The 72,089-nt window shown below is 41.5% G+C and overlaps 2 protein-coding genes and 1 pseudogene across 4 annotated transcripts; 1 reads left to right on the top strand and 2 right to left on the bottom strand.

The window, feature by feature from the left end:
• Positions 1-12,749: 12,749 nt before the first annotated feature.
• Positions 12,750-19,265, bottom strand: LOC122046283 (CTP synthase-like). The gene is made up of 21 exons (XM_042606893.1): positions 19,044-19,265; positions 17,897-17,976; positions 17,696-17,782; positions 17,499-17,549; positions 17,300-17,417; positions 17,108-17,164; positions 16,943-17,007; positions 16,746-16,829; positions 15,759-15,809; positions 15,606-15,668; positions 15,457-15,503; positions 15,259-15,328; positions 15,102-15,164; positions 14,400-14,489; positions 14,235-14,273; positions 13,937-14,164; positions 13,767-13,852; positions 13,645-13,693; positions 13,488-13,568; positions 13,314-13,407; positions 12,750-13,174 (listed from the first exon to the last, which is right to left on the bottom strand). The coding sequence occupies exons 1-21, from the start codon at positions 19,159-19,161 to the stop codon at positions 12,939-12,941; spliced, it is 1,857 nt and encodes a 618-aa protein (XP_042462827.1). The 5' UTR covers positions 19,162-19,265; the 3' UTR covers positions 12,750-12,938.
• A 17,136-nt stretch (positions 19,266-36,401) lies between these two features.
• LOC122046282 (nuclear transcription factor Y subunit B-4-like) lies at positions 36,402-39,789 on the top strand. 3 transcript variants are annotated; one of them, XR_006130249.1, is made up of 6 exons: positions 36,402-36,489; positions 36,603-36,834; positions 36,917-37,046; positions 37,170-37,175; positions 37,295-37,391; positions 39,504-39,789. XR_006130249.1 is itself a non-coding variant. In XM_042606892.1 (5 exons), the coding sequence occupies exons 2-5, from the start codon at positions 36,623-36,625 to the stop codon at positions 37,337-37,339; spliced, it is 393 nt and encodes a 130-aa protein (XP_042462826.1). In that variant the 5' UTR covers positions 36,402-36,489; positions 36,603-36,622; the 3' UTR covers positions 37,340-37,596. The 3 variants fall into 3 exon arrangements, 1 of the variants encoding a protein (XP_042462826.1); XR_006130250.1 differs by lacking the exon at positions 39,504-39,789 and adding an exon at positions 39,262-39,444; XM_042606892.1 differs by lacking the exon at positions 39,504-39,789 and having other exon boundaries at positions 37,295-37,596.
• Positions 39,790-40,350: 561 nt separating this feature from the next.
• Positions 40,351-43,571, bottom strand: LOC122048436 (annotated as a pseudogene).
• Between the last annotated feature and the right edge of the window lie 28,518 nt (positions 43,572-72,089).

Below are 72,089 nucleotides of genomic sequence, written 5' to 3'. Positions count from 1 at the left end.
AAATACACATAATTCACTTTCATCTTAGGTACAATCAATCCTACACTTACTGAACCGTGATTATTTTATTGAATCATCCCATCTTTTAATGTCGGACCAGATCAATATGATTATTTGCTCTATTACTAATGCTGGAGCCCTGGATTATTGGACTTGGGATTTAACCCGAGGTACCCACCCTGGTACTATTTTAATTTGTCAACTTTTTACTTCATCATTCCTAAATTCTTAAATTAAATTCCCCTATTGGCTCGGACCTTTTTAACCAAATAGAGTATAATCAGAGTCGGCCCTGGGCCAGGGCTACCAGGGCACCTGCCCAGGGCCCAAAAAGTTTTAGGGGCCCATTTTATATGCACGTTATTGTTAGGATCGATGATCGCGGCTAGAGAGGGGGGGTGTGAATAGCCGCCCCAAATTCTTCGTTTCTTCCTACGATTAGGGTTAGCGCAGCGGAAATAACTAAATAGAAACGAAAAAGGAGAAGCAAACCTCAACACGAAGATGTAACGAGGTTCGGAGATGATACTCCTACTCCTCGGCGTGTCCGTAAGGTGGACGAAGCCTATCAATCCGTCGGTGGATGAGTCCCCGGAAAACCGGCTAATGTAAACTCCTTATGGGTGGAGAAACCTCGCCACAAACTTACAACAACAAGAAGGAAATACAAAGGAGAGCAAGAACAAAATATACAATGAATGTACAAATACTCGCTTGCCTTCTCGTCGACTGAAGTCCCGGATGAAGCACCAACTTCACGGACGAATGCCAACAAGCAACTCAGTCAAGAAAGCTCCCACGAAGCTTCGGAGCTCAGCAAAACTCAAGAGCACAGCTTTCAGAAGAAACGCAGCTCTGTTCAGAGGAGGAAGAAGCAGGAAGAGCAGTCCTCATCTGTAGAAGCCCTCAGCCTCTTTTATACCTGCATCCATCTGCGTTGTACCTGCGAAGAACAGAAGACAGAAGACTAGCCGTTGTGAGCCAACGGCTAGGGCTGGACCGATCAGGCTCCACCCTGATCGGTCCAGGGTTCTTCTGATCGGTCCCCAGACCGATCAGTAAGCTCACAGAGGCACTGATCACTTTCTGATCGGTTTCCAGACCGATCCAGGTCTTGATTTTTGCCCAAACCAAGTCCAAATCAATATCCAGTCAACCTTGACCTCTCGGTACATCATGCTTAGCATCCAGTCACTCCCTTGACCTGCTAAGACTCCCCACCAAGTGTCCGGTCAATCCCTTTGACCCACTTGGACTTTTCTCTTCGTGTCAAGTATCCGGTCACTCCCTTGACCTACTTGACCTTCTCAACACCAGATGTCCGATCACCCTTGATCCATCTGGATTTTCCCTTGCCCGGCTTTACTCACCAGGACTTTCACCTAGCTTCACTCACTAGGATTTTCACCTGGCTTCACTCACCAGGATTTCCAATATGCCCGGCTTCACTCACCAGGACTTTCCAACTACCTGGCTTCACTCACCAGGACTTTCCAACTGCCTGGCTTCACTCACCAGGACTTTCCCACTGCCTGGCTTCACTCACCAGGACTTATCCGTCTGCCTGGCTTCACTCACCAGGACTTTCCACATCCGGTCAAGAGAACGAGCTACCGAGCCCTCTCTGACCACAGTTCGGAGAACGAGCTACCGAGCCCTCTCCGACTTCCATCCGGTCCAGAGAACGAGCTCCCGAGCCCTCTCTGACCATAGTCAGAGCTACCGAGCTACCGAGCTACCGAGCTACCGAGCTACCGAGCTCTCTCCGACTTCGTCCAGAGAACGAGCTACCGAGCCCTCTCCGACTTCATCCGATCCAGAGAACGAGCTACCGAGCCCTCTCTGACCTAGTCCGAAGAGTGAGCTACCGAGCTACCGAGCTACCGAGCTCTCTCTGACTTCCCATGCCAAGCTTCCATACTTGGACTTCTCCCATGCCAAGCTCCTTGCTTGGACTTCTCCGTGCCAAGTCTCCATACCTGGACTTTTCCCGTGCCAAGCTCCCTGCTTGGACTTTTCCGTGCCAAGTCTCCATACTTGGACTTTTCCGAGTCAGGTCAACTCACCTCGGGTCAACCAGGTCAACCTTGACCAAGGGTTGCACCCACAACCTCCCAAGTTTCTATTCTTGTCAAACATCAAGATACAACTTGAGTCAGGTCAACCAGGTCAACCTTGACCTAAGGTTGCACCAACAATCTCCTATCAAAATACAACTCTTCTGTTTTCGTCAAACATCAAAATACAACTCGAGTCAGGTCAACTCGAGTCGGGTCAACCAGGTCAACCTTGACCTAAGGTTGCACCAACAATCTCCCCCTTTTTGATGTTTGACAAAACCATAACCTAACTTAGGTTTTCTAATGTTCTTCCTTGAACATTCTCCCCAAACCTACACTCTCCCCCTTTTTAACACACATCAAAAAGAGTGAATCAAGGTCAAGAGTTTCTTCCTAATGAAAGTCCCATACCTTTCATTGAAACTCTTAATTTCCCCCTTGATACTAAGATCAACAATTAACTTAGTGATAATCCCATATCACTCAAGTCTTTAGGAGTAAAAACTCCCCCTAAAAGTCAACTCCCCTTGACTAATAGGTAAAATTCCCCCTAAAGGTCAACTCCCCCTTGACCATTGTACCAACAATGTCTTGGAGAGTTTCAAACCTTTAGAACTCTAAAAACACCACTTCCATAGCTGCAATTTCAGACAAACAGTCGAAATTCAGCAGGTTGGCACGCCCTGATCGGTCTGGTGACCGATCAGGCTCCCTCTAGATCGGTCACAGTGACCGATCCAGGCTCCCCTGGACTGATCAGAAACCCTTCTGATCGGTCCACAAACCTGATAAAGGTCTGATAAGTTCTGATTTCTCTCCACGAAATTCAGAAACCTCTAGAAAATTACAGAAAATTCCAAAAATTGTGAAATTTTGAGGATACATTCCTCATAACATATACTATCATGGAAAAATAGTTTTCTATGAAAATAACTTCGATTTTTCAATCTTGATACAAAGTTCAAAAGTCTTTGAAATAGCTCAAAGTTAACTTATCTTTGTATCAACTTGTTAAATGATGAATGCTATCACTAGAAAAGCTTCATCAAGATTTTTCAAATCAATTTTGAAATGATTTTAAACCATTTAATTTAGGACCACAATCTTTGGGCTAAATGTACATGACTTGGACATAAGCTTTCCCTATGATCCCCAATTTCGAATTAGGCTCATCTAGGCACAAGAACTATGCACCTTGATCCTAACTCATCATCCTAATATCTCACACACATCTAAGGTGTATCAAACACATCCAAGTCAATTTTGATGTGAGATATGGGTTTAGGTTATCTTAGGCTAAGGTCTCATGCATTTTCTAAACATCAATTTGATCTCCATATCAAGTTGTGTTTTTAGCCTTAAATCAATTTCATTGATTATAAATGCAAGAAATGATGACATGGCATAAAATGATATCATAAATGGAAACATGTGCCAATGTCATGATGTCATGGCATTAAGTATGAAACTTAAATAAAGCATGACATATAAATAACCTAAGCATTATCATGACATTTCAAATGATCATAGATTAAATATGATGTCATGACAAGGCATATGACAAACAATATATGGCAAATAACATGTAAAGGTATAGAAAATACCTAATTCTAGCCTTAGTTGTCATTTTTGATAATTTTGATCATTTTGCCATAAATTCTATATTCCTAAGTGTGATAGACCTCAAATCATATACCAAAGATGTTTAGATCACTATGTGTCAATTTGACTCTAGACAACTCCTCAAATTTGATTGACACATTCTAATCACCTTAGAAATAATTCTTAATTTCATTTTCAAGGCTTGATTATACCTTGAAAAATTCTAAAGTGTCACCTTTTGCCATGATTAGGTTAACTACCTATTCAAGTAAAGTTGACACACCCTAACTCATCTAGCGTGATGAAATCACGCTCCTAGGAACCCAATACCTATTGGAGCTCATTGGGTTCACTAAGTATTCACTAGGGATGACTTCACGCTCCTAGGAACCCAATACCTATTGGAGCTCATTGGGTTCACTAAGTATTCACTAGGGATGACTTCACGCTCCTAGGAACCCAATACCTATTGGAGCTCATTGGGTTCACTAAGTATTCACTAGGGATGACTTCCCTAGCAACCCTCCTAATGACCCTTCTAGGCTTTAAAGCCTTGGTCATTTGGGACTCATCAAGATCAACTCTAGGGGTGACTCCCCTTGTGACCTTGGTGATGGTCTTCCTAGCCCTAGGTCTTGTTCCATAATCGAATGGAACATTGTGGTAAGTGGGCTTGACCACTTGAGACTTAGGTTTGTGACTCAAACCTCTCATGTCCTTGGACATTGGTTTTTGACCCTTAAACCCTAGAGATGACTTCTCCAAGTTCTTAAGAGCCTTTTCCAAAGTATCAAGTCTTGACCTCAAGACTTGATTCTCCTTCTCTAATACCTCAATTTTTAATTTTTCATTTTTCTTTGAGGTATTCCTAGGCATGTGTCTAGTTGTTTTGGGGTTTCTACCTAGGTTTTCCTTAGCCTTAGATGGGTTAATTCTAGGGTTGGCTTTCCTATTGTTATCCTTATCTAGGCTCACATGTTTAGTACCTAAGCACATATATTGGTTCCTAAAGTTAACATGCTTATCATTATTAACAATTGCAATAAAACTACTAGCATGTGTCTTATTGCAAGAGTGAGACTTAAATGTTACCTTAGGGTTTGCCTTCGCTCCCCCTATTGACGTTCTCGGTCTCTTGTCCTTGTGAGGTTGCCTCCCCCTCGGACATTGACTCCTATAGTGTCCCCTTCGCTTGCATTGGAAGCACACCACGTGCTCCTTGCTCTTGCGTTTCGGGACTCCGACTTCCTTGACCTTTGGTGCCGGTGGAGTCTTCCTAATCCTCTTTGGACATTTACTCTTGTAATGCTCATATTCCCTACACTCAAAGCACATTATATGTAATTTACTTGAAATTAAATCGCTTAAGTTACCTAGAGTTGAGGATGGATGTAAGCTCTCTTCTTCATCCCTTCCGGAGATAGAAGCTTCTTCTTGCACCAACCTTGAAGAAGAACTCTCCTCCTCTTCTTCCATAGATGTTGAGTAACCCTCAACTTCGAATTCCTTACCTCCATGATGTGAGCTACTTGGCTTACTTGACTCCTCTTCATGACTTGAATTGGAGCTCTCCTCATAGAACTTAGCCAAGTTGTTCCACAACTCCTTGGCATTGTTGTATCCACCTATCTTACACAAGATATCACTAGGTAATGAAAATTCAAGGATTTTCGTTACCTCGTCGTTGATTGTGGATTGGTGGATTTGTTCTTTCGTCCACTTCTTTTTCTTGAGAAGTTCTCCCTTTCTATCCACCGGAGGAATAAAACCTACTTGTACACAATTCCAATTTGCTAGGTTAGTCATAAGAAAATACTTCATTCTTACCTTCCAATACGCGAAGTCGCAGCACTCGTAGAAGGGTGGAATCGTGATGTCTTCTGCGAGTCGATCCATCTCTAGCTTATGCTCCCTCGGGTGTTAATCCGGCGAAGAGCGACCTCGCTCTGATACCACTTGTTAGGATCGATGATCGCGGCTAGAGAGGGGGGGTGTGAATAGCCGCCCCAAATTCTTCGTTTCTTCCTACGATTAGGGTTAGCGCAGCGGAAATAACTAAATAGAAACGAAAAAGGAGAAGCAAACCTCAACACGAAGATGTAACGAGGTTCGGAGATGATACTCCTACTCCTCGGCGTGTCCGTAAGGTGGACGAAGCCTATCAATCCGTCGGTGGATGAGTCCCCGGAAAACCGGCTAATGTAAACTCCTTATGGGTGGAGAAACCTCGCCACAAACTTACAACAGCAAGAAGGAAATACAAAGGAGAGCAAGAACAAAATATACAATGAATGTACAAATACTCGCTTGCCTTCTCGTCGACTGAAGTCCCGGATGAAGCACCAACTTCACGGACGAATGCCAACAAGCAACTCAGTCAAGAAAGCTCCCACGAAGCTTCGGAGCTCAGCAAAGCTCAAGAGCACAGCTTTCAGAAGAAACGCAGCTCTGTTCAGAGGAGGAAGAAGCAGGAAGAGCAGTCCTCATCTGTAGAAGCCCTCAGCCTCTTTTATACCTGCATCCATCTGCGTTGTACCTGCGAAGAACAGAAGACAGAAGACTAGCCGTTGTGAGCCAACGGCTAGGGCTGGACCGATCAGGCTCCACCCTGATCGGTCCAGGGTTCTTCTGATCGGTCGTGGGGACCGATCAGGCTCTATGCTGATCGATCCCCAGACCGATCAGTAAGCTCACAGAGGCACTGATCACTTTCTGATCGGTTTCCAGACCGATCCAGGTCTTGGTTTTTGCCCAAACCAAGTCCAAATCAATATCCAGTCAACCTTGACCTCTCGGTACATCATGCTTAGCATCCGATCACTCCCTTGACCTGCTAAGACTCCCCACCAAGTGTCCGGTCAATCCCTTTGACCTACTTGGACTTTTCTCTTCGTGTCAAGTATCCGGTCACTCCCTTGACCTACTTGACCTTCTCAACACCAGATGTCCGATCACCCTTGATCCATCTGGATTTTCCCTTGCCCGGCTTTACTCACCAGGACTTTCACCTAGCTTCACTCACTAGGGTTTTCACCTGGCTTCACTCACCAGGACTTTCCAACTGCCTGGCTTCACTCACCAGGACTTTCCAACTGCCTGGCTTCACTCACCAGGACTTTCCCACTACCTGGCTTCACTCACCAGGACTTATCCGTCTGCCTGGCTTCACTCACCAGGACTTTCCACATCCGGTCTAGAGAACGAGCTACCGAGCCCTCTCCGACTTCCATCCGGTCCAGAGAACGAGCTCCCGAGCCCTCTCTGACCATAGTCAGAGCTACCGAGCTACCGAGCTACCGAGCTCTCTCCGACTTCGTCCAGAGAACGAGCTACCGAGCCCTCTCCGACTTCATCCGATCCAGAGAACGAGCTACCGAGCCCTCTCTGACCTAGTCCGGAGAGCGAGCTACCGAGCTACCGAGCTACCGAGCTCTCTCTGACTTCCCATGCCAAGCTTCCATACTTGGACTTCTCCCATGCCAAGCTCCCTGCTTGGACTTCTCCGTGCCAAGTCTCCATACATGGACTTTTCCCGTGCCAAGCTCCCTGCTTGGACTTTTCCGTGCCAAGTCTCCATACTTGGACTTTTCCGAGTCAGGTCAACTCACCTCGGGTCAACCAGGTCAACCTTGACCAAGGGTTGCACCCACAACCTCCCAAGTTTCTGTTCTTGTCAAACATCAAGATACAACTTGAGTCAGGTCAACCAGGTCAACCTTGACCTAAGGTTGCACCAACAATCTCCCATCAAAATACAACTCTTCTGTTTTCGTCAAACATCAAAATACAACTCGAGTCAGGTCAACTCGAGTCGGGTCAACCAGGTCAACCTTGACCTAAGGTTGCACCAACAGTTATAACGTTATAGATATTAGATACATATCTCTTAACGTTTTTTTTCCCTTACCTAATTTTTTATTTATAAATGTTATAGATATATATCTCTTAACGTTTTTTTTCTCTTAACTTATTTTTATAAACGTTTTTCTCCATTCCTCGTCAAAACCCTTGCCACTTTCGCCGAACGCCAGTCGCCAGCGATCTGAAGCACCGATTCTCCTCGCTGCGCCCTTGCAATCACTGAAGCCCTCCTCGCCGCACCTTCCCACTCTCGCTGTGACAACTACAGGCCCTCTCTGGCTCTCTCAAAGGTGCCGAAGCGGCGAAGCCCTCTTCACAGCGCCTTCCCTCTCTCACTGCGACGGCGACGGGTCTCTCTGGCTCTCTCAAAGGCGTGCCTTGTTACTTCACGCTTCTGTAAACCCTAAAAGGTCATCATCTTTGCCAAACCCTAAAAGATCAAAGTTGTTCTCACTAATCTTTGCTTTCTATTTTGATATCTTCTGTTTCGATTAAACTGTACAACTTTGAATTAAAGATAGGGCTTGTGCAGTTATGCTCCCATAGGGCCAATTTTAGCAATTAAACATAACAGTGAGAACAATGGTATAGAATATTAATAAAAAAACAAACAATACATTAATTTGGTGAATAAAGAGTGCACAATTTTTAAAAAATGCAGTAAATATTAATATTCATAATGTCTAATTGCATGTGCAATATACTCTATGTAGATGTGGATATTGGAATCTACAACATACAGTATGAATAGTATGCAAGGATAGGATTAAATAGTAGTTTCACAAGATTCTAGCTCAATTGAGATCGTAGTATATCTGTGTTATTGGACAAAAAAATGATCACTCATTTAAAAAAAAATGATCCAGTTTGGTGAGGTTGACTTTAGTGTTATCTTTTTTTTGAAACTTTATTTTTATTACTGTTTTAATTATACGAATAAGGTCTTAACTCATAAACAATTGAATTGTATTTTTTTTATAAACTTGCAGGATATCTGTGTAAGGTCTTATATAAGTGGATTTCGAATCAAAAGAAAAATCTCCATATCCGGTTTTATTGTTCTTTGTTTATTGCTTTTTGTTCATAATTATCTGTTATCATGAAACAACTCTCTGGATATCAAAAAAGACAAAAAAAAAAGAAAAAAGAAGAAGAGATAGCCCAAAGCTTAAGAGGTTCATTAAATAAATATTTTGGTAAAGAATCACATAACACAACAGAAAGCTTAGTTCATATTTTAACTAATGAATCCAATGTTAATGAAGATTTTGTTGAAAATAAGAATGATAAAAATAAAGAACTTGTGAGAAATGAAAGTGATGAGAATGAGAAATTTATAGAAAATGAGAACAAAGATAATACAAATTTTAATAATTTGGATGAAATTGAAATTGACAAAACTAAAGATATTGATAAGTTTTGTGATGATGGGCATAAAAACAAATATCAATGTTCGACACCTAAATATGATTTGAACATATTTAATACAAGAGTTTGGGATACTCTTGATACAAAAATGAGGGATTTACTTGTGGAAAGAGGTCCTAAAAGAGAAGATATTCTCAAGTTTCCTTTAGATAAAGAATCTCGACACTTTTGTCATACTTATTATGTTCAAATGTTACCAAATGGTGAGACTCGTGATCGAAAATGGTTAGTGTACTCGAAGGAGTTAGAGTATTTTGTATTTGTTGTAAGTTGTTTAAAGTAATACACATCAAAAGTAATTGAGCAAGAGAAGGAGTTAATGACTGGAAACATTTATGTGACAAACTTAAATAACATGAAAATAGTGTTGAACACCTCACTAATCTAAGAGCTTTTGTTGAACTACAAATGAGATTAAAGAAAACAATGACAATTGATAAGGAAATACAAGAACAAATTAAAAAGAATACAAAACATTGGAAACACATTATGCTAAGAATAGTTGTTGTAGTCAAATGTCTTGCTATACATAATTTGACATTTCGTGGTACACACGACAAAATTTATGAAGATGGTAATGGTAATTTTTTGGGTCTACTTGAAATGATTGCAGATTTTGATCCAATAATGCAAGAACATTTTCGACTCATTCAAGGTAAAAAGATTCATTATCATTATCTTAGTCATAAAATTCAAAACGAGTTAATATCTATTCTAGCCTCCAAAGTCAAGAATGCAATAATTAAAAAAGTAAAAGAGGCAAAATATTTTTCAGTAATTCTTGATTGTACACCGGATGCAAGTCACAAAGAACAAATGACTCTCATATTAAGATGTGTAGATGTTTCAGAGACTCTAATTAAAATAGAAGAGTATTTCTTAGAATTTATAAATGTAGAAGATACAACTGGTTTAGGTCTTTTTAATGAATTGAAATTTGTTTTACAATCTTTAGAACTTGATATTGATAATGTGAGAGGGCAAGGTTATGATAATGGATCTAATATGAAAGGCAAAAATTAAGGTGTGCAAAGAAGATTGCTTGACATTAATCCTCGAGCATTTTACATGCCATGTGGTTATCATTCTCTTAACTTAGTTGTTTGTGACATGGCAAATTCTTGTGCTAAAGCAAAATCATTTTTTGGAGCATGTCAATGTATGTACACCGTGTTCTCTAATTCAACAAAAAGATGGAATGTTTTGCTTGAATATATTGATGGATTAACTTTAAAATCATTGTCAACTACAAGATGGGAAAGCCATATTGAAACAGTCAAAGAAATACTATCTCAAGCTTCCCAAATTAGAGAAGCTTTGTTCAAATTAGCAGAAATAAGTGAAGATAGCAAATTAATTAGAGATGTTGAAACGTTAGCATCTGGTGAACTTTCAAGTTTTGAATTTATATTAAGTCTTGTTATTTGACATGATATTTTGCATAAAATTAACTTAGTTAGTAAAAAATTACAGTCAGAGGATATGCGTCTTGATGTTGCTGTAAAACAATTGGCCGGTCTTGTTTCTTTTTTTGAAAAATATAGAGAAAATGGTTTTGCTTTAGCTATGGTTGATGCAAAAAAAAAAATAGCATTTGATATGGAAATTGAGCCTGTATTTCCTACAAAACGTAAAATTAGTAGAAAAAGACATTTTGATGAGATTGCTAATACTGAAAGGGAAAATTAATTACTGGAAGAGTCTTTTCGAACAGATTATTTTATCTTAGTAGTCGATATTGCTCTTGGGCAATTGAAAAGTAGGTTTGAACAGTTGCAATATTTTGAATCTATATTTGGATTCTTGTATGATGTTGCAAAATTAGTTTCAATGGATGATGATGAATTGATGAGTTCTTGTGTGAATCTTGAAAATACTTTAAAAAATGGTAACACTTCTGATATTGATGCAAAATATACGTTTTCAGAATTACAAGTTTTGTAAGTAATATTACCAAGTGAATCTTATGAAACAAATAAAAAATGGTCTTCCATTCAAATATTAGAGTTTTTAAAAACAATGGATTTATTTCCAAATATGATAATTACTTATAGGATATTATTGACAATACCCGTGACAGTGGCATCTGCCGAAAGAAGTTTTTCAAAATTAAAATTAATAAAATCTTATTTACGGACCACAATGACTCAAGATAGGCTAAATGGATTAGCAATTTTATGCATTGAAAAAAATATTTTGGAAAATATCGAATATGATGATATTATTGATGATTTTGCCTTTAAAAGTGCATCATGAAGACACTTTAAATGAGTTGTCTCTGTTTGTCTTAGTGATCCTTCTACACTTGCTAGTTTTGTAGCAGTAGATACACTTTTTGGACCTACATTTCCTGGAACTTATGACAAAGATTGAGGGGTATACACCTTATTTTACCCGGTATGTCTAATATCCTTAGTTTCATTTTTTATGCTTTGTTTGAAGTGTTTGCTTACATGAATTGATTTGCTATTAGGAATTGTCCTTTGCTTTTCCTATCCCTAACCAATATGCATATTGCTGCCGCCAGAATGCAAAAGGTATTAATTGATTATTTTTTTTATATTTGTCAGATTACTCAAGTCAGTACTTTGTATTGATTCCCTCGGTTCTTTTTTATTGTTTCAGTCTCAACTAAGTTGCCTCTTGAATTTCCTGATGGAACAACTCCAGTAACATGCCAGGTTTGCATATATGATGATTCTTCATATAGTGAGGTTGATGTAGGATCTAACATATATGATGATTCTTTAGATAGTAAGGTTGACGTAGGATCACTTTTAAACCAAGCTATAGTCCCTCCATTGCCTGCTGATAGTCTATACATGGAAGAAGTGCACGCTAAGGTTAGTATGCGGTATTAGTTGGACCCTCTTCTATTTGATATTGCTTCTAAATGATGCTTTCAGAACATCAATAACATGTTATTACTTAAGTTTCTTGTTTTGACTTTTTTTGTGTGATTTAACATTCCACCACCACCGGTGGCATTCATTTCTTTGTTGAATATGTGGATTGAAAAGATGTAGAAATTCTAAATATTGTTCCATTTTTGTAAATTCCTTAGAAATGAGCTTTCTTTTTATTCCTTGTCTGTAGCTTGGAGAGGAATTACGGTTCACTGTTGCAGGTCAACATATTCCTTTTGGTGCATCACCACAGGTAAGTTTATTTTTTCTTTCTCTAGTTATGGTATGCTTCCTTAAATTATCTCCCATCATCTCTAGTGGAAATATTGCTATTATATATTTAGTAGTCACTTCTTTCTGACATGCCTCTACACATCTCTATTTTCCTCAATAAATTGCAAAGTTTTATCACAGTTTCACCCAAATGTGTTTCCACGACCTACAAATTCTTATGATTTTTGTAAGATATTTGGACTGAACTTGGATCTCCTTGTGGAATCTATCAGAAGCAAATAATTTTACCGTTCATTTTTGTAGTATATTTGGACTGAACTTGGATCTCCTTGTGGAATCTATCAGAAGCAAATAATTTTACCGTTCAGATATCTTTTTCTTGTGCTTTATTATTTTGAACTCATGAGTAATACTTTATAGGGACTAGTATTTAGATTTTAATCTTAACCTGAATAAATTGTTTAAGTTTTAGTGAAAAGATAAAATTGAGACATAATTAATAATTCTGCCCAGGGCCTTTAAACAATCAGGACCGGCTCTGGCTGGCGGAGCTGGCTTACTCCAGAGGAAACAGCGACAACATCAGCGGGGTGGTGGTCCAGCTGTAAATACTCAGTGGCCATATGAACAGCATTTCTTAACATTAAACAAAATTAAAGACCTGTACAATGTCACTGTAATGATCCTGGCTGATAAATGATCAAGAACAGTTTACAATCATAGAAGTATGAAGAACTGAGATAAAACACAAGCCATTCTATAAAGAACTGAGATATATCAAATTTCACTGCGACAAGAACAAGGTTGTTTGTTCTCTGTTAAAATCTCGATTTGTGAAAATTCTTTCTTAAAGTTGCAGATAGTGACTTCGTTGGGCCCAAGAGTCTGCTTGAGCACCGTTGTCATTGCCATTGGCATGGCAGTTGCCATTTGCCGATCCATCGGTAAGCTTCTTCAAATTCCCATTCTGATAAGATTTTGAAGTCAGAGGATCATTGATCGGACGCCTTGGTGTTCTGAGTTCATAATGAACAGGATCCTTTAGAAAAGTGCCCAGCTGCCCGCTCGAGGCTGCAATTAGTCCTGTCGAAAATATCACTAGGAAAAATTAAATGAGACTAAAAAGAAGCAAATTTCTGTTGAGTCGATATGTTTATTTAATTTCCAGACTTCATGGCTATCTATTACCATTGCATCAAATATGAGTGCAATATTAACTTACCTAAGAAAAGGGGGGAGGGTTTTCCAGGTCTAGATTTGAACTCTGGATGAAATTGCACCCCAATGAAATAAGGATGATCAGGCAGCTCGATAATCTATAATAATTATATCGAGTGTGAAGTATCAGAAAGGAATTTGAAAATCATTCAAATCATATGAATTATCTTCTGCATACCTCCATTCGTTTTCCAGTTTCGTCTTTACCGACAAAAGCAAGCCCTGCCTTCTCAAATTCTGGGACCATGTCTGGGTTTACCTGTACAATTCATGATCAAGCTACTTAGTACTGATAGCATGAACACAATTATCTGCTAAGTTAACAGCGAACTGACCTCATATCTGTGTCGATGCCTTTCATCAACAAAATTGGCATTCCCGTACCTATACAAACCAAAACATAAACTCGAATTCGTGAAACATATAAACAAACTCAAGGAGAGTTTTCTGTACTCACAACTTTGCAGCTTTACAGCAGGGGGCCTCAAAATATGTCCTCCTAGATCCAAGTCTCATCGTACCACCCATATGAGTTTTTGAGCCCTTCAGATCACACCCGAGATTTGTGGCAATAGAAGATTGAAGAAACTATAAATATGGCATGTGAAGATTGAAATAATTACTTACCTCAGGCATGAAAATGATACATGGTGTTGTTGTATCAGGGACAAACTCTGTACTGTTTGCATAGGGCAAGTTCAAGATAGAACGAGCAAATTCGACCACAACAATCTGCATTCCGAGACAAATGCCAAGGTAAGGCACTTTGTTTTCACGGGCATATTTAGCAGCCAGTATTTTTCCTTCCACGCCTCTGTCTCCAAAACCTCCTGGAACTAGTATGCCGTCTGCTGCCTGAATCAGGATTATTGTTCATACAGCGCAAACATACATCGAGGGTCTAAGACAACTAGAACCTACTCACCTTCAATAGATCCCATGCCTTTTTGTGAACTTCAGGTGCCTGACAAAAAAGGAAAAGAAAAGAAAACATTCCTATCAGAGTTTGTGAGCCATCAGTTTCACAAAACAAGGAATAAGAAAGCCATGAAACAAGAGCTGAAACTTGTGGCGAAAAGATTAGCCAAACCTCTTTTTCTCTAGTTTCTTCAAGATCAGCAGATGCTACCCAATCGACAACAAGTTTCCTTTGGCAATCAACAGAAGCATGCAAAAGTGCCTGAAAAAGGTTAAGATATAATCAACTCTAAATAAATATTGTGCAGAAAAGAAACCTACCGGAGATTAAGACATGAAGTGCACAAGTAATAAAGCGTGAGTTTCAGTTGATTTTACCAGACACATTAATGATTTATACGTTTGAAGTTACTCCAGCAAGAAGAACAGGTTAATCTCCAGTCTCAAAATATATTCTTTTAACTTTTACTGGAACAACATAAAGAACTTATAGGAGCAACCACATATCACAACTTATTCTTGCAAATGCTTTGACTTGCAAAAGAAATAGCAGTTTCTCATTCACTCTTTCCTCTTCCCTACTTGACATGCATATATAACTTTCCCCAGGGATCTGTAACAAACCATACTAAATGCTAGAGACAGAAGAGCTGGTACATGGTACACATATAAAACCTGCCAATTTGAACCAATTGCACTAAAGACTTAAATTGATTACATAAATAATCAAAATTTTGAGAGATGAACAGAATGAATGATATCCAAAAATGAGCTTGCTTTTCAGCATATTCAAAAACAAGTGTGCACTAGAAAGGAGCCAGAATATATTTAAAACTAGAAAAGAAAGATGAAGGATGCACTGTATGTATCTCACCTTCAAGACTGAGAGATAAGAATCAGAAAGGCCAGTATATTTTCCAACCATTGCAATCCTAACCTGAGAGATCAACGACAACTTCGTTCAGTGGTCAACAACTGCAACAGTGCAAAACAAGGGAAAGCAAACTATAAGTAGAAGGAAAGGAACCAACAGGATCCTGCAGAGTATCACAAATTTCTGCTCTTCTTGTCCAGTCATCCAACCAAGGTTGCTTAGCAATTCTGTCAATGCCGAAAATAAATTACAAATGAACACACAGAATTTACAAGGTGCTCTAATGATTCTGCATAATATACAAAAAAACAATCTGCATACAAAACAAATAAAAAAAATCATGTAAGATACAGACCCTTGAAGTTGCAAAAGTTCTATAAGAGCTTCATGTGTCTTTTGCTTCTGCAAATTGGTTCATGTTACAGTTAAATAAACATGTATTGTCAGCTTAAAAAAGGCATGCGGAATGTAGCACCATATGACATTGAGAACTATGCGCTCTACCTTTAGAAGTAGAGGAATGTGCCAAATATTTGTGACATCATGAAGTGTGACAATATTTGATACCTGCACAAATAGGATTTGTTCCCTTAGGACTGGGGTTATGCATTATAAAACCAACATTGAACTAACAGAGTGTGCACGGTTTGACAATACCGGAACATGACAGAATTGTGAAAGTTTTTCTTTAACATTTTCCTCCAGTGGCTGCCAAAGAAATTTGAGAGAATTATCAGGATTTAATCAGTTACAATAAGAAAGAAGGTTGAAGAAGACAGCAGCAGGAAGTAGGGCTGTAAATGAAGAGAATGCTCGTGGACAAACTTGATCTTCAGCTTGATAATGACTCATTTATGATCATTTGATATAAAAAAAAATAATTAATAACATTGGACACTAGTGTGCTTAGCTTGTTAACGTTTATGAACAAAATTCATGAACAATTTAGGAAGAAAATTGTTTATAATCTTATCACAAATCCGAGAGACACGTTTGAGATGGTACGGACATGTACTTAGACGACCAATAAATACTCCAGTCAGGCGATGTGAAACTATGATAAACATGTATATCAAACGAGGAAGAGGAATACCAAAAAAGACTTGGTTAACAACAATAAAGCAAGATAAATTTATTTAAATATAGATGATGATATAATAGGAGATAGAGCTCAATGACGTAAAAGGAATCATACAGCCAACCCCACCTAGTGGGAAAAGGTTTGGTTATTGTTGTTGTTGTATATTACATATCTTATGAATTTTATAATTTTGTATTTTATAAGATATACTAAGCCCAGTGCAGGAAACTCCCGCTATGTAGGTCCCGGGGAAGGATCCATTGAACGCAGCCTTACCCTGCTTTTTGCAAGAGGCTATTTCCATGATTCAAACCCGTGACCTTTTGGTCACAAAACAACAACTTTACCATTGCGCCAAGACTCCCCTTCCATTTTATAAGATATGCTAAAAATAAGAAAATAGTAATTTTCATTTATTGGATCATTGTTTTAACTTAGATTTTAAATTTTAAGTGTAATAGTGTCTCTAGTCAAGCTTGGTAAGATAAATAAGCTTGAACAAAGTCTAGTTTGGTTAACACATTTATAGTCCTAGTAGGGAAAGATAGGAGTGGATTGCAAACCTTTGCACTGCGGCAGGCTAGAATATTTGGTATTAATCCAAGTCCTCTGAGTCCTCGAACACTATGCTGGGTTGGCTTAGTTTTCTAGAGGGATATACAAATATTGTTATCTTAATAAAAATCTTTATCAATATTAGAAAACTGCAACTACTTTGCTTCAAGCAGTGCAAAAAGATCTTAGTTATTACAATTTTTACCTGCTCACCGACAACATTCAATACTGGTACAAGGCTGACATGAACCAGACAAAAATTACCAGGACCTTTACAAGAAAAAGATTGCAAATTATCCAATAATGAACGGATGGATGAAAAGATAATGTGAAGAGCATATCATAAAAAGAAGCAGACAAGCTTTCTCACCTACACGATAAGAGAATTGACCCAAAGCTTCAATGAATGGCATTGACTCGATGTCACCTGCATCAATATGTACTGTCATTATTCGTTGGTCCCCTTAACTAAACTGGTATTAAAGAAACTTTAACTAAAGCAGAACAGTCATATTGCATTGCCTTTATTCCCTTTATTGAGATTTGAGGAAGCAAGTTTTACCAATTGTTCCACCTAACTCTATGACACAAATATCAGCTGGTCCTTCTTTGCCATCCACTGGTATCATCGCCGCACGTTCAATCCATTCTTGTATGGCATCTGTAATGTGTGGGACAACCTAAAGAAGAAACGAAAAAAAATGAAGGAAGATTAATAAGATGTGAGACGATGAAAAGTATGCTTCTTAAAAGATTCACACCTGGACTGTTGCTCCAAGATAGTCACCCTTCCTTTCCTTATTAATGACAAACTATTCAAAACATACCAAAAGCTAATGACAATCAGGTTAAAAAGCAATGCAGGAAAATTATAAGAGAAACAGGAGAACCTTTGTGGATCCTGCAAACTTGTGTATCATAAACATCTCTTTAAGGACAACCATAATTGGTGAAATACCTGATAGATTTTTCCAGTAGTGATATTATTATCACGAGTTAACTTGATATCAAGAAACCTTTCATAATTTCCAAGGTCCAAATCCACCTACAAACAATTAGGTGAAGTACAATATTTTTCATTCTTAAGTGAAGTTTATTATGTCACTAAATCATGAAAGTACAAGGGTAGGAAAAATGAGAACATGAAAAGATGCTTTACCTCGCCACCATCATCTAAGACAAATACTTCACCATGCTCAAAAGGTGACATAGTTCCCGCATCGGTGTTTAAGTAGGGATCTGCATAAATTTCATTTTAACAAGAAGCAGAAGTCCCCTCAAAGTAAAGACATAGATGCATCAAAAAACAAGCAAAAGATGGTAATAGCCACACATTGGAACGCCATTTTTATATTATCTAAAAAAGTTTACAATAAAAGCATATAGAGAATTTTGCAACAAGAAACTGGAAAATAAACAATCCATGAAGCCTCATTAATTTTTTTTTTCCTTCTCGTGAAATCGGGAAAAAGGTAGACAGAGGAATCCATTGCTTAGGATTGACCTAAAGTAGCTAAGACAAAAATATCAAAATATTTTTGTTAAACGGCATAAAAAGAGTAGACATTCAAAAAACAAAGCTTTCCTTCTCCTGCTTTTACGTCTTTGTTTCACAGCAGTGTTACTGATAGAACTCTATAACATAAAAGGCCTCATCGAGGTGTTTAAAATGCAATTAAATCGTAAGAGGTCAACCAAAAAAGGTTGAAGGAGAAAGAATTATAAATCTAAATCGTGTGTTGGCGGCAAATAAGGAAACGATCAAACGTGCCATCGGAACGATCTAAGCACCAGTTGATGGCACGGAAAGGCGTCATTTTATTACCAGGTCAAATGGGAAGACGAAAAGCACCAGCAATCAAATGACTAAGACGATCGTTAAAGATAAATGCAACAGACTGCACTTTAGAAACCTGTAAATCGAAAAAGCAAGAACCTTGAAGACAAAACTAAGCAAAAAAACTAATTTCTGGATGGATTAACAAACCGGCCCGCCTACTGGAGATTACGAAGAAAGCACGCGCCCCAAATCAACCTCACTAACAAGAAAAGAGTGATTCCTTTGCGGAAGAAAGGACAAATAGATAGAACACAAGCAAGCAAAATGTGATACGAACATCCCAGGTAAAACTAGTAAAAGATCAGCCACTTATTCGAGCCGGCATAGGAGGCGATCCAGCAAGCATGCGATGTTCATAGTCGTGTTCAGGAAAAACTCATTTCATCGTGCAGGAAAAAGATTTCTTTTTTTTCCCTTTTACGGGTAAACTGAGCCAAGATTTGAAACGCTAAGGGATCACAAATACCTATCTTGATGGAGGTGACGCGGAGGCCGCATGCCTTGAGGAGAACTCCGATGCTGCTCGCCGTCACCCCTTTTCCCAATCCACTCACCACTCCCCCGGTCACTAACACGTACTTCATCGCTATTTCCACGAAAAATCCACACGAATCAACGGAGCTACGAAGCAAGAAAAGAGCGCGCGAGACCAGCTCGTTCTCCTTCAATGGCCACTCTCGTTTTCTCCGATAGACTGCGGACGGAGGGATTAAATACCCTCTCGCGAAAACCCTGGCCTCCCTCCCACCAATTAATTAATATTATATTTTAATCTAATCTAACAAATTATTTACGTTTCCTTATAATTTAGCAACCATTAACACTTCAATTTATTATCTATTAAAATAATTATTTAATATCCACACGATAATTTTCACATGATTATTGTGCAATTAATATTTCACAATAAATATGACGTGGATTACAGTCAGCTCCCTTGTTTTCATTAAAATATTTAGTATTCGACTCGGAGCTGACGTGGCATTTCCTTATCTCGTACGCATATTAAATTGTCAAATAACAACTCTTCGTTAATTAATGCGACACTTGAGTGCCCACCTTATCTGATGCATCTAAATATGGGCCCTTGAATGACCCCGACAGGTTCACTCCTGCCGACAAAGAACACGCGGCAAACAGAGAAACGATACACGTCATCCCCATCCCATGACGGGTAGGATTGGGATCCTACTCGTAGAGTAGATTTGTAATTAGAATCGAATCAATACAATTTGATAGGTAAGATTGAACCTTTAGGGTATGAAGTTTCTAGGTAAAAAATAAAAATCCTACAAAATGATCTAATTTAAAGTCTAATTGACATAATAAAAATTATTGATTTGGTTGATTTAAATATAAATATAAAAAATAATTTTCTAAAGATATATAGATTTAATCGGACAAAAGGAAAGTATCCAAAATTCATAATTGGAAAGGAATGAAAAAGAATATTCTGATCAAAATATCCAAATATCAACTAAATAAATATCTTAAATAATCTCAAAATCTGTGATTTTATTTGAAATTGGAGAAAGCTGGACCACCGTCGAAATAGCTTTAAAGTTGACTACAAAAATATCATGAAGGAGAAAAAGGAGATCACCAACGAGATAACTTTGAAGTTGACTGCAAGAAGACCTACAAGATCACAAGGTGGAGGAAGAAGTATTAGTAAGTAGGTCAAGGGGTCACTGACACAGCCACTTCGACGCTCAAATCAATGAGGTGAAGAAAATATGAAAGATGGATAGTAGTAGAAGAAGATATGAGGGTTGGACTATCGGTGAGGTGTTGTTGATATTGACCAAGTCATCATGACCCAGAAGAATAAGAAGGTGAGATGTCTTCTAGGTTGACTGAATCACTGAACCCCCAAGAAAAAGCTAGGAACAAGGAGCTGAAAGTACAAGAAAATCCCTGGTCAATGGTGTTGGGGATCTTATATGGCCGGCTAGAAGAGGGGTTGAATTGACATTGACCCCAAATGATTACTTCTTTCTACAACGTTAGTTTGCGTAGCAGAAATACAAACTAATACAAACACAAGTACGAAAGCTAAAGATTAAGAAAGAAATGCAAACCGCTAACAAATTCGTTTACGTGATTCGGAGATAACTTGCTTCTACTCAACGGTTGTCCGTAAGGTGGGCGATCTCTATCCATAGGTGGATTAGTCCTCGGAAACCCCAGCTAGCATAATCCTCCTTATCGATGGAGAAATCTCGCCACAACTCAACCAAGAACACACAGATTGCAACGTAGGCTTTGAAACTCTAATTAGACTTTAACTAAGTCCAATTTCGTCACCTTGGCCAGCCATCCCAAGCTCCATCTTATAGAGCTTGAGAAGAAATAGCAAGGATGTTTGTCATTACCAGTCGACTAATCCTTACATCAGTGGATTGATGCATGGCCAACGACTCTTTACTAATCGACTGGTCCCAGTACCAGTCGACTAATACAACCCTAAACTTAGGCCCCTTTTCGAGTATATTTCTCTCATACTCGGACCCTCATGACTCACTTGACTCTTCTTCGCAGCTTTGATCTCTTGTCTTCAAGCATACTTCCTTTGGCTCTCGTCCCTCGGATGCATTCAAGCTCGTGGCTCATCCCTAATGGCATCCTTCATGTATGCCTCTAAGTCGCTTCCCTCGGTCCTTGTCCTTCCTGCCTTTGTCCATGATCCCTCAGATACTCCATCCTTCATCAGACCTAGAGCCATCAAGCTGAGTCATATGCGTATCCTGCAAACTTGTACACTCACATACACATATCAAATACAAGGGTGAACCTAATTTAAATCCTTTACCCAAACATCAAAACACATGGTCACATGGACTATTGAGATTGCTCTAACAATCTCTCCCTTTCTGATGTTTGGCAATACGTTTAAATTAGGGAAAACATAATAGCAATAAACATGCTAAAAACAAATAAACTTATGTTACCAAGGCTATACACATGGACTTACACCGTCGAATATACTTACGTTGCCAAGGCTACACACTTGAACTTACACCGCCCAATGAACTTACATTGTCAAGGCTACACACTTTGACTTACACCGCCGAATGGACTTACGTTGCCAAGGCTACACACTTGAACTTACACCGCCGAATGGACTTACATTGCCAAGGCTACACACTTGGACTTACACTGCCGAATGGACTTACGTTTCCAAGGCTACACAACTTGGACTTAGACCGCCGAATGGACTTACGTTGCTAAGGCTACACAACTTGGACTTACACCGTCGAAACAACATGCACCATGCATTGGAACCTATCCCAAGGATCCCCCTACACCTAAACTCCCCATTGAACTAAGAATTTTACCACAGGGATATTTAAGAATCTATCACAAGACTCCCCCTACACAAATGTACTTAAGGTTTTCTCAACTAAATCTTACTTCTCCCCCTTTACCTAACATTAAAAAGCTTCCAATAATATCCAAATTATCGAAAACTTGATCATCAAACTGACTCTAAATTCATGTATTTATCCCTCATAGATCTCATACACCTAAATGAGCTAACCCGGTCAAAACAAATACTGAAAAATAGTATCAGCCTGGTATCAGTCGACTGCCCTCTTCGATACAATCTCATAGAAGCATTCTGTGGTCAAAAAGTACTATTACCAGTCGACAACCCAATTCAGCATTCTAAACCCGATTTTAGAAATGCACCAATAATTTCACAGACATCTAAAAATCTCTAAATTTTGTGGAGATGTCTATTTTACCCGTGTCTACTTAGGAAAAATATATTTAAAAATATATCTATCATAAATCCCAAGATTGACACAAAACATTAAACTAGCTAAATGGTTCAATTGAACCTTGACATAAAGTCCTAGTTTTGGCTTCCTTTTGATGTATTTACTCATATCAACCCACAATGCATCCCTAGCATTGGTTTATATGGCATCTATACATTAAAAAACAATTATCATGCAATATAATCGCAATGTCATATTTTTTGCATGAAACACATCCCCTGTGTGCCAATTCCCTATGTTTAAGACTCAAGTCCGTCTCCAAAACCACTTTGGTACATTCCATGACTCTTCTAGACTCCCAAGTAATACCTATGAGATCCAATGATCTATTGGCCATGGGTCCTAAATTGACTCTTTGAGCTCCCCTTAGAGCTCTTAACCTTAGCCACCATCCTATGTGACTCATCTATTGTGGCTAAACCACAATGATGCCCCTTAGAAGATTTCCTTATTTTCTTGACCTTGGACACTTCATCCTTACCATAATTATATGCAACCCTAACATATTTCTTCTTATTGGTCTTGGATGAACTAGATCAGTATCCCAAACCCGATCTATCATTGTTGGATTTTTAGCTACCTAACACCATACTTAATCCCTTAGATCCAACAATAAATCTCTTAAGGAATTGTTCTAACTTATCAAATTTTTCCCTTAAAGCTTGATTCTCCTTTTCTCGATTCCTAAATCTAGAGTCAACATGTTCATCTTGGGCATTCCTAGACCTATCCATTTTTCTAGGCATATATTTCACCTTCTTGGGATTTTTGCCTAAGTTCTCCATTACCTTATTCTCCTTAGGTAATGAGAATCTAACATATATAAGTTTATCATGAATTGGTCTCCTAGGATTATGATCTACATTTATCCTATTTTTATCATGATATTTAAAACTAAAATTATTCATTGCTACATAATGATTATCATTATTTTTCTAGCATGCATGAGAACATAAGAATTTGAATTACATTTCAACTTAGGGTATACCTCCCTTACCCTTGAAGCTCCTCCTTGACTTGAACATTTCTTCTTCTTTTCCCACTTCTTCAAATGTGCTAGCTTCTTAATCTCCCTCTTCTTGGGGCATTTTGTGTGGTAATGTCCACACTCACCATACGTGAAGCACACTATGTGTTATTTCTTCTCCTTCTTCTTCTTGGCACCATCATTTCTGTAACTCACATTAGTATCTAAAATAATTTTGAGTGGGTTTAAGTTTTACCTTCTTGAGCAAGGGGCATCTATTCTTGTAATGTCCCTTCTCATTGCAACTGAAGCACATAATGTGCTTCAGTAGAGAAGCTTGTAAAGTTGACTTCTAAGACCTTTTCTTTATCCGTCTTGACCGCTTCTTCAACTTTTAAGGATGCTTCTTCATCCACACTTGTGGATGATATTTCTTCATCCTTCTCCTCGGAAGTTGAGCACACTTCATCTTCCGGTTGCTCCTCCTCAACTTGAGCAATTAAACTCATCTCCCCTAGAACCATCTTTACATTGCTCCACAAATCATGGATGTTCTCATATTCACCTACACCACTTATCACGTTAGAAGGTAAAATATCAATCAAAATCGATATTACTTTTAAATTTGCATTTGACCGTGAAGTTTACTCTTCCGTCCAATATCATGGTCGGAGTTTCTTCCCATTCTTGTCTCTCGAAACTTTGAACGGATCTTTCACCACCATCATTGTGTCTCAATCCATCTCGAAGAATGCCTTCATCTTCATCATCCAATTGGTGATGTCCCCTAGACTTCCTCCTTTATATTTTGGTGGTTCTATCAAGCCGATCATCTTCTTAAGCATTGCTCTTCTCGACGGTTGGTCCGGTGACGTGCGACCTTGGCTTTGATACCAATTGTTAGGGATCTTGTATGGTCGGCTAAAAGGGGGTTGAATAGATGTTGACCTCAAACGATTGCTTCTTTCTATAATGTTAGTTTGCGCAGCGAAAATACAAACACAAGTACGAAAGCTAAAGACTAAGAAAGAAATGTAAACTACTAACAAGCTCGTTTACGTGGTTCAGAGATAACTTACTCCTATTCTATAGTTGTCCATAAGGTGGACAATCCCTATTCGTTGGTGGATTAGTCCCCGAAAACTCCGGCTAGCACAACCCTCCTTGTCAGTGAAGAAATCTCGCCACAACTCAACTAAGAACATACGGATTACAACGTAGGCTTGGAGACTCTAATTAGACTTTAACTAAGTCTAATTTCGTCACCTTGGCTAGTCATCCCAAGCTCCATCTTATAGAGCTTGGGAAGAAATAGCGAGGTTGTTTATTGTTACCAGTCGACTGGTCCTTGCACCAGTCGATTGGTGCCTAGCCAACGGCTCTCTCAAAGGCTCTTTACCAGTTGATTGGTTCTTACACCAGTCGACTGGTCGTTCGGGTACAGAAACTCTCTGTGCTCACCCCAATCGACTGGTCCTAGTACTAGTCGACTAATACAATCCTAAACTTAGGGTTTCCCTTCCCGAGTACATTTCTCTCGCACTCGGACCCTCATGACTCATTTGACTCTTCTTCATAGCTTTAATCTTTTGCCTTCAAGCTTACTTCCTTTGGCTCTCATCCCTCGGATGCATTCAAGTCCGCAGCTTGTCCCCAATGTCATCCTTCACGCATGCCTCAAAGTCGGTTCCCTCGGCCCTTGTCCTTGCTGTCTTATCCATGATCCCTCGAATGCTCCATCCTTCACCAAACCCGAAGCCATCAAGCTGAGTCATATGTGTATCCTGCAAATCTGCACACTCGCATACACATATCTAATACAAGGGTGAGTCTAACTTAAACCTTTTGCCCAAACACCAAAACACATAGTCGCACGGACCATTGAAATTGCTCCAACAAATGGTGCCTGTAAGGCTTCAAGAAGACATGAAAAGGGAAACATAGTGTTAGAGAGATGACTGGGGGTGCCCCAGCCTTCCTCTCTGACACTCAAGTTAGATGTTTATGCAGGAAGCATACGATGATCGAACCTAAATTTTGATAATGGAAAAGGGTTCAAAGTTAAGGTAAGTTGTTGTCTAACATGTTTGAATGAGTTTGCAGGAAAGTCCTAAGTATACTTAGGCAAAAATCCTAGCTGCGGTTAGGCAGGTTGAAAATCCTAGGGGCGGTAACTCTAGGTCCTAGTGAATGGTAACCCTAGGCGAAAAGTCTTGACGGGTAGAGGGTTTCGAGCAAAAGTCCTAGAGTCGGGGACTCTAGGTGGAAAGTCCTGGTGTCGCGAACCAGGTGGAAGACTGGACGGGTTGTGGAGCGGGCATCCAGCAGAAAGTCCTGGAGCCTCGGGCGCTAAGTAAAAGTCCAGTTGGTATAGAGGATCAACTGGCAACAGGTAAACTCTCCTGAGTGGAGTAGGTGAGGATGCGTTCCCCGGTGAGAGAACAGTGGGCGTCGGTTCGACCTAGGGTTTCCAGATGGAAATCTAAAGTTAGAACCGAACAATCCGGAGACTATCAAATACTTTACTCATCATGTCTATATTGTACTAACTTTGTTTTGCAGTGTATGGTTAGTTTATGGGACTAACATATTTTACAGGAAGTGAATTGGACACATTTACCTTGGATGAACAGTACTCGAGGTGCACTCCATGGAGCTTGGAGGCGCCTCGGGTGCACTACTAAATACCTCCGCGTAGCAGGGTAGAGGGCGCCCTCCATGGAGCTGGAGGCGCCCTGGATGCTGGTGGAGGGCGCCCTCCATGAGCTTGGAGGCGCCCTAAGGCGGATAAGCAACGACCAATTTAGAGCTCATCCGCGACGCGATTTCGGCGTGATTGAGGTGCCCTCCATGGTGTTGGAGGCGCCCTCCACAAGCTATTTAAGCCCAGTTCGACCAACAGCAAATGTACAATGAAATCTGACAATCATTCTTCCGTGTGCTGCTAAAAGATCGATCCGACAAAGCTATAACTCAACCCTGATGACCAGAAGCTTCAAGTCTACTATTCTAAGTCATCGGTATAATTTTCTTTATTACTTTAATATTGTAATTCAAAATTGTAATTTTCCAAATTGATAGTGATTGCTCAAAGTAAACGCTCAACGAGCGTGGGCCTTGAAGTAGGAGTCGCTCTAGGCTCCAAACCAAGTAAAACCCCTTATGTTCATGTGTTTACAATTATTTTATTTATTTCCGCTGCATATTTTACTCGATAGTTTTCCGAAATATAAGTGAAAGTCATGAGCGTTATCCCCCCCTCTAGTACTTTCGATCCTACAATTTGTATCAGAGCAGGGTCACTTTGAATTGATGAAACCATCATTCAAACAGTTTTTCGTGGTAATTTTTTATTTTTACGGAGTCGATCGGAATCAGTATAATTGTCGTCTTACGATCTGTTTTAATCGCAATCGAAATTTTTGCTTGAAGCTAGTGCAACATCACTCGAGTTCGCGTATTTATTTTTTAATCTCGCACTACTAATCCAAGACCAAGTCTTGGAACAAAATTTCTTGTTTTTATTTGTACGAGATTTTCTTTCTCAATGGCCCATCAAGAAGGCTACAGCATAGCCCGCTCGTCGCTTTTCTCTAGCTAGAACTTTGACTACTGAAAGAGCCGGATGGAATACCGCCTCAAGACGCAAGTCGAGATGTGGATAATTATCCAAACCAGACTCGAGCTTCCACGAGACGACACTGGAAAACCAGTCTCATGCGTGAACTGGGATATCAGCTTAATGAAGAAGATTGAAGCCGATGCCAAAGCAACCTGCATGCTACAATGCGGGCTGACAAAAGAAGAACTAAACAGAGTTGACCCTTTCTCAAGCGTGAAAGAACTATAGGAAAAACTGATCGATGTGCACGAAGGCACCTCCGATACAAAAGTAAGTCAGTGCGATTTAATTTTGAATAAATTATATAACATAAAAATACAGGAAGGTGAGACGGCTAGTTAACTTCATGCGCAGATTCAAGATCTACTGAACAGACTCCATGCGATCAGGCAGAAGATGGAGAATCGAGATGTAATGAGGTACACACTCAACGCTTTTCCGAGGAATACATTGTGGGCATCAATGATAGATGCCTATATGGTATCTAAGGATTTGTCTTTAATTAAACTAGATGAGTTGTTTTCCGAATTTAAATTGCATGAACAGACTAATGCACGTCCGACCGAGAAAGGTATTGCGTTGATTGCAGGTATAAGCAAGGTAAAGGAGGCTAGAAAGAAGCATCAGATTGAACCTGAGTCCTAAGAAGAACCGGACTAAGACGACGACGATGAAATAGTAGCCGAATTCATCAACATAGTACGCAACTCTACAAAAAGAAGAAGGGATTCACAAAGAAGGATATCAAAAAGGTGATTCAATCCAAGAAAGTACAAACAAGTCCAAAGGTGAAGTTCGAAGTAACCTGCTATGACTGCAATCAGAAGGGACATGTCAAAGCCAACTATCCAAACCAAAAGGAAGCAAAGAAGCAGAGGAAGAAGAAAGCATTGCAAGCAACTTGGGATGAGTCATCGTCAGAAGATTCCGATGAAGAGCTCGGGCAGACGAGCTTCCTTGCGCTGACAGCCCGGGAACAAATTGACAAATCGGAGACCGAGAGCGAATCGGAAATAGAGTCTGAGAGAAGCCACGGATCCATATCTATTTTCGAAGGGCCTAAACCCACTGTAAGTATTTCTCAAGTAAATAAATTTTATAATTTAGTCAATTACCTTATGCGTAAATTAGCTAAATCCAATGTCTGGGTCAAATCACTTCAAAAGGATGTAACAACCCTTAAAGAAGTGACTAACCCTAGCTCCTTGACTGGCCTCATTCAGATTGGAACCTCAACTCAAGTCCAAAAGCTTGAGGAAGAGAATTCTAGCCTGAAAAATCAAGTTAAGGAACTAAAGGATACGTTGGAACGGTTCACCTTAGGTTCCAAGAATCTTGATCTAATTCTTGAAAAACAGCGAGTTGTTTACAACCAATCTGGACTTGGATTTAAGGCTAAATAGAAGTACAAGTCTTATTTATCCCTTGTAAATAGAGCAAATAGAAAAATAGTCTAAGCATGGGTCCCCAAGTCAAACTTGGTTAATCAAGTTGGACTTGGACAATATTGGGTCCCCAAGGATCAAGTCCATTACCTTGATAGACCTTATCGAAGCTATGATCCAGGGGGAGCCAATAGAAAGACTATTTTTAATTAATAAATAGAATTGTTTAATGTTTATTTTTTTTACTCTTATTATACATGCTTAGATTAGGCTAGATAAGGACCTAGGCGTGATTTACACTTGACTAGTTAGACCTAGGGGTTTCAAAAAAGAAAATTAAATATCCAATTTCTTTGAAAGGCTTTATCTAGAAGTGGTGGATGATCCCATATCCAAGAAGGCCTAGTGTCTCGCCACAGCATGGAATCCAATCTTTGAAATGAATATTTAATTGACTAATTGAAAAACTTGAGTCTAACTCAAATGTAAATTAATCCTTCGATGATAATCTTAATCAAAGATGAAATTAACTATTAGGGATGTAAATGAACCAAACGGTTCGCGAGCTATTCGGAACTCGATTTGATAAAAAGCTCGTTCGAGTTCGTTCGTTTATCTTATCGAGCCAAGCTCGAGCTTGATTTCGAGCTCGACAGTTTTATCGAGCCGAGCTCGAGCTTAAGGATATTCGGCTCGTGAGCTCACGAACATGTTCGTTTATAGGCTCGCGAGCCAAAAAACGAGCTTTAAAACAAGCCTTAAACTGAGCCTTAAACGAGCCAAAAAAAATGAGCTCTAAAACGAGCAAAAAAATGAGCTCTAAAACGAGCCTTAAAATAAACGAGCTCGAAAACGAGCCCGAGCTCGCTTAACGAGTTAGGCTCGTTAACTTTGATATTCGAGCTAATAACGAGCCGAGCTTGAACTGTTCGCGAGCCTGATAATTCTAAAACAAGTCGAGCTCGAGCCTTGTGATAAAAGCTCGATTCGAGCTCTAGCCGAGCTTGAGCCCGAATATAACTTAAACGAGCCGAGCTCGAGCCTAATACTGTTCGGCTCGGTTCGGCTCGTGTGCATCCCTATTAACTATGTCACAAAAACCTATAAAGTTCCCTGATTGATAATTTAGAAATGAGTGAGATGTGTTGGGACCTTGACGCCTGCTAGAGGGGAGGGGGGTGAATAGCGTCTCACCTAAATCGATCGCTTCTTATAATGTTAGTTAACAGCAGAAATACAAAAACAAATCTAACAAATAGAATGCGAAACCTAGAGGTAATAACAAAGACAATCAAATCTCTAACACGTTTATGTAACGTGGTTCAAAGATCACTTACCCCTATTCCACGGCTGTCCATAAGGTGGACGATCCCGATCCGTCGATGGATGACTCCCCGAAAAACCTCCGACTAGCTCAAGCTCCTTGTCGGTGGAGAAACCTCACTACAAACACTAGAATACAAGCACGCCGATCATACGAGGGCTTGGGAGACTCTAATAAGCTTTAACCAAGTCTATTTCGTCAATCTTAACCAAGCTTCCAATGCTTGATTATATATGCCACGAGTTGAAAAACCTTGTCTACCAGTCGACTGCCCTTTGTGGAGATTTGACCTTTACAACCTAACGATTCGATACAGTCGACTGATACTTCCATTAGTCGACTACTCCACACTAACCAAACGAGCAGAAGCATTCTGTTCGCTCCCAGTAGACTGTCCAGTCGATCACACCAGTCGATTGATGAAAACATCAGTCGACTGCTACATTACTGCTGTAGTAATGCTACAGTAAAACCCTAATCCTAGGATTTAACCCCTGAATACATTCACTCAGCACTCGTCCTCACCCGACCAACCTAGACCTAGTCTTCTAGCCTCCTCCGCTAGCCTTGCGTCCCTCGGATACCTCCCTATCCTTCACATCTTGCCTTCTGGAGCTTCCATCGACCCTGTCATTATTGTCAGGTCTTCCTTTGCCAAGAGGTTGTGCCTCCGAGACTTCATCCATTGCCAAGTCACACTTTGGACTTACGTTGTAAAGACTACATGCTTGGACTTACACCGCCATGACTCATCCTTGGACTTTCCTCCTTTGCTAAGATCACCCTTAGATTTTCCTTGTTGTACCTGTATCCTGCACACTCACAATGTATATCAAATACAACAATAAACCTAACTTAAACTTTTGCAAACCTCCTCACAAAAATCTATAAGGTTCCCTGATTGATAATTTAGAAATGGATGAGATGGACTTAGGTAAAATTTAGATCTAACCAATTTAATTAATTTATCTAATTAATATTTAACCAAATCAATTAATTAAACTAATCAATTTATAAATCGACCTAATTAATATTTAACCTAATCAATCTAATTAATTTATCTAATTAATAACCAAATCAATTAATTAACCTAATTTATCTAATTAATAACCAAATCAATTAATTAAACTAATCAATTTATAAATCTACCTAACCAAATAGATATAATTAATTCAATTCAATAAATTCTTAATTAACCCAAATTAATCTATCTAATCGTTAACTGATTTAATTCCAAATTAATTTAACTTAATCAAATCAACATAAACATAAACTTAACTCAACTAATCCTAATTAAAATTAATGCAAACTCTAATTTAAAAACCTAAATCTGATTAACTCAATTAAACACAAAATCATCTCACAATCACCCATAGGATTACCTTACTTGTGTATGAAAGACACTTAGAATGGTGTGAGATGCATAAGGTACTACCTGGACTTCAGAATACTTATGTCTGTGCATCAATATAAGTCTAGACATTAAATACCAAATTCATATTAATCAAATTAAGTTGTCCATGCTTAGTCAAACTAACTGGAACACTTACTTAATTTGACTAACCAAGTGAAAGTTGTTATCTTATGGTAAACAACTAGTAACTAAAGGTTAGACATTTGTTTGAAAGTAGATATTGTACTCATATTTGGACTTTAGAACTTTAATATTTTTTTGTTACAAAAATTGACTGGCATTAATCAAGGGGAGTAAAAAAAAAGATTTTCGAATTGATCCTAGTTCATGTTTTTGTTTCAAACAGAAGTTTTTTGTTAGACTTTACTTAAAATTATTTTTAAAATTTGGTCATTTTTTTGTGTTAAAATGAAATTTTTTGTGTGTTTAAAACAAATTATTATTAAACTTAGTGTTCATTCAAAATTAAAATTATTGTTTTCAACTTATAGTTGAATTAATATCAATTAGTTTATAAAAAGTTTTTTTTACTTAACTAAGCTGACGCTTTTATCAGAACTTTTATTTAAGATGAGTACTTTTAAAGCTAAGTGTTTAATCAACTTCTTTTAAAACTTGTACTTACCTATGTTTAAAATCCTTTAAAGCTAAGTTATTTTCAAAATCTTTTTCAAATTTTTGCTTCTTCTTGCAAAACTATATTTAAGTAAAAGCTATCTTTCAGGGGGAGCTAATTATTTTTTCTTTTACACTCCTTTCTCTATTATTTTTAAAGTGGTACTTTTGATATATAGCAAAGGGGGAGAAGAGAGTGAAAGTTAAGTAGCAAAGTGATTAAGGGGGGGATACAACAAACAAACTTTTATGTTGTTGTGATGTCAGGAGAGCAACTCTGAGGGTGGTGCTAAGCGAGCCGCTTTGTTGTAAGTGTCGAGTGAGCTACTGTGATGTCAGGGGACAAGCGAGCGACTGTAATGTTAGCGTTGAGCAAGCAGCTATAATGTCAATGTCGAGCGTGCAGCCATAGTTTCGTTGCCTATAAAAGACACTCCTAATCTCATTGCCTATTGTAAGGAACTCTTGGTCTCGTTGCATATTGTAAAACACTCTTGGTCTCGTTGCTTGTTGTAAGACACTCTTGGTCTCTTTGCCTGTCATAAGGGAATATGATCCTGTCGTAAGGCTATATTCTTTGTGTCGAGCTAGCGGCTGTGTCGAGCAAGAACTGTAAAGAAGAGTAATAATTTATATAGAATGATATGGACTCAAACATGATGCACAGTTTTGAGGTGATTTCACCACTGGTTTGGAGATAATAGTTCGATCCCTCAACTTTCAAGTATCCACGAAGTCAGGGAGAGAAGAGTAATAAGGCTCGATCTCGTGACTCCCAAGTGATCACAAAGTTGGTGAGAGAGGAGTAATAAAGCTTGATTTGTGACTCCCAAGTGACTGCAGAGTCGGGGAGAGAGGAGTAATAAGGCTCGATCCTATGACTCCCAAGTAACCGCGGAGTCGAGGAGAGAGTAGAATATCAATGCTCGCTGGACATAATATATCAATCCCTTGACTCTCGAATGTCTGTGGTAGGGGAGAAAATCTGCTGAGATAATGAATAACTTAATCTCCCGACTCTCAAATACTCGCAGAATCGGAGAAAGAATATAATAATGAAAAATCAAGTTCATATGTCGATTAAGGATCTCACCGAGATGAGGACCCATGAGCTTCCAGAGCAATAGTCAAACGAGAATGATGCCTAAGAAATTCCAATTTCTTGCTCCTGCATTATGGCAGTGTTGTATTTGCTGAAGTCCTCTAGGGTTATGGTGATGACAGTGAGCTTTTCAGTATCATCTATTTTCATATTTCATACCAAGTATATATTCCCACAAATGACGTCAAATTTGATCCCGTCTGATATCAACGAAAGTTGGACTACCAATAAGATAGCTTTGAAGTTGATTGCAATAAGACCTTGAAGGAGAAAAAGGGGAATCACTAGCTACATGACTTTAAAGTTGATTGTAAGAGGACCTGCAAGTTCACAAGGAGGAGGAAGAAGGAGTGTTAGCAAGCAGGTCAGGGGGTCCCTAGCATAGCGTCTCCGATGCTTAAATTAGTGAGGTGAAGAAAATATAGAATATGTACAGTTGTAGAAGAAGGTATAAGGGCTGGACTACAGGTGAAGTGTTGCTGATTTTGACTAGGTCATCATGACTGGGAGAAAGAAGAGGGTGAGATATCTCCTAGGTTAACTAAATCACTGGATAAAAAAAAAAAGCAAGAAACAGGGAGCAAAAAATGCAAGGAAGTCCCTGGTCAATGGTGTTTACAAGACTGCTAGAAGACAGGAGAAGAGAAACAAAGCGTTAGAGGCCTTCCACTTCGGCGCTCAAGTTAGATCCTTGATGATGGAAATGAAAAGATGCATAGTGCAGTAAAGTAATATATATATATATATATATATATATATATATATATATATATATATTCTGGCCCGTGGGAGCGGGATTTTTATAACTTGAAAAAGGGAGATGTCACATCCACGACTATGAGAGGGATGATACGCTTCTGAAAGGATGTCTTGTCCTGTTATGGAAGATGTTACATTGTCATATCAGAAGATAACATAAATCATATATGATATTGTAGAATATCTCGTAAGATTATGCTACGTCCACCATATTGCTCCATGTGTCGTATCAGTCCACGTACTAGAGCATTCTGAATATCTGGGCATGAGAGAGGCATTGGGTCGGAGTGTAGTTAAGCCAAAGCGTTCGAACGATAAGGCTGATCAGACATGAGTTGGATATTCAATAGGGGAGTTAGGCCCATAGATTATTCAATTAGAGAGTTGGGCTCCTAGAACATCTGATTTAGGGAGCTAAGCCCCTGGACCATCTGATTGAGGAGTTAGACCCTTGGAGCATCTACTCGAGGAGTTGGACCCTTGGAGTATCTAGTCAGTCAGCTGTGCCCTTGGAGAATTTGCTCGGGGGAGCTGGGCCCATGGAGCATCCGCTCGGGGAGCTGGGCCATTGGAGTATCTGGTCAGGGAGTTTGACCCCTAGAGTATCCAATCGAGAGAGCTGGGCCCTGGAGTATCAAATCGAGTAGTTGGGTCTTTGGAGTCAGGTGGACTGACTGGATCAAGATTGGTGGAGCTAAACGGAATGCTGGATCTATGGGATAGAGGAGGTGAAGTACCATGAGGGTGCACGACAAAGATATCTTGGAGGTCCGATTAGCGACAAGGAATCAGAAGCTAGATTAGCGATGAAGATGCGCTGGATCGAGGTTAGCAAAGTCGAATGGGTTATCCGATCTACTGGCCAAGCGGAATGTTGAATCAGTAGGGTCGGAAACGACTACGAAGGCTCGGAGGGCGGAGGTTGAAGACGACGACAAGGGGATATGCGACGGTAACAACGAGATTTAATCCAGGAGGGGAGCGTTGTGCTTTGATGGCAACAGGATCTATGCCGGATGAAATGACAGTAAGGGAACGACATGGTGGGCGACAGAGACGACGTCGGATGGAAGGAATGAGGGGGCAACGATGTGCAAAAGGGGTCCTCTGAGGGGAGGCTTGGTGTGAGGGAGGCGATGGCGTGACCAACAACGGGCTTGCGGAGGCATGTGAAGACGAAGAGGAGGAAACAGGAACCCTCGATTGAGGGCATCTGGGAGCAGACATGCGGCGGCCTCCTGGCGATGGCGAGTGTGAGAAGGAGAACACGGGACCGACAGTAGAGGTGGTGGGTGGAGATGGCGAAGGGGTTGCGTGACCAGTGACAGATGCAGCACCGTATGGATCAGTAAGGGAGAGCGGGAGGCGATCCATGTGTGTGGGAGGTGGTGATGGTGGTGATTCCTTCCCAAGAGATAAGGTCGGATCGGCGGTCGACGGAGACGATCCAACAAGCGTCGTCACGAGGGAGTTGACTTTGTGAGAGGGAGAAAAAGAGAGATAGTGCGTTAGAGAAAAAACCTCCTCTAGCCTAAAACCCTAAAAAAAAAAACATGTTTAAAAATTCAAAAATATTGTCCTCTCCACGTGACTTTTAACCTACTCCACATATTACGTAAAAGATAAAAAAAAGTAATCTCAAATATTAAGTACTAGTCTCCGAAAAAATTACTGTTACAGAGTGTAACCCAATAATCAATATAGATTTTTGAACTCATTTCACTTTAATATATTATAACCCTGTAATTTAACTTGAAAAAAAAATTATAACCCGTAGAATTTTGATTCTATCAATTAATCATACTCTGATTTTTTTTAGAGTATCTATATTAGCGTTAATACTTAAAGCATTAATATCAACGTGGATACGTTTAGCAAGTACTTAGTATTAACACATTTAATTCCTGGAACACATTAATGTCTATAGATTTAAAAAAAATAAAAAAAATAATATATTGATATTAACACGTTATTAATGCGGATGCTCTTGAAAAAAAATAATTCCAAATGTTTTTTAAGTAGTTTTGGTACTTTAGGATCGTACGATACTATGCTGATTTTACAAATCGTGGTCGAAGCTCGATGGCGATGTCTCCACCGCGCTGGGACGTTGACAGTTTGACTAAATCAGGTTTCGGTTCAAATGTGCTGAGCCGCTGGATAGCAACCGGCCACCCGCGGCCGGCTAGCTCGGACGTCTCGATCAAGTCGAAGCGGACCGTACGAGGAGCCGGTTTATACCGTCGTCGTTTGGCATGCGCCATGCGCCACGAGCTACACGTATCACGAATGGAATCTGACCCCGCACGGGTTCGGTTGACGTGACTCGCCGTCATGGATTTGACAGTCCAGATCGCGAAAAAAAAAGTCGGAAGGCGGAGAGGTAAAGTGGATTAGAAGATTTGGTGACTTAACTAAGTGTGATTGGTGTTGATAATGACATAGCGAACGCTGTTAGGTGAGCTAATTAATCCATTTAAATCTATAAATTCCAGTTCATTGTAAACGGGACACGGGCTATGTGATGTGTCGGATCCGGATGCGGACGATCTGGTCACTTTCCTTCCTTATAAATTCCCAGGCGATTACTTCCAAATTCGATCCGTTTGGTCTGTAAACGCCCGACCTCTCCATGTGCGTTTTAATTCCCAACAACCGCTTACGGTTACACGGTTTGCAGTCGACATCGCTCATAGGTTTTAAACGTTCGTGTTTTCCGATAATAAATAAAAATTAGCATTTTGTGTTCACTTTGTTAATTGGGCCATGAATAATGGGCCGTCCAGTTTCCTCGTATCGGGCCCAATTTATTATCTGAATAAAGTTGAATTGACGGCGTTGATTCCATCCTCTTTCCCTTCGGACTTTCTCTTCGATTCATTCGCCGCCTGCATCGCCGTCCAATTCGCTGCTTTCAACCTCCGTCACTTCCTCGACCGGTGAGTTTAAAGCCTCTCTCCTTCCCCTTGCGTTTTCAGTGTTTCTGTCGTTGTCGCTGTATTTTTTCTTCCCTTTTTTCCTTTTCCGTTCCCCTAATGTCGACCAGGATTAGGGTTAGCGGCCCTCGCCTCAATGTCGGAATCTGGGGCTCCGGGAACGCCGGAGAGCGGCCACTCCGGCGACAGAGGGGGAGGAAGTGCGCGGGAGCAGGATCGGTTCCTTCCCATCGCCAACATCGGCCGCATCATGAGGAAGGCCGTTCCTGAGAACGGAAAAATCGCCAAGGACTCCAAGGAGTCCGTCCAGGAGTGCGTCTCCGAGTTCATCAGCTTCGTCACCAGCGAGTAAGCCGAATTGACGACGCTTCACCTTTGTTTCCTATCTAGCTTCATGGGGGGTCCTTTACCGTATGGGGGTGTTGGGCAGGGCGAGCGATAAGTGCCAACGGGAGAAGAGGAAGACGATCAATGGTGATGATCTTCTCTGGGCGATGGGGACACTCGGCTTCGAAGAGTACGTGGAACCTCTGAAGCTCTACTTGCAGCTCTACAGAGAGGTGATCCTGATCCTTTCATCTTTTCCTATGTACCTAATCGCGCTGCATTAATCGGAGGGATTGCTAAATAATAGTTTCCTTGTTTGTCTTGGACAATTATTCTGAAACGTGTTGGTCTTCCAGATGGAGGTACTTTTCAAATCTTTCAAATTTTCCCAATGTTTCATCTTTTCTGTGTGGCATTAAACTAACATGTTTTTTTTTCTCTTTTGAATTAAAATTTTCCTCCAATTTTTTAAATCTCAAAGGGCAACGTCAAGGGTTCCCGTTCTATTGATCAATCAGGAAAGTGAGATGGGGCAATCAATGGGGAGCCAAGGGATGTGGTCGGTAATTATTTGCCTGGTTAGTTCAAATACTCCCTTTAATCAAAATGGACTGTTCTATGTCTAAATTCTGATGAGCAAGTCTAGCATTCAATGTATTTGGACCTTGTCAACAACATATGAGAGGGAGTTACTATTTTTCATCATAGCATTGTACATGATGAAGTTATTGGCCTTTAAATACTCGAGCTTATACATGAATTAAGTGGATTGTGTTTGCTCAATGGTCTTGGAGAAATTACAATTCCCAGTTAGTAAGATAATTTCTTAATCTGATCAGCCTGATGCTTCATTGTTTTCATAATTTATTCATGCCCGTGGAAATGGTTTTGATCACTTAACTGATTGACCATAGTAGATCATAATAACACAATAGGAACTATTCTACAATCTAGGTTTTAAATTTTTATATCAACAAATAGATAGTGTAAAACCTTCACACTAACACTTCACACTCGTACATCTCTTTAGCAAGTCCCAAGGCATTAAAAGATGGTTCAAAGCTGGAGATGGCCAATCCACTTCCTAGTACCTAGGTTCCAAGTTCTGGACATGGGTATGTGAACTCATCAAATCTTAAAAGATATTAAAATATTCTAAATTATTTTAATATTTAGTAAATACTATGTAACCAATTAGTTAAGCCTAATATTATTAATCAAGCTTAGGATAACACACTAATCCACTATGATGTTATTGAATAACCTTAATGAAATCCCATTTTAATATAACCATCCACCCTCCACCTCTTGCAACCTGCGACAGATCACAGGAATTGTGAGCCTCACTTCCCACCAATTTCAAGCCCAACAGATTTTGTTCTCCTTCCTATGCCACAGCCACGAGCAAACCATCATCCATCTTCCTGCCCATGCAACACCACCATGATGTTAGTTGAATCTCCTCCCTTGCCGCATGAGCAATCCACTCATAAAGCCTATTAGTAGGTAACTTTCTTCTGCCTCTTCTTCTCTCTTTCATCCTCCATAACTGCTTTCTTTCTTGCATGAGTTTCGCTGGGTGGACTCTTTTTTCATATTTGTACTCTTATGTTGTGCCAACATGAATACATTACTTTCAAGTCCAAATATTATAGGTTGGATGAACAATTGTGAGAGACAATCTAGTGTCATGCTATAATAAATGCCAGCTAAAAAACTTTCTATGGGGCTTTATTTGTCTGATATATGTCATTGTAAATGATCCTGATATTGTTTGACCAACTCTTTTTGTTACCCTTACTGAAAGGTCTTTAACTGAATATTTATATTAAAAAAATATCTGAATGGTATTTTCTGAATATTTTGTATTAAATTAAATATTAAAGTTACAGAACTGATTTGAAGTAATACATGAAAAAGGTGTCTAATGGTTCAGTTTGCAATTAAGAACTGGATCAGAACAATGATTAGCTTAGCATATGGAACATAACTATTTAACCAGAAATTGTCCAATATTAGAATTGCTGGCCGTGGTGATTCTTGGATTCCCTATTCTTTATTGCCAGACATGAAGTTGTTATCCTGAGAATTTGTTTGAATGTGTGATTAGAAGTTTTGTTTATTTCAATTTGTTATTAGTGATAAAAAAAATAGTTTAGTTTATTGAATTTTACTGGTGGTATGACTTTGCGAATAGCTCAACGGGGATAAGATTAGTGTAGCTATCTCAAAATTGTTGGGACAAACACAGCTAAGTTCCCTTATGCACTAAAAAACTTGCTCCACTGTGGCTTTCTGTTCACTATTGGTGCACACAAAATGCATGTGAATGCTCTCAAGAAAAAATGGTGGAAGTATTCAATTTGTTTTTGTATCTTCGGTGTTAGTCCTCCATAGGCATGGGTCTGTTTTAGATTAACCTTCTAATGCAACTTAAAATTTCAACAGGCTCAAATTTGGTGATACTGAAAAAAAAGTAGAAGTGTCTCATCTCTGCAGCAAAACTAAACGTAGAATTATCTCCTGGTTTCATTTGGTTGCTTATTCATTGAAGCAAATAGAGATCCTGTTTAGGTTAACTGATGAATTCTTGCTGCTGCACTTATTTTCTTTTATCATACTGCTGCATATTTGCTGGTCCTAGAAATGACCATGACACATAATGGTATTGCTTCCTATGGATTTGGCAGCATTACTTAACAATCACCGTTCCTAATTTAAATCGATCGTCGTGTTTTGGTCCTTGTTGAGAAAGCTGCTGCCCGTGCAAAACTTTATAGCTCGAGTTTCTTCAAGGTAAAATTCCACGATTGTTCGATATTCTGTTTCTTATCAAATTTATATATCTTGCTGCGTAGATTTGGTCCAGTTAATGTTAGTCTATGTTAAACTTTCTTCTATCTCACCTGCATTGACACTTTAGTAGAATGCTCGCTAGTTCTTGTTTATGAACAAAAACTATATTTACTGGCTAAAAAAATTTAGCTATATTATTTTTATTCAATTTGATTTTGAAAATAGACTTCAAATTCAGCTTTCCACTAAATCAATGTGAATCAACTGTCACACAATCAGATGGTAACCAATTCACGTTTGAAGGAATACTGGCAGTTCATTTGTTCTACAGAATAAAGGTCACATGTAAGCTACCATCTGCAACACTGGCAGCAGCAAAATTGAACATTGATTGTAATACGAAACAACAAATTGATATACCAATCTCTCCCCCACCTCCAGTCCACCACATATGGAATTCACCTCCAACCAATTACAATGTTCTCTATATAATGTATATACACTAAAAAAATATCTGCTTGATTGCAGAACCTCGGTGCATTATACAAACTGGGACATTCTCTTAATAGAGATTTGCATGTCCTAATCATATGAAGGAAAATGGGAAACTCGAGGTCCGTCGTTACTCATTAGTTCAAGTTCGAGTATTGACTCAATGGATGAACATATATAGCTGGTCTGGTTATACGAGTTTTAGGCAATGTGGCAGGGCAGTAGTAGAATGGGACTAGTGCTTCTGCTTTATTCCTGGCTATACTGCCCCACAGGATACTCCAGGACTTGTTGGCTGGGGCAGATCATCCCCTTTATTCTTATACCATTTTTGTAGATCTTGAACGTAGGGGTGATCCTCACGCTCTCAGACTTTGCGACGGTGGGGCTCTTGTTGATATCATCCTTTGGTTCATGGATTGGAAAAACATCAAGTGAGGTGAGCAGGCACAAGCACTTAGATGCATGACAGTCTATGACAATAGTGGTAGTGATGATACCTTGAGAAAATTTGCAGTCGGATAACGGGCGCACAAAGAATCGACCAATGGTGAAATGTGGGAGGATTGTAGATTGGATGTTGTCATAAAGTAAATGACAATTGCTGCAGAAATTAAAAATTGAGTAGTCCGAAATTTAGCCGGCTTCAAGAGTTAGTTAAGGTAACAAAAAGAGTCTCACCTGGTAAGCATATTGCAGCTTGCAACTGATTCAAACTAGTAACATCCTCAACCTCACCACCAAACTTCAAGTTAGAAACTCCTTCACCCCGTGAAATTTTCAGCGCAACTTCTGCGTGAAATAAAGATTCAGCCACCACGGTATCTCCTGGAATTTCCCCGTTGAGGACTTCATAATCTCTTACAGATTCAGCCCATTGCTCGATCTGATTAACAAGTATTGAAATGATGAGAAGACCTTTTCTTTGTATACCATTTTTTTAAAACAAGATTCGTATCTTGAAGCTACATGGTAAAATGTAACACCTTGGCATTGGAGTCAGCGCGTCTTAGTAGAGCCTTGATGTAACTGGGTTGGATTTTGACGGCTTGTTTGCAATCTTCAATAGACTTCTCCCACTGTCCAAGCTTCGATCGGCATGCTGCTCTGTTACAAAGGAGGACCAGGTTTGAGGGATCAAGCTCGAGCCCTTCACTATAAGCTGTACTTGGCCTCTGCAAAATTTCCGAACTTGAAGAGCTCTTTTCCATGAGACCGAGCTCTTGCAACTGATTTCACATTGTTCACAATCAAGGTCAGTTCCATATTTCTGGGATCTATCCTCGTCGCCTTTTCAGCTAATTCAACTGCACTCTCAAATCTGCAAAATTCCCACTTTTCGCTCAAACGTCTTAAAAATTTGTGGCTTTTTCTTGAACTTTCAAATTTTCAGCTCACCTTCCTAACGACATATCATCTTGTGCGCGAACAATGTAGATGCAGGAATCGGGATGCAGACCGAAAAACCTGGTATCTGAGTAAATAAAAAAAACCTGGCATGAGTAAAATGGAGATTTCTCAAATTTAAGCGAGCACGCAGAGACTCATCGAACCGATGAAGCTGTACAAGGGCGTCTGCTTTTGCTGCCATTATCTGAAAATTATCGGTAACATATGCCTTCTTCCATCCTCAATTGTTTCAAAAAATCAAAGGGAAACTATAATTGGCAGTACCAAATGCATTTTCATTTTTCTTTTCTGAACTCACCGTCGGAGAAGAATCTGCTCCTGCTGCAATTGCAGCATCAGCTTCCCTCAATGCACTTTTCCAATCACCTATCTTTCTTGCTTCTCCACATTAGCCCAAATGTCTCTCCAATCTTTGCAGCTTTTGCAATTCAATATTGTCAGGTTGGTCCTGTCAAAAATATGTGCTGCTTTGCATCCTCCATCTGCCCTAACCTACAACAAAATTGCAGAGAGAATCCAATAAATGTACAGAGTGACAAAGAAAAAGACTAACAACACCATGTACCCATTGAAGAATTCACTAGAAAAACTAGGAGCCAATTACTTGCACATCTTGGACGTTTCATGGTATCGTGGGACAGACACAATAATGTCTATGAATATCACATAATCCAAACTGTGGCCTGTCACTGAAAGTGGCAAAGTTTGAAGGTCATGAAATCAAACAGCAAGTCATGAGTATGACCTTTCCGCTCTTCAGCTGCTCATTCTAGACAGCAGAAGGGAATTAGGGCATCAAGTTCGATCAGTATGCGAATGACAGGGCAATGCGTTGCGAGTAAAAGTGGGTTTTTTCATGAAATAAGATCACGCTGAGAACGCAGAATCATTGCAAATTTTTTAGGCGATATGAATGATTCTCACCGTGGGTATAGAGTAGCGAGGCGGTGATGCGCACGGTAGCTTGATGGATCAAGCCGCACAGCCTCCTGGCACTCCCTCATTGCCTCGCCCAATCTCCCCAGCCCAACTAGTGCCGCTGCTCGGTTGCTTCGGCTGGCAGCATTGCCCAGGCACATCGCCACCGCCTTGTCATATGACTGTAACGCCTCGCCATAGTTCCCCCTCTTGTACTGCTCGTTACCTGACCTCGCCGAGGCTCGCGTTGCACTCGGATCCCCCGACTCACCGCCTCCGTATCCTTGGCTGCTCGCCCCCTGCGCATTATGCTTCTGTGGGCGTAGTTCCTGGTGCCGAAACCGAGCACGTTGCTCCTCGTCGTTGCGGTCCTCGGCACCATGCCCGTGATCTTCCCCGAGGGGCAGATGTTGCCTGTGGGAAGCACATTAGTGAGCGGAGGAGAGCTTACCGAACTACACGGAGAAAACCAGCTGGTTAGATCCTGAACGGCGGGGGTGTTGGACACAAACAATCTGTAGTCGGAGAATCAGAAAGGTCAACTGAGCAGTAAGGTCGACCAGGCAAAGTATTCGTCAGATCAGAGAGGCAGGTCGGGCAGACCGCGAGGCAGGTCGGGCAGTCAAAAGACTGGCCGATCGGGCGAAGCAGACAGGTCGAGCTGACAGACCAGGCGAGAGTCCTGAGCAGGCAGAGAAATCAGTCGGGCGGACAAAGAGACCGACTGGGCGAGCTGACCAAGGTCTGTTGTGCTTAGGCTTACAAGGGACGTCTGTTTCCCAGGACACTTTGCCGAGCAGGAGTTGCATGACAGAGGAGGGGAATGAGAAGGAGAGCTTCTGCTTTCTTCACTGTGTGTCTGTATTTCTGCCTATGATCGAAGCCTCCTTATATAGGAGCTCAGATTGATTGTTTCACTTGAGCAAATTTTTGCTACATTCGTGTGCGCAGGTCGCGCTCGCACACGAGTCAACTTGGTTCAATGCAAATCCACGCGTGAGAGAGAGACTCTCCCCATGCATTTGTTCACAACCTCAATGTATGTGAATCAATATAAACCAACAAAAGTGCCTTGAAACTTCCAATGTAGGACTAAAGTACCATTCACAATGAAACTTCTTCTCTTCCATCTCTTTCTCCATTCACACTTATTCAACAGGGGGTGGGCTTGGAGGCCCTCCCACCGTCCGCGGCAGTGGCGGGGCTAGTTTCCTCTGACGTGGCGAGAGGCAGGGGACCGATCCGAAGGAACTGTAACTATTGCTGGTGTTATTCTGCGGCAGACGAAGGGGGGTGACGGGGGAGCCGAGGAGCCCGCCACAGCCATCGTCGGCCTTGCCCTCCTCCGTCCCGTCGCGGAGAACAAGGCGGAGCCGAACCGGTAGGCAACCGGTTCGACCGTGCGGGGGCAGGGCATCGGGCTGGACCGATGAAGACCAGTGGGATGCTGTCACCCCTTCCACCCGCACCGCCACGAATATAGCGCGACACCCAAACGACCCTGCTTCGTATCAGAGTGGCAGAGGAAGTTACCAAACATACCCCAACTTTCCACATCCACTCTCTTCTCCTCTCTGTTTAATTCGTCTTATATAAATTTATAAATTATTAATTGAAGACATTGCATTCCACTCCTTCCTTTAATTAATTTCCTTAATAAAATGTTGGGAGAGTAATAATAATTTAAGGTGAGAATATCCGATTTGGCGAATCGTTTCCAGGCGCTTCGAGTACACCCGTCGTCGAGGCAGGGGTGACAGGTGGTCACGTCCGGTGTACCGTGCCAATCTGGGAAGGGCCAGTTCCAGTCCGGATCTTCTGCGCCCGCCTCCCGTGCGCCCTCTGCGCCCGTCGCTACGCGACAAAAAACCCACGCGCTAAGCACGTGCGTTTCTCCGATCAGCAAGAATGCTGATCGGTCTTGCTGACCGATCAACATTCCAAGCAAACTTTTTTTAATTTTAATTTTTTTAAAAAAAGTATTTACTCTTTTTTATTAGGATTAATATGGATCGAAGTATATTGGACTTGTATAATTATTATATGTATTAGGGTTTAGGGTTTAGGGTTTAGGGTTTATTTTATTTTTTAAAAAAAAAAAAATAAAAAAAGTTTGCTTGGAATGCTGATCGGTCAGCAAGACCGATCAACATTCCTGCTGATCGGTCTGCTGACCGATCAGCATTCTTGTTGATCGGAGAAACACACGTGCTTAGCGCGTGGGTTTTTTGTCGCGTAGCGACGGGCACAAAGGGCGCACGGGAGGCGGGCGCAGAGGATCCGGTCTCGGCCAGTTCCCACCTCCAGCTAAGTCTGCTCTACTCCCGCTACGTGGACATGCACGAGATTCCACGGAATATTCCATCCCCTGAGCGAGTCGGCGCCTTTTTTTTTGAATGCATACTTTTAATTATTATAAATATTTATATTATTTTTTAAAAAATTTAAATTTATTACGCTCTAGATATGGAAAAAAATGACAGTTATTTGATATCTTGAGTTTGCAAGAATCTTTTAATAACTCTGCAGGGGAATCATATGGCTTTAGAAGGTACATAAATAATAAATAATAAATAATAAATAATAATAATAATAATAATAAAATAAAATAAAAAAAGGTACACTGAAGTGTACTCCAAGCTTCAACTCTAATGTTTATATAAGTAACTTAGACGAAATGCCTTACAAAACCTTTATGAACAGGGAAGGCCTTTGATGTGCATGCTAGTGAGGAGATAAGATAGATCGATTCCACATACAGTGGCCGTGATCAGTTTACTGAGAATTGGATGAAGACACACTCCACGTCCGCGTACCGTTCTCTATGCTTTGATGTTTCTCAAAAAAACAATGACAAGGGTGACTGGGCGAGTGAGTGAATGTCTGCAGCATAAATTTAGCATAAGGGAAGAGGCACTGCAAATGTGACAGGTGCCACCAAGTCTGTGAACCATTATAAAGCAGAAGGCGGCTGCGCTCTAAGCTGTCTTTTAAGATCCATGTTAAAAGAGCTGAAAAAGATGAATGTGTTCCTCGCAATCCTGGCCGCATGGATGCACCTGGACGAGTCTATGAGCACCGTTTGAAGATGTGACGGTTAGTAATTAGCGCTAAAAATTAATTATGAGATGATTAAATTTTTTGGGTTATTTATTGGGTTACATTCGAATGAATTTATGCATTAGATTGAGTCAAATTTAAATTAGATACATTGGATTAATGAGTTAGACTTTGGTTACACTTTTTGGGTTAGATTATTGGATTAATGATTAATCTAATATAATAATTCAACCTATTAAGAGGAATATAAAGAGACAAAAATCCTTAGTATTTGATACAGCGATAAGGGAGAGTCCATCTGTCACAGGTCAGTTGACACGGTGTCGGTCAAAGTCAAAGCGATCAATGCTAGGACTTACGGAAAGAAACTCAGCCAAAGGTGGTTATCTGTTTATCCCGATCGATAAAGGAGTAGGTCGAGAGCATCACTCGGCCGGTCAGACGAGCAGATCACCCGGTTGGTCAGACGAGCGAACATGATGGGCCGGTCGAACGAATGAACAAGTCCGTAGTCAGTTGTTCTGATTGACAGAAAAGCGAGCCGCTCGGACCACCCGTCCGATGCAGGGAATGACACTACATGGGAGGAGAGAAAATAAAAGAGAACACTCCGTCTATTATTAATACATAGAAGTCAAGACAAAGAAGAGCACTCCATCTATCATTAATGCACAGAAGTCAAGACAAAGAAGTCTTCCTCCGACAATTAATATCATTAAATAAGGGCAGACAAACGATCACAAAGAAAGATATAAAAGGGTACGCCAAGTATGAGGAAAGGCAAGATCATCATTTTCTTGATTACTCCTTTCTTCCTGATTTTGACTTGAGCATCGGAGGACTAACGCTAGGGACACCTTCCTTGGTTTTGATTTTGTTTTGCAAGAGTGAAGTCTTCATCCTGTCAGCGGTCACCCCATCCCCGACTTTCCAGCTTCCTTTATTCGGACATGATCAATTTGCAGTTGTCTATGGGAACGTTGCCTATATCTGAATAAGAAAATGGAAGACGCTGGCAACTCATAACAGTGACACTAACGCAAGAGGAACACGATGCACTAATACAAGCTCGAGTGACGAAAATATTGGAGCAACAACAACAAGTGTTAGCTGATCGGCCAATGCATGAGCCTGCTGCCTCTGCGATAGGTCGATGGGCGGAAAGAGAAAGAGAAGATCGAGCAGATCAACTTTCCGCTCGGGAGCCAAATAGGAGACCGATCGGCTCCTATGAGGACGCCCGTAATGTGCTGGTCCCCTTTAACTGAGTGTTATCATGGGCTCCCCCGGAAGTAAGAGGCCGAGCGGATAGAGGCCGGGGGTCTTCATTGGATGAGGCGCCCATACGAGACGCACGAAAGGGAAAAACGCCGAGGGAAGACAACTCGCCCGAGCGGGTCAATCAACAATTTTCGGAGGGGATCCTAAATGACCCTCTGCCGAAGCATTACACCCCGCTGACGATCGGGGAGTATAATGGAACAACCGATCCCAACGATCATTTGGCTAAGTTTGAAAACGCGGTCACCCTTCACCAGTACACGGACGGGGTGAAATGTCGAGTATTCCTTACTAATCTGTATATATCGACGCAACGGTGGTTCAAACGGTTGCTGACCAGCTCGATCTACAGCTTCAAGGACTTCCGAGCGACATTCCTACACCACTTTGCTAGTAGTCGCCGCCACCAGAAGACTAGCGTGTATCTCTTCTCGCTGGAGTAAGGGCCTCGAGAGGCCTTGACGACCTATATCCAGCGCTTCAATCAGGTGGTGATGGGCATTCCAGCAGTCTACTCAGATGTGTTGGTAAATGTCTTCATCCAAGGGCTCACCGAGGGAGAGTTCTTCCTATCGCTCATTCGGCGGCCGCCGAAGGACTTTGGTCATTTCTAAAAGAAGGCCAATGAGTATATTAATGTGGAAGAAGCTCAGGCGGCAAGGAAGAAAGAGACGGTCACTGAGCCCACAATAGCATCCGAATGGCGACAATCGAGCAGTCATCAACCGCCTAAAGGGCCTAGGTCAGGAGCCCCTTCACACCAAGAGACTAAGCCACATGTCGTACAGTAGGTGGCAGCCTCTCGTCCAAGAGGCAAGGGGTGGCACAACGCACAACATCAAGGACTGCTATGACCTGACAGCTAGTAGGTCAGTTCTGCATGGATACCACCGTCGTTCATCACTTCCAAATCGGCGTCACAGAAGTCGATCTGTAGAATGAAGGAAGGAGGAGAGGACGATCGAGCCACAGCACCACCATAGGGATCAAATCCCTACTTAAGTCTCTTCCGACGGACCAGACCGTCCGCAAGGGAAGAAGAGAACCAGAATAATGCCACTCGAGGGGAAATAGGAATGATCGTTGGAGGGTCGACCAGCGGAGATTCTAACCAAGTAAGGAAGTTGCATGCTCAGCAGCTCGAGATACATGTTGTTGGTTGTAGCAAGGAAAAAGTTGAGGGACCCGAGATTAGCTTCGGGCCTAAGGATTTAGAAGGAGTGGAGGTCTCCCATGATGATGCCTTAATCATCCGAGCAGTAATTGCCAATTATACAGTCCATTGAATTTTTATTAATATAGGGAGCTCGGTAAATATCATATACCGGAAGCCATTCGACCAATTACAAATTGACCGGAATGAATTGTTGCCAATGACGACTCCGCTCTATGGCTTCACGGGCGACAAAGTGTTGTCGATCGCCAGATCAAGTTGGTCATCTCACTTAGAGAAAACCCCCTAAAGCGGACAAGGACCACAAATTTCATAGTGATAAACGCGCCCTCAGCCTACAACATTATTTTGAACCGACCGACACTCAATGAGTTTTGAGCGGTGGTGTCCACCTATTGGCAGAAAATCAAGTTTTTGGTGGGGGACAAGGTGGGTGAGGTCAAAGGAGATCAGCAGGTCGCTCGGCGTCGTTAAGTCGAGATGGTTAGAATGGAAGCACGAGCCAATTGGAAGACACCTCGCTAGAGGTGAACCCCATCACTACCCCCCCCCCCCCCCCCAACGCGCATGCGCGCTAGTCTACGAAGAGAAAGAAGAAGTTCAGATCCACCCTAACCGGCCAGAAACAACTACTTTCATCGCTGTTGATCTAGAGGGTGAGAAAAAGACGGAGTTGATAGCCTGCCTCAGATAGAATCACGACATGTTCGCTTGGTCGACACATGAACTTTCTAGTATTTAGCCAAGTGTGGCTCATCACGAATTACACGTCCGACCGGACGCTCGCCAATGAAACAAAAGAAAAGGGACTTTAGCACGGAATAGAACTTGGTCATCCGAGCGGAGATAGAGAAATTACTGGAGGCCGGTGACATACGGGAGGTACAATTTCCGAGCTGGCTTGCTAACATCGTACTGGTCCCCAAGCTGGGCGACAAATGGAATGCCTGTATACACTTCCGCGACCTAAATAAGGCATGCCCAAACGATTTCTATCCGTTGCCCCGGATAGATCAGATGGTGGATTCTACGGTAGGCTGCAAGCTGATCTGCATGCTCGACGCATATCAAGGTTATCACCAAGTGTCGCTCGCCTGAGAAGATCAAGAAAAGGTCAGCTTTATCACAGTCGATGGAACATTGTGCTACAACATCATGTCATTCGGACTAAAGAATGTCGGCGCCACCTACCAGAGGCTCATTAACAAGGTGTTCCGACGGTAGCTCGGCCAAAACATAGAGGTATATGTCGACAATATATTAATAAAATCTCCAAGAACTGTTGATCTCTGCACAGACATCAAGGAGACCTACCAAACTTTGAGGGCATATGGAATAAAGTTGAACCTGAACAAGTGTCTGCTCGGCGCCAAGAGCAGTCGATTCCTAGGATATATCGTCACCGAGCGGGGGATCGAGGCGAATCCGAGCAAAGTTAAGGCTCGACAAGATATGTCACTACCACGCAACTTGAAGGAATCACAACGGCTGACCGGGCGCATTACTGCTCTGTCTAGATTCATATCCAAATCATCTGACCAGAGTTTACCATTCTTCTGTTGGGACCGATGTGCCCACTAGAGAGGGGGGGGGGGGGGGGGGGAATAACAGCTCGTCGGTTGCGTCTTGATGATGATATGAAGTGGAAATAAAATACAAGACTCACACAACGCTAACAAGTAGATTTACTTGGTATTCACCTTAAGAAGAGGTGACTAATCCAAGGATCCACACACGACACGCTATCTCCACTAAGAACAACTCCTTGGTCGTAGCCGGAGGTGGAGAAGCCTCGTATAAACTCACACAGCAACACAAACAAAAATTACAAGAAGAGAATGCAAGAAGCAAATGAAAACACTACTTCTTCTTGCTTACTTGTTGCTTGTTGTTGCCTCTTGAATTTTGGAGAAACACCTCCAATTGCCTTCAAGACTGGCAGTGAATGCTGGAGACTGTCGCTGAAAATCGCAGGAAGAAATCGCAAAGATCTAGCGAAGAAAACACTCCGCCCAGGCTATATACAGTGCCTCCAATCGATTGAAATCAACCTCAATCGATTGCCACGTCAGCACCGCTCCATCGCAATCGTCCATCACCTGCATCCTGCGCAACGATCACTTCCCAATCGATCGGCCGATCGATTGGGACTTCCTGAATCGATCGCTCGATCGATTCAACGCCTTTCTGTGCTCTCGCGTCGCATGAGCAATCGATCGTTCAATCGATTGGCAGCTCCCAATCGATTGCCCGATCGATTGGAAAAGTCTTTGTGCTCGCGATTTCACATCCCAATCGATCGGCCGATCGATTGGGCCTTCCCACAATCGCAGCACAGTCCAAATCGATCGACCGATCGATTTGGACCCTGTTCAATCGATCGCCCGATCGATTGAACACTCTGAACTTGACTCAAACTCAAGTCCAAAGTCCCAAACCCAACTTCCAGTCAACCGTGACCTGTTGGGTCTCCATGCCTAGAATTTGGCCACACCCGACCATCCTCGAACTAGCCTTCTAGCCTCCTCCATCAGCCTTGCGTCCCTCGGATATCTCCCCATCGTTCACGCCTTGCCTTCAGGAGCTTCTTTTGGCCTCATCCTAGTTGTCGGGTCTTCCTTGGCAAGTCATACCAAGACTTACCTTGCCAAGACCACATGCTTGGATTTACACCCTTTGCCAAGATCACACTTAGACTTTCCAATTGTCTGGCTTCTCACCAGGACTTTCTCCTTTGTCAAGATCATACTTGGACTTTCCAACTGCCTAGCTCCTAACCAGAACTTTCCACTTGCCTGGCTCCTCACCAGGACTTTCCAATTGCCTAGCTCCTCACTAGGACTTTCTCCTGCCTAGCTCCTCACTAGGACTTTCCCGTTGCCTGACTCCTCACCAGGACTTTCCCTTGCCTAGCTCCTAACTAGGACTTTCCCGTTGCTTGGCTCCTCACCAGGACTTTTCAAATGCCTAACATCAAGTTAGGATTTTCCCAGTCAAGTCTCCTGTCAACCTTGACCTGCTTGACTTGTATTCTCATCAACCTGGTCAACCCTTTGACCATCTCCATAACCAGACGATTGCTCCAACAATCTCCTTAATTGTCAAATATCAAAACTCAAATTCTGACTCATGTTTGACTTAACTCAAGCTTAGTCAAACTGGTCAAACTTGACCTAGGGAAATTGCCCCAACAATCTCTCCCTTTTTGATGTTTGACAATACCTCTAAGTTAGGCTAAATCTCATAGCCTTAACCTTTTCTTTATACCAAGGCTAATTCCCATAGCTTTAACCTTTTCTTTATCACAAGGTTAAATCTCATAGTCTTAGCCGCTTTTTTACACCAAGGCTAAATCTCATAGCCTTAATATCTTCTTTATCATAAGGCTAATTCCCATAGCCTTAACTCCATGATAAAGCATGAATGAAGGTTTCCTTCATCCTCTCCCTTTCCTAGAGGGCAAACTCCCCCTGCTTGGGATGAAGGCCTAACTTAACCTTCCATTCCCCCCCTTTGTCACACATCAAAAACTGAAAACAAACTCGTCTCCATAAGAGTTAACTTCACGTTGTTTAGAACCTCATATGTTGTTAACAACCCCACAATGAAGATTGCATATTCTTCATTGCCGCCTAAACTCCCCCTTGAGCTCTACTTCACTTCAAAATGCTCATCCCAGAGCATGCATCAACTTCCCAATGAAACTCCCATTCATTGTATTCAATGCTCCCCCTTGAGTAGTAATCTTCTTCTCAATGTTCATCCAAGAACATTTTTCACTTTACCAATGAAGGTCTGATCCCCTTCATTAATCCAATGCTCCCCCTTGAGCAGTAATCTACTCCACAATGCTCATCCGAGAGCATTTATCACCCTAGCAATGAAGATAACCAATCTTCCATTGTTACCCAATACTCGACCTTGAGTATTATCCATCACGAAGGTTTAACCCCCTTCCAAGGTTCTTGAAAGTGAATTTTCATGCATTCAAGGAGTAACTCCCCATAAAAACATGGTCAAACTTCTGTCATTGCACCAACAATGACTTGGAGTTCCTAAATAATTAGGAAAACCAAACCTTGAAGTTTTGAGGTTCCAAAATTTGAAATTGAAACTAAACCCCATCCTAAACTTCACCTGGATTTATCTTAACCAATCCATACTTGTTTTCATAAAAAAAAAACTCCCCTTAAATGTATACAAATGTATTCCAAGGGATTTGGAATAGCTATTGAAACTTGAAGTGGCTTAAAGTGTTGAAATCAGGCTTTTCAGACCAAAATCAGACTTCCCAATCGATTGAAGTTGGGACTCAATCGATTGAAATCACTTCAATCGATCCATTGATCGATTCCGCAAGCTACTGCTCGCAGAAATTCCTTCTGAATTGATCGGCTGATCGATCCAGCCTGTGTCAATCGATCGGCTGATCGATCCACTAACTCTCTGTTCACGGGAATTAGCTTCCTAATCGATCGGCTGATCGATTAAAACCATCCCAATCGATCGGCTGATCGATTGGGTTTCTGATTTTCTGAAATTTAGTTTCAGCGAAATTTAGAAACTCCTAAAAAATTCTACAAAATTATACAAATCATGAAAATTCATGCAGATACTTTTTAGGGTATACTCTATCAAGGAAAAATAATTTTCTATGAAAATACTTTCTATTTTCAAAGATTGACATAAATTTGAAAACTCTTGAAAATTTCAATATTTTCTCCTAGTTTGTGTCTAAACTTTCAATGATGAATACTATCAAAAGATAATTTTCACCAAGGTTTTCAAAAGCATTTTAAAAATATTTTAAAAACCAATATCCACTCATGTTCTTTGGGCTCAATGCACATGACTTGTACATTAGCTTTCCCAATGATTGAAAAATACATAACTATGTGTTTTGATGAACATAAAACTCAACATCTTGAGTTTTGTTCACCATCCTAACATCTCACTTGTATCTAATGTATACTAAAACACATACAAGTCACCTTATGGTTCTTTGTGAGATGTATATTTGGTTTTGCCCTAAACTAAGGGATCATGCATAACTATCTAGGCATTATGAAACTTATGATCATCTACCTAGGATGTCACTTGGTGTCATCCCACTTGTTGAGATATTTACCATTCATGATAAATGTCTTTTGTCCTTAATTACAAGGAAATTAACATAATGCATGATGTTACATGACATACATCAAAATGAGCAATTTTCAAAAGGAAAAAAAAAACGCTATAGCTACATGATGTATGTATGGCATGACATGGTATTTTTGTGTTTTCATACTAAAAATGAATGCAACACATGATGTCATGACATGTGATAAACAATCAATCATGACACTTTAGCATATATAAAATATACCTAGATAGACTATCTAAGTATCCTTAATCCCTTAGTTAAGCCTTTAAATTCTAATCCTAGATTGCCTATTGAAGAAATGTCACAACCCAACTTGGCATGTCTTTTACCCTTTCCTGTTTGTGCCAATTGAAATTAAAAATTAAATCCTCAAATTTTATTTGGCACATTTTACTCTTTCTAAGAATGACAATTTGGATTAAGGTTTATATTTCCCTTAATTCCATAAGAAAATGCCAAATTCCCAATTTGACATTTCTTTTGCTTCTCTCAAGTGTGTCAATTTAAATTAGATTCAACTCCTCAAATTTTGACACATTTTAATCTTTCAAAGAGTAACACTAATAATCCTTCTCATTTTCAAAGGTTAGTAAAACCTTGAAAATGCTCTCCAAGTGCCAACTTTATCAAGGTTGGGTTGACTACCCTTCCAATTAGAGTTGACACTCTCTAAACCCATCTAGGGTGTAGAGAATATGCTCCTAGGAACCCAAAACCTATTAGTACTCCTTGGATGCTCTAGGTACTCACTAGGGATGACTTCCCTAGATACCTTCCTAAGGACCTTTCTAGGCTTCTTAGAAGTCTTGGTCACCTCTACTAGGTCACTTCTAGGAATAACTTCCCTTGTAACCTTTTTTGTGACTTTGTTAGACTTCTTGGAAGTCTTAGTCACATTGGTCTTGTCAAAAGAATCTTTAAGGATTCCTTCCCTAGTATCCTTGACTTGACCGCTACACCTAGGGTTGGTCCTATAGCTATATGGAACCCTATGAAAAGAGGTCACATCCTTCTTGACTTTAGGTTTGTATCCCAAACCCCTATAGCCATTGGATGGCTCTTGTCTAGCTTTTCCTAGGTTATGCTCATTTTGACCCCTAAGCATGTTTTCCATTCTTGCTAGAGTCATTTCTAAATTATCAAGTCTTGTCCTCAAGCCTTGATTTTCACTCGATAAATCTCTAGATTTTGATTTTTCCTTAAATTCTTGAGCACTTCTATTCTTAGGCATATATCTAAAATCCTTGGTGTTATTACCTAAGTTGTTATTTACCTTCCTAATCTTAGGTGTGGTAAATCTAGCATGAGGAGGAATATATTTATCCTTAAAGCCATTATGCCTCCTATTCTCATGATAAATAGCATTAAGATGATAAGAATTATTTCTATCATACTTTTTTATCATGTGTCAAAGAAATAGATTCATTAAATGATACCTTGGTTTTTTACTTTGGAAGCTCCCCCTAGACTTGTGCTTCCTCTTTTGACTTTAGTTGTTTTCTTCCCTTTTGAACATTGGTTTCGATAATGCCCATTTTGATTGCATAAGAAACACACAATGTGTTCCTTGCTCTTCTTTGTTGTGGGGATTGTCTCCTTGGGCTTCTCCTTACCCTTAAATACTACTTGGCTCTTCTTCTTCGCCAACTTAGGACACTTGCTCTTGTAGTGCCCATGCTCCCTATACTCAAAGCAAATGATATGGTTTTTATTTTTTACAATTGAAGTTTTTATACCTTTGTTTGTAGGGATGATGTTTGATTCTCCATTTGATGTAGCTTGAATTATGGAGGTTATATCATCTTCTTCTTCTCCTCCTTTTGAGGATGTGGGCGCATCCACCTCTTCAACCCTTGAGGATGTGGATGCTTCCACCTCTTCCTCTCTTGAAGATGTGGATGATCTCTCCTCATCTTCCTTCTTCTCCTCTTCTTTTTCTTCCTTGAATGTTGCACTCATGTCAACATCCGATTAGTCCTCCTCTTCTTGGACCAATGAACCCTTCTCCTTGGTTCCTCTACTCCTTGGAATTGTGATGGGTCTTCATGATATGCAATGATCTTTTTTCAAAGATTACATGCACTTGTGCATTCACTTACACTCACAATGATATTAGAAGGTAATAAATTTAACAAGATTTTTGTTACCTCCTTATCTGCCTCGGCTTGCTCCCGTTGCTCCTCGCTCCAATGTCAAGGTCGGAGGCGCTTCCCCTTTTTATCTTTAGGAGCTTCAAATGGGTCTTCCAATGCAACCCATTGGTTCTAATTCATTTGAAACCATGTCTCCAACCGCGTCCTCTAATAATTGAAGTCTTCTTTGTCGTACGGAGATGGAATTCGGATATCCCATCCGAGCGGTCCTTCAATCTCCATATTCTTCTTCCTCTAGCTTCTTGCTCTCTTGGAGGTTAGTCCGTAGAAGAGCGACCTCGCTTTGATACCAATTGTTGGGACCGATGTGCCCGCTAGAGGGGGTGAATAGTGGCTCGTCGCGCGCTCGTCGTTTACGTCTTGATGATGATATGCAGTGGAATTAAAATACAAGACTCACACAATGCTAACAAGTAGATTTACTTGGTATCCACTTCAAGAAGAGGTGACTAATCCAAGGATCCACACACGACACGCTATCTCCACTAAGAACAACTCCTTCTCGGTCGTAGCCGGAGGCGGAGAAGCCTCGTACAAAATCATACAACAACACTGTTGGTGCAACCTTAGGTCAAGGTTGACCTGGTTGATCAGACTCGAGTTGACTTGACTCGAGTTATGTTTTGATGTTTGACGAGTTATGACGATGTTTGACGTGAACAAAAAAGTTGTATCTTGATGTTTGACAAGGATACAAGCTTGGGAGATTGTGGGTGCAACTCGTGGTCAAGGTTGACCCGAGGTGAGTTGACCTGACTCGGAAAAGTCCAAGCAGGGAGCTTGGCACGGGAGAAAGTACAAGTATGGAGACTTGGCACGGAGAAGTCCAAGTATGGAAGCTTGGCACATGGGAAGACGGAGAGGGCTTGGTAGCTCGTTCTCCGGACTGTGGTCAGAGAAGGCTCGGTAGCTCGTTCTCTGGATCGGATGTGGAAAGTCCTGGTGAGTGAAGCCAGGTGAAAATCCTAGCGAGTGAAGCTAGGTGAAAGTGGAAGTCCTAGTGAGTGAAGCCAGGCATTCGGGAAAGTCCTGGTGAAGGCAGTTGGAAGTCCCGTGAGTGAAGCCAGATTGGAAATCTGGTGAGTGAAGCCGTAAAACCCTAGTAAGTGAAGCTAGGTGAAAGTCCCGGTGAGTGAAGTCGGGCAGGAAAATCCAGATGGATCAAGGATGATCGGACATCCGTGTTGGGAAGTCTAAGTAGATCAAGGGTGATCGATACTTGGCACGAAGAGGAAAGCCCAAGTGGGTCAAAGGGATTGACCGAACACTTGGTGGAGAATTCTAGCAGTCAAGGAGTGACCGGATGCTAGAATGATGAACCAACAGTCAAGGTTGACCGGATGTTGGTGTAGAAGCCTGAGGTTTAGGGTCAGGGTAGTTGGATCGGTCGGGGACCGATCCGGATACATCGATAGCCCGACGGTCACCGCACCGATCAAGAACCATCTAGTAGCCTCATCAGGTTATCTGATCGGGAGACCGATCGACAACCATCGAGGCGCAGAAGTTCGGAGAAGAGAAGCCCGATCGGTCTACGAACCGATCAGAGGTTCCCGATCGGTCCATGGACCGATCGGGGACCAAAGGTAGGAATGGATCGGTCCGTGGACCGATCCACATGGAGCCTGATCGGTCCGCATCGATCAGTACTAGCCGTTGCGACGCAACGGCTAGATTTTTTCTGTGTTTCTTCATTTTCTTCGCAGGTTATAAAAGGAGGGCTGCTGCTGCGAGCCCCCCCCCCCCTCCTTCTTCCTTCTTCTTCTTCCTTGGTTTTAAGCTTCTGCTTCTGCTTGCTTCCGAAGCTTCGCGTGAGCTTCCAGTCGTCGATCAGCTGCTGCAGTTGGGTTGTGAAGTTGCTGCTTCATCGCCTCCGGTCGACAGAGAAGGCAAGTGAGTGTTGCATTCATATTGTTGTTTGTATTTGCTTCTTGCTTTCCTTGTACTCCTTTCTTGTTGTTACAAGTATTGTGGCGAGGTTTCTCCACCCACAAGGAGCATTTATTAGCCGGTTCTCCGGGGACTCATCCACCGACGGATTGATAGGCTTCGTCCACCTTACGGACACGCCGAGGAGTAGGAGTTTATCTCCAAACCTCGTTACATCGGTTTGTTTGAGGTTTGTCTTCTTTCCCTTTCGTTTCTGTGTTTATTTTCCGTTGCGCTAACACGTTTTGTAGAAAGAAACGACGATTTGGGGTCGGCTATTCACACCCCCCTCTCTAGCCTCCGTACGAAGGATCCTAACAAGTGGTATCAGAGCGAGGTTGCTTTTCGTCGGATTAACACCCGAAGGAGCACAAGCTAGAGAATGGATCGACTCGGAGAAGACATCACGTTTCCACCATTCTACGAGTGTTGCGACTTCGCGTATTGGAAGGTAAGAATGAGGTATTTTCTTATGACTAATCTTGAAAATTGGAGTTGTGTTCAATTAGGTTTCAAGTCTCCGATGGACAAGAAAGGAGAAACCCTAGAGAAGAAGGAGTGGACCAAGGAGCAAATCCACCAATCAACCATCAATGATGAGGTAATGAAAATCATTGAATTTTCTTTACCTAATGATATATTGTGTAAGATAGGAGGATACAACAATGCCAAGGAGTTGTGGAACAACTTGGCAAAGTTCCATGAGGGGAACTCCACTTCAAGCCATGAAGAGGAGTCAAGTGAGCCAAGTAGCTCACATCATGGAGGAGAGGAATTAGAAGTTGAGGGTTACTCAACATCTAAGGAAGAAGAGGAGGAGAGTTCTTCTTCAAGAATGGAGCAAGAGGAAGAAGCTTCTACCTCCGGAAGGGATGAAGAAGAGAGCATTCATCCATCCTCAACCCTAGGTAACTCAAGCAATTTAAGTTCAAATAAATTGCATATAATGTGCTTTGAGTGTAGGGAATTTGGGCACTACAAGAACAAATGTCCAAAGAGGATTAGAAAGACTCCACCGGCGCCAAAGGTCAAGGAAGCCGGAGTCCCGACACGCAAGGGCAAGGAACACGTGGTGTGCTTCCAATGCAAGCGAAGGGGACATTATCGGAGTCAATGTCCGAGGGGGAGGCAATCTCACAAGGACAAGAGACCGAGCACGTCGATAGGGGGAGCTAAGGCAAACCCTAAGGTAACATTTAAGGCACATTCTTGCAATAATAATAAGACTCATGCTAGTAGTTTTATTGCAATTGTCAAGAATGATAAGCATGATAATCTTAGGAATCGATATATGTGCTTAGGTGCCAAGCATGTTAGTCTAGGTAAGGACAATGCTAGAAATGATAACACTATGATTAACTCATCTAAGGTTAAGGAGAACCTAGGTAGAAATCCCAAATCATCTAGACATATGCCTAGAAATACCTCAAGGAATAATGATAAATTAAAACTTGAGGTATTAGAGAAGGAGAATCAAGTCTTGAGGTCAAGACTTGATACTTTGGAAAAGGCTCTTAAGAACTTAGAAAAGTCAACTCTAGGGTCTAAGGGTCAAAAACCCAAGTCAAAGGACAAGAGAGGTTTGGGTCACAAACCTAAGTCCCAAGTGGTCAAGCCCACTTATCATAATGTTCCATTCGATTATGGAACAAAATCTAGGGCTAGGAAGACCACCACCAAGGTCACAAGGGGAGTCACCCCTAGAGTTGATCTTGATGAGTCCCAAATGACCAAGGCTTTAAAGCCTAAGAGGGTCATTAGGAGGGTTGCTAGGGAAGTTATCCCTAGTGAATATTTAGTGAACCCAATGAGCTCAAATATGTATTGGGTACCTAGGAGCATCTTCTCTACCCCATAGATGGGTTAGAGAGTGTCAACTCCGATTAGAAGGGTAGTTAACCCAACTTTGAGGAAATTGACACTCAAGGAGCATTTTCAAGGTTTTTGGGAATCTTTGAAAATGAAATGGAACAATCATTAATATTTACTCCTTGGAAGAGTAAAATGTGCCATCATGGAAAGTGATGATGTTAATTTCAATTGGCACAATTTGGGAAAATCTAGAGAACTCTTGAGGAAAATGAAACATGTCAAGATTTGAGGATAAATTTGATCTTTAAGTGGCATGAATGAATCTAGAGTTCAAGAAGTGTCAAAATTAGGATTTTGGCATATTAGGGCAATCAAGGGTTAAAGCTTAAGTATTAGCTAAGGCTAAGGATACTTAGATAGGTAATCTAGGTATGTCTTATTCATGCTAAATCTTGCCATGATTGTTTGCCCTCACATGTCATGACATCATATTTAAGTTTATCTTTTGAAATGTCATGATAATGCTTAGGTTAGATTTATGTCATGTTTATTTAAGTTTAAAACTTTATGCCATGACATCATGACATTGGCACATGCTTCTATTTATGATATTATTTCATGTCATGTCATCATCTCTTGCATTAATAATCAATGAAATTGATTTAAGGATAAAAACACAATTTGATATTGAGATCAAATTGGTGTTTAGAAAATGCATGAGAACTTAGCCTAAGATAACCTAAACCCATATCTCACATCAAAATTGACTTGGATGTGTTTGATACACTTTAGATGTGTGTGAGATATTAGGATCATGAGTTAGGATCAAGGTGCATAGTTCTTGTACCTAGATGAGACTAATTCAAGAAGGAGGATCATAGGGAAAATTTATGTACAAGTCATGTACATATAGTCCTAAGATTATGGTCCTAAATTAAAGGGTTAAAAATCATTTCAAAATTGATTTGAAAAACCTTGATGAAGCCATTCTAGTGATAGCATTCATCATTGAACATTGTGATACAAAGTTTACTTAACTTTGAACTATTTCAAAGTCTTTTGAACTTTGTATCAAGATTTGAAAATGGAAGTTATTTTCATCTAAAATTATTTTTCCATGATAGTATATGGTATGAGGAATGTATCCTCAAAATTTTACGATTTTTGGAATTTTCTGTAATTTTCTGTGAGTTTCTGAATTTCTCCCGGGGAGAAAAATCAGAAATCTCTGATTTCAGAGGCTGGATCGGTCACCGGACCGATCCAGAGAAGTCCTGATCGGTCTGGTGACCGATCAGTGACGATCCAGAAAGCGAGGATCGATTTGGGAATCGATCCAAGGGGTTTCTGATCGGTCTGGGGACCGATCAGTGCGTGCCGAATTTCTGATTTTCAGCAGGTGTCTGAAATTTCAGTTTATGGGAGTTGAGTTTTTGACCACTAAAGGTTTGAAACTCTCCAAGACATTGTTGGTGCAATGGTCAAGGGGGAGTTGACCTTTAGGGGGAGTCTTACCTAATTGTCAAGGGGGAGTTGACTTTTAGGGGGAGTTTTTACTTCTTAAGACTTTTGAGGATTAGTGATAAGGAATTGTCACTAAGTTGAGTGTTGAGTTTAGTATCAAGGGGGAAATTAAGGGTTTCAATGAAAGGTATGAGACTTTCATTGGGAAGAAACTCTTGACCTTGATTCCCTCTTTTTGATGTGTGTCAAAAAGGGGGAGAGATGTCCCAAGGGGGAGAATGGGAGAATGTTTTGGAAAACCTAAGTTAGGTTATCGGATTAACCTAACTTGTTTATGGGTTTTGTCAAACATCAAAAAGGGGGAGATTGTTGGTGCAACCTTAGGTCAAGGTTGACCTGGTTGATCAGACTCGAGTTGACTTGACTCGAGTTATGTTTTGATGTTTGACGAGTTATGACGATATTTGACGTGAACAGAAAAGTTGTATCTTGATGTTTGACAAGGATACAAGCTTGGGAGATTGTGGGTGCAACTCGTGGTCAAGGTTGACCCGAGGTGAGTTGACCTGACTTGGAAAAGTCCAAGCAGGGAGCTTGGCACGGGAGAAAGTCCAAGTATGGAGACTTGGCACGGAGAAGTCCAAGTATGGAAGCTTGGCACATGGGAAGACGGAGAGGGCTCGGTAGCTCGTTTTCCGGACTATGGTCAGAGAAGGCTCGGTAGCTCGTTCTCTGGACCGGATGTGGAAAGTCCTGGTGAGTGAAGCCAGGTGAAAATCCTAGCGAGTGAAGCTAGGTGAAAGTGGAAGTCCTGGTGAGTGAAGCCAGGCATTCGAGAAAGTCCTGGTGAGTGAAGCCAGGCAGTTTGGAAGTCCTGGTGAGTGAAGCCAGGTAAAAACCCTAGTAAGTGAAGCTAGGTGAAAGTCCTGATGAGTGAAGCTGGGCAAGGGAAAATCCAGATGGATCAAGGATGATCGGACATCTGGTGTTGGTAAGTCTAAGTAGATCAAGGGAGTGATCGGATACTTGGCACGAAGAGGAAAGCCCAAGTGGGTCAAAGGGATTGACCGAACACTTGGTGGAGAATTCTAGCAGGTCAAGGGAGTGACCAGATGCTAGGAATGATGAACCAACAGGTCAAGGTTGACCGGATATTGGTGTAGAAGCCTGAGGTTTAGGGCTGGGAGTTTGGATCGATGGGGACCGATCCGGATACATCGATAGCCCGATCGGTCACCGACCGATCAGTAACCATCCAAGATAGCCTCAGAGGTTATCGATCGGTGCGGAAACCGATCGACAACGATCGGAGGCGCAGAAGTTCGGGAGAAGAAGCCTGATCGGTCTACGGACCGATCGAGAGGAAGCGAAGGTTAGGGAATGGATCGGTCCGTGGACCGATCCACATGGAGCCCGATCGGTCCAAGCCGTTGCGACGCAACGGCTAGATTTCTTCTGTGTTTCTTCGTTTTCTTCGCAGGTTATAAAAGGAGGGCTGCTGCTGCGAGCCCCCCCCTCCTTCTTCCTTCTTCTTCTTCCTTGGATTGAAGCTTCTGCTTCTGTGCTCTGAGGTTCTGAGCTTTGTTGAGCTCGCTTCCGAAGCTTCGCGTGAGCTTCCAGTCGTCGATCAGCTGCTGCAGTTGGGTTGTGAAGTTGCTGCTTCATCGCCTCCGGTCGACAGAGAAGGCAAGCGAGTGTTGCATTCATATTGTTGTTTGTATTTGCTTCTTGCTTTCCTTGTACTCCTTTCTTGTTGTTACAAGTATTGTGGCGAGGTTTCTCCACCCACAAGGAGCATTTATTAGCCGGTTCTCCGGGGACTCATCCACCGACGGATTGATAGGCTTCGTCCACCTTACGGACACGCCGAGGAGTAGGAGTTTATCTCCGAACCTCGTTACATCGGTTTGTTTGAGGTTTGTCTTCTTTCCCTTTCGTTTCTGTGTTTATTTTCCGCTGCGCTAACACGTTTTGTAGAAAGAAACGACGATTTGGGGTCGGCTATTCACACCCCCCTCTCTAGCCTTCGTACGAAGGATCCTAACAAACACAAACAAAAATTACAAGAAGAGAATGCAAGAAGCAAATGAAAACACTACTTCTAATTACTTACTTGTTGCTTGTTGTTGCCTCTTGAACCTTGGAGAAACACCTCCAACTGCCTTCAAGACTGGCAGTGAATGCTGGAGACTGTCACTGAAAATCGCAGAGAAATCGCAGGAAGAAATCGCAAAGATCTAGCGAAGAAAACGCTCCGCCCAAGCTATATACAGTGCCTCCAATCGATTGAAATCAACCCCAATCGATTGCCACGTCAGCACCGCCCCATCGCAGCCATCCATCACCTGCATCCTGCGCAACGACCACTTCCCATTCAATCGACCGATCGATTGAGACTTCCTGAATCGATCGCTCGATTGATTTAGCGCCTTTCTGTGCTCTCATATCCGTGTGAGAGCTTCTGCTGCCCAATTGATAGTCCGATTGATTGGCAGCTCCCAATCGATCGTCCGATCGATTGGCAAAGTCTCTGTGCTCGCGATTTCATATCTCAATCGATCGGTTGATCGATTGGACCTTTCCACAATCGCAGCACAGTCCAAATCGATCGGCCGATCAATTTGGACCCTGTTCAATCGATCGCCTGATCGATTGAACACTCTGAACTTGACTCAAACTCAAGTCCAAAGTCCCAAACCCAACTTCCAGTCAACCATGATGTTGGGTCTCCATGCCTAGCATTTGGCCACACTCGACCAACCTCGAACTAGCCTTCTAGCCTCCTCCATCAGCCTTGCGTCCCTCGGATATCTCCTCATCGTTCACGCCTTGCCTTCAGGAGCTTCCTTCGGCCTCATCCTAGTTGTCGGGTCTTCCTTGCCAAGTCATACAAGGACTTACCTTGCCAAGACCATATGTTTGGACTTACACCCTTTGTCAAGATCACACTTGGACTTTCCAATTGTCTGGCTCCTCACCAGGACTTTCTCTTTTGCCAAGATCACACTTGGACTTTCCAACTGCCTGACTCCTCACCAAGACTTTCCACTTGCCTGGCTCCTCACCAGGACTTTCCAATTGTCTGGCTCCTCACCAGGACTTTCTCCTGCCTAGCTCCTCACTAAGACTTTCCGGTTGCCTGGCTCCTCACCAAGACTTTCCCTTGCCTAGCTTCTCACTAGGACTTTCCCGTTGCCTGGCTCCTCACCAGGACTTTTCAAATGCCTAACATCAAGTTAGGACTTTCCCAGTCAAGTCTCCTGTCAACCTTAACCTGCTTGACTTGTATTCTCATCAACTTGGTCAACCCTTTGACCATCTCCATAACCGGACGATTGCTCCAGCAATCTCCTTATATTGTCAAACATCAAAACTCAAATCTTGACTCAAGTTTGACTCAACTCAAGCTTAGTCAAACCGGTCAAACTTGACCTAGGAAAATTGCCCCAACATCTTCAAGGTGCTGCGTCGGGCAACAAAATTCCAGTGGGATGCGGAGTGCGACCGGGCGTTCAAAGAGCTCAAAGATTATCTCAACTCCTTGCTTATATTAGCTAAGCCGAGCGCAGGGGAGTCGCTCTGGATCTATCTGTCGTCCTCCTGGAATGTGGTCGACTCGGCATTAGTTAAGAAAAATGGGCAAGAGCAATAGCCCGTGTATTTTTTAAGTCATCTATTGAAAAACGCTGAATCCCGCTACACTGGTCTGGAAAAGTTAGCTTACGTTTTGATACTAGCCACTCGGAGACTCCGTCCGTACTTCCTCTCCCATCCAATCGTCATGATGATCAACAGTACCTTTGGCAGAGTCCTCCTCAACCCAGAAGCATCCAGTCGGCTAATCAAGTGGTCAACTGAGCTAAGTGAGTTATGTTGGGGTTGCAAGGTTGCAAACATAGTCCCATATTGAAAACACATGGAAAAATATCATGGGTTTATAAAAGAAAGATATCTCCATTGGCATGAGGCCTTTTGGGGAGAGCCCAAGAGCAAAACCATGAGGGTCTAGGCCCAAAGTGGACAATATCATGCAATTGTGGAGATATCCAAATTCTTTTCGATCCTACAATTGGTATCAGAGCTCGGACTACCAGAAGGTTTAACCGTCGACTGTGCACAAGAGTTATGGTCTGATTGAGCCATGTGGGTACAATATTGATCTCGAACAAAGAAAGTGGGGGCTCCTATGTTCGGATCAAGAGGATCAGACACCAGGCAGGAAGTTCTAGTTGCAACTAGGTAAGGAAGTCCTAGTTGCAACTAGGTAAGGAAGTCCTAGTAGGTTGGGTGGACCGAGGGGCAGGAAGACCTGCTGGGTCGAGGATCGGACGTAGGAAGCCCGTGGTCCTGTGTTTGAGGGGGGGGGGGGGATTGTTGGGGTTGCAAGGTTGCAAACATAGTCTCATATTGAAAACACATGGAAAAAGATCATGGGTTTATAAGAGAAAGATATCTCCATTGACATGAGGCCTTTTGGGTAGAGCTCAAGAACAAAACCATGAGGGAGTAGGCTCAAAGTGGACAAAATCATACCATTGTGGAGATATCTAAATTCTTTTCGATCCTACAAGTTCAACATCCAATACCAGCCCCAAACGGCGATAAAAGCTCAAGCCTCGGCTGATTTCGTCACAGAAATCGAAAGTGGCGAGTTAGAATCCACTTGGAGAATATACGTGGATGGCTTTTCCACCCGACAAGACAGCGGGATCGGCATCCTACTCATTTTCCCAAGGGAAGATCGAATGCAGCTTTTCGTTCGGCTAGATTATCACGGCACCAACAATGAGGCTGAGTATGAAGCCTTGATAGCCGACTTGCAAGCTGCGAGGCATGTCGGATCCACAAAGGTCCTCATTCATTCGGACTCCTAGTTTGCCGCCCAACAGTTGGCGGGGGCGTTCGAGATTAGTAACCCCGACTGAAGTTATATGTAGAAGCCTTCGAGAAGTTAAAAATAAATTTTCAAGAAGTCACGGTATAGAAGATTCCTCGATCGGACAATCAAGCAGCAAATGAACTGGCTAAGTTAGCTAGTTCATTATCACCTGTCGTGATTAGTCAGCCGATCGAACAGGTTTCACTGGTGGCGCACATCGATCTGATGGAGGGAGTTGCCTTTTCACGCGACTGGAGAACACCATTAATTGAATTTCTCCGATTGGGTGGTACGTCGGTCAATCAGGAGGCAACGCATTTATTAAAGAAGAGGGTCAACCGGTTCACTTTGGTCGGAGATCAGCTGTACAAAAGTGCCTTCTCTAGGCCCTTGCTCAAGTGTGTTGGACCAGAGGACGCAGAATACATCTTGCAAGAAGTGCACCAAGGCTCCTGTGGAAGCCATCCAGGCGACCGTTCGCTAGCTCGAAAGATTCTTTTGGCCGGATACTTTTGGCCAACTCTCCAAGAGGATGTCGCTCGGATGACAGTCACATGCCTGTCATGCCAAAAGTATCACAATATTTCGCATCGACCGACCGAAGAGATGAATTCATCCACGATATCTTGCTCATTTGACCAATGGGGCACGAACATCGTGGGGTCATTTCTCATGGCAACCGGTCAGCGAAAGTTCCTACTCGTTGTTGTAGACTACTTTTCAAAATGAGTGGAGGCTGAGCCCCTAACAAAGATAAGTGAGCAGATGGTCATCAAGTCCATTGGCAAAACATCCTCTATCAGTTCGGCATCCCTCACCGACTCATCTCGGATAACTGGAGGCAGTCCGCAGGTCAGAAGCTCCGAGAGTGGTGCGAAGGCTATGGCATCCAGCAAGCCTTCACCTCAGTCGCCTACCCCTAGAGCAACGACCAGGCAGAGGTTACAAACCGAGAGATCCTCAGAGGCTTACGAACTTGGCTCGACCACGTAGGAGGTAGTTGGGTTGACGAGCTGTCAAGTGTCTTATGGGAACTTCGCACGACTCCAAAGGAGGCGACCGGTGTAACACCATTCTAGCTGGTATATAGGGGAGAAGCGGTGGTCCCTGTGGAGATCGGAGTAGAATCCGACCGGGTGTGATTCTACGACTAGGGAAATGGCGAGCGAAGGTTAATGGAGCTTGACTAGGTGGATGAAGCGAGTGATAAGGCGGTCGTTCAGTTACTGGCTTACCGACAGCGAATGAGGCAGAACTACAACAGGAGGGTGATCCCGAGGTCATTCCAGGTCGGTGATTTGGTGTGGAAGAAAATCAAGCCGGTCGACGACGTCACCAAACTCGAGGCGCCATGGGTGGGACCTTACAAGGTTGTACAGAAACTCCGCTCGGGGGCCTATTACTTGGAAGATGAAAACGGGAGACGACTCGAGCAACCGTGGAGTGTGAATCATCTTCAATCCTACAAGCTCGAGTGAGAGGTGCATGAGCAAGTATAAATGTACTTATGTATATGCCTTCTGAATGCAGGGCCAACATGAATAAAAAATCAAAGTTTTCCAGACTCTTGGGTAGATCATGTAAAATACCGGAAAATAGGAAATATTAATAAGGAAATTTTTCTGAATTTTTAGAAATTTTTCGGGAATTTTTCGAAGCTAGTATGGACGAGTTCACGTGGATAAAAATAGGGCCCGGAAAAGCCTGTTTTGGCTACCCCAGTTAAGCGAGGAAATGTTTATAATTACATTTCCTTTTTCCTTTTTATTTTCTTTATTTGTTTTCTTTTTCTTACCTTGCCGAAACCCCCCCCCCCCCCCGACGCTGCGACCTTCTTCCCCTTGCGCCCGACGCCTCCGAGCCCTAACCGCCGGAGCACTAACCACCGGTCGCGGCGGTTTCTTCTTCCCCTCTGCGTACAATAGCCCTCGGCTAAGGGTTTCACCTCTTCCCCTCGCCACTGCCCGTCGCCCTAGCCGTGAGATCCCGATCACTGGCCGCCGGTCTCCCTTCTGCCTAGCATCTCCACCGGCCGCCTCCTCGGTGTCGAGATTCTTCTTCTCCTCTTCCGAGCGCCGACAGCCGACCAAGCTCCCTTGCCCTAAATCTGCCGACCCAGCACCGCCATTTCTTGACCTAGCCAGTCATTAGAAAGCTTGCTGCCATTGTTGACGAAGCCTCAGCCCTAGCACGGTTGCCGTGAGCTCTAGTTGAGGTCGCAGGGTTCTGCCGAGCCCTAGTTTCCACTGCCGAGTTCCTTCTTCACCAAATCCTTACGCTGTTAGGATTTGGGTTTTTGGCGGTGTACACTGTCAGCCATTTCTCCGGCCACAGAAGGTCACCAGCAGCTAGTTGTGAGGGGTGTTTCAGTTAGAGGTAATGGTTATGTTTTGGGAACATAGTTTGGAAGGAAAATTGATGATTTGGTTTGTTTGTTTTGTTCCCAACAGTTGCCCCTGTTCCGGCAGCCCTCATTTCAGCAGTAAACGATTAGCAGCAATCAGTGGCTGTGAGTTGAGGTAAAGTGTAGGATCGTGATACATTTTGTAGTGAATTTGAATTATATGGTTAGTAGGTTGACTTAGGGTTTTGCCCTAAATAGTTCTTAAGAATTTATTTAGCTATTTATGTAAATTGTAGCTAAATAAAATATATTTATTTGTTCGTGACTTAGGGTTTTGACGCGAGACGAGTATCTCGACGTTGGCTTTGGACCGGATACGATCCTTTCTTTTTGGAGGCGGGTACTTTGACTTATGTCTTTTGATATGCATGATAAAGTGTCTAACATATAGCAAGAATTGTGTTTCCATTTGATTCGGTTGGTCACTACATGATCTGTTACATGTTGTTTGTTTATTTATTATGCACTGCATGTTATTATTTATCTGACCATACATGCTTTCGGTAGTGACCCAACCATGTGATACATCATGTTCAGGACCTAGGGTTTATATGATACCCTATCTGTTTGTGTACCTTCCATCCGATACATTGACTTGTGGTACACCTTTTATTTATGTATGGATCTTGCTATGCTATTCATGAGATTGCCATGCTTAGTATCATGCATCATGTTTGCATGCTGTGCGATTGTCGGCTCCACTATGGTTGAGCCCATCGCCAGTTACATGTACTGCACACACCACCACCACCCATGGATTAGTGGTATATCAGGCAGGTGTGTGGCGGTTCTGCTGTTTGGCTCCGTTGGTCAGGTGACTCAGCGTGGTAGCCGGCAGTCAGTTCCGCTCTGTTTGGCTCCGTTGGCATTTAGTGTAGCAGCGTGGTAGCCGGCAGATGGTGGACTCTGTTTGGCTCCGTTGGTCAGGAGACTCAGCGTGGTAGCCGGCAGAGATATCCTCCCCGTCATTGTGTACCGGGAGATGAGAGCATTGAGCTCCCCCATTTATGATTTGGGGACAGGAGTACTCCGACAGCATTCCGTCCACTCAGTCACTGTCAGGAGCAGTGATGTCCGAGTGCACGGTCACCATATGCATTTATTGTATTTTATTGTTGTGATTGCTGCACTTATATGCTGCATTTGTATGGATGCATTTGATTGACATGCATACAGGATTATGATTTCTTCGGTCTGACGACCTGTTACCTTTGTACCTTGATTCGGTTAGTACGTTATCTCGATTTCGTTTGATTGCATTTATTCCTTCGTATTGAGATCGCATGATTAGTGTTGTCATTATTTGTTTTATTATGCATATCGGTTGTACCTGCTGAGTGTTGGACTCACCCGCCTCCATTGTTGATATTTTCAGTTTGAGGCTGTCCGGACATCTGCACGTAGAGCCAGTTCTCTACTAGTTCGTTATTTGTTTTATTTTGGCCTTTTGCTATATCGGACTTTGTTTTAGTATTGTCTTTGGATTTTCCTATGGATATTGTATGGGTGATACCTTTTGATGAATTTTTGATATGATATTGGATTTCATTCTACTACGTGCCTGCTGAAGAGGTGAGTTCGTTGGATTTGAGCTTTACGATCGTAGTGGAGTAGGGTGGATTTCAAGTCGAGTCTATTGTTATTGATTACTATTATTAGTTGCGTGGTTGTGACAGGTGAATATCTTTATAAACTGCGTGGTGTTTGTTTTTATTTTGTTATCATTCCAATTGTGCTTGTGGTGATGTATATGTGATATGTAGAAAGTTTCATATTGTCAGCCGTACATGGGAGATTTTCGGACAGAGACTCCTCTGGGGCGTGACAATTTAGTGGTATCAGAACAGGTATACGATACTTGCTGTGTGTTCTAGATTTATACGATCTTTGTTTTCGTATTATGGATACTTTGAATAATCTGATATCAGTTTATTGGGTATCAGCGCGCCAAAGTTTGGCGATATTTATTTGATTTTCGTGTGTTGGATTTTCGGGATTTATCTGATACCAATTCATTGGTATCAGAGCAGGGTGTGATACCTGCGTTTGGTATTTTGGACATTTTTATACTAGCCTAGTTGCGAGACAGATTAGTCTGGGCAGTTATTTTCGATTGCACGGATTTGTCCGTTTCGATTATGTTATGGACTTCCGTTTTGGATTTATATGGATTTCCGGTGTTTGTTTTTCTCGTACGGAATTCCGAGGTCATTTTGGGGACTGAACAGCGATGGAACATCTCTAGACGGCATATAGGTATGATGTTTAATTTTATAATTTATGATAGGTATTAGCATTCTTTATGTAGTACCTGTTTGGTTGCTGTAGCACATATTACTTGTGATGGATTAGCCATTGAGGATGGTTGACCTTAATAGAGATAAAGGATTATAATCTCTGGTGATTTTTCTTATCATACCATCAGTAGTGTTAGCTTCTGTTACTACTCGTAGGAGATGGAGGCACATACTAGCCTCTGCTATTGTTAGCTGGGTAGTGGATGATACTTACATATTCCTGTTGACTTAGCCATGAGAGTTTTATACTCATATCTTTTGGATATTAGGGTACCAGGTACGATGGAAATTGATCATTGGGGGTTACCATGTTTGATCATTGTTGAGAATGGTTTGAGGTTGAGGGAAATTGTGAGATCAGATATTATGATATGTTGATTTCTAATGATTTATGAGAGTAAGTGTTATGTGGTTGTCTGATGATCAATTACTAGATATTTGTTTTGATGATCTATTAGTGGATAACTATTTTGATGATTTATATTTGGGTTGTCATTGATGGTGACATAGTGAGTGTCATTTATGATATTCACAGGTTTGATGATTATGGTTGGTGATCAGATTATAAATTGGGTGCTGGAGAGTTTACGGTTGAATGTGCCTATGAGATTTTAATAAATCTGGTTGGTTATGGATAGTTAACAGGATGAAAAAAAAAATTGATATATGTTTCCTCTGATATGGAACTATGTGGATAAATAATGATTGATGTTTTGAATGCTAACTTGCCCTCATGGGGAGTAGAGATTTATTCATCTGATATAGTGTGGGCTGATGTTTTTGAGGATGAAGATGAGAGTGTCTTGATGTTCTTAAATTCTGATTTTTTTTTGGGTCGTACACATTTATACATATGATATTATGTGGTTGGATATACCTTAGTTGCTTGTAGAGGATTAATGTATTCTTGATTAGTTAGTAGATGAATGATTTAGTTTTGTTGGTTGATCAGTAGAGGATTGCCATGATCTATTTTTAGAGGTTCGAACCTTTAGCTTATTTGTGCGTAGTTATGTATCTAGAGCACCTTTGAGTACATGTTTTGTACTGACGTGGAAAGGACTGATTTAGTCAGAAATCATTTTCAGCTTGGATAGTTTATAAAGGATCGATGTATCCTATTCCATGAAGACTTTGACCGTGAACTGTATATACCTGGTGGGATAACTTAGAGGGTGCATTGGAATATGCGACCCCGCTGATGTAAGGAAGTGTAGAGCTAATTGCTTAACACTTATGGGATACAATCGTTGCTAGTGTAAACTGGGAGAGTACATTTGGATTTATGATGATAAAAATTTTTCCCATTGGATATAGTCTTGGTAGTGTATGACATTGATTGGCAATGTTATACCACGGTGTGTATATTTTTTCTTGTCCGATACCAGTTCCTTTGAACCTAGAGCAGGGTTGTTACTGGATGATTATGCTGCTTTATTTTGGATTGTTTTTTATTGATGTATTCATGCTTGATACATATGCATGAATTTTGTTTAGATATACCGGTAACCCATGAGTGTTGGTAGCATAAGGTTGGTCTCTTTGATTGAGCTGGTATGCTGATTTTGCATATATATCATGATTGTTTTGGGTTGTAGGAGTCCTGTGGTAGACTGTCCATTTGCAAGTAGTATATGTATCCATGTTCTGATATGATTTGAAGGTTCCTTGTGGATCATAGATATGTAGTTCGGTGTATGTATCTGGAGGTATTATTGAAGATAGCTTGTTGATTAAATCTGAGATGTAGTATAAGTACATCGGTGGTGTTTTGATGGAGGCATTTTGTCGATTTAATCTGAGTTGTGATATGTACATATGTGTTTGGTGTGGTATCTGAGGTAACTTTTTGATTATGTTTGATTTGTGAGTGCACCTGAGTTTAGTATGCTTTATTGGAAGTATATGTTGGTTATACTCTTGGCATAGGTGAAGATATGTCATGTGAGTGTTGTTTGTGGTGTATTGTTGATTTTACCTACATTGATTTTGCACACGTGTTCGGTATGTATTGTTGGAGGTATCATACTGAATATACCTGAGTTGTGAGTATGTTTGGTG

Source organism: Zingiber officinale, chromosome 2B (genome assembly GCF_018446385.1).
Source record: "Zingiber officinale cultivar Zhangliang chromosome 2B, Zo_v1.1, whole genome shotgun sequence".
In the NCBI taxonomy this organism is placed as follows: domain Eukaryota; kingdom Viridiplantae; phylum Streptophyta; class Magnoliopsida; order Zingiberales; family Zingiberaceae; genus Zingiber; species Zingiber officinale.
Note: the sequence above shows the minus strand (reverse complement) of the source record. Positions and strands in the feature narration are given on the sequence as shown.

What these genes read in the sequence shown, in the direction of transcription:
- LOC122046283 (XM_042606893.1), bottom strand. Translation starts at nt 19,161, where the DNA reads ATGAAGTACGTGTTAGTGACCGGGGGAGTGGTGAGTGGATTGGGAAAA. An exon ending in CGTCACCTCCATCAAGATAG is followed by an intron (nt 17,977 to 19,043) that starts GTATTTGTGATC and finishes AAATTTATGCAG; the next exon opens with ATCCCTACTTAAACACCGAT. An exon ending in ATCTTGGAGCAACAGTCCAG is followed by an intron (nt 17,418 to 17,498) that starts GTGTGAATCTTT and finishes TTTCTTCTTTAG; the next exon opens with GTTGTCCCACACATTACAGA.
- LOC122046282 (XM_042606892.1), top strand. Translation starts at nt 36,623, where the DNA reads ATGTCGGAATCTGGGGCTCCGGGAACGCCGGAGAGCGGCCACTCCGGC. An exon ending in ATCAGCTTCGTCACCAGCGA is followed by an intron (nt 36,835 to 36,916) that starts GTAAGCCGAATT and finishes GGTGTTGGGCAG; the next exon opens with GGCGAGCGATAAGTGCCAAC.